We start from the raw sequence: 70,275 nt of genomic DNA on the forward strand, positions 1-70,275 counted from the left end.
TATGCTAAATGATTATGTGTAAATAATATGTTTCCTGGCTTTATGGTTTTTCCGCATGATTTATGTTTTGTCATATGTATCATAACCTAACACAATATTCAAGTTCCAACTCAGCAACCCGTCCTTAGTAGCAAGTCTATTCTGAACTGCTAACCAACTTATAAAAGTACTCTTTGGGCTAGCCTGACTATTGCAAATAAGTCTCTTCCAGGCATCCTATTCCCCACATGGATGAATATACTTGTACATTGTTTGAATTCTAAACTTCCCAGCAGTCACAAACTAATCAGCTCTATTAGCTTGCAGAAAAACTTATTTATTATGCCAAAATTTCCTTACTGACCATGTTAGACCATTAGGAATAGGCATAGTCCAGAAGTCTCTATGTTGTATGTAGTAAGAATGAACCCATTTGACCCACAACCTATCTTGCTTCATTGCCAAAGCCCAACAGTGTTTGAGCACAGCAACTTTGTTCCATACAGTGAGGTATTTTAGATTCCACCCCCACAAGTCTTGGGTAAACATATCTGTTCCCATGAGACTGCAGCCTTTCTAGAACTTGCATCAATCCCTGACCACAAAAAGAAACTACATATTCTTTGGATATCTTTGATCACCTTTTTTGGCATCACAAAGATCTGACACCAGTACAACTGGATGCCAAACATAACATACTTGACTAATTGAAGCCTTCCTGCATAACATAAGAACTTAGCTGCCCAACTCTTGATTCTGGCTACTATTCTTTCAATGAGTGGCTTACAGTCAGTAAAGCTAAGCTTTCTTGTTGTTTGGAGGACTCCAAGATACCTGAAGGGATAGGTCCCTTGGGGAACCCCAATTGTATCTATTATAGTGTTAGAAACAATGCTAGAAACACCTGCCAAATAGACCTCACTCTTATGCAAATTGGCCTCTAAACTAGAAGCTAAAGATAACTTAGTGAAAGCAGCAAACATGACCTTCACAGAAGCTTCATCAGCTCTTGATAACATCAACAGATCATCCCCAAACATCATGTGAGTCAGATAAAGTTTTTTGCATCTAGGATGAAAAGAGAACTCAAGATTTTCAGCAAGAGTAGCCAAACATCTAGACAAATACTCCATTCCTAGAGCAAACAGATAGGGTGACATTGGGTCACCTTGTCTTGGACCTTTCTTTGCAAGGATTGGTTTTGTAGGGCATCCATTAATGAGAATAGAATAGGACAAAGAATACAAACACTGCATCACCCAGTTAACAAAATTTGCAGGGAATCCCAACTCAGCAAGCATAGACTTCAAGAAGGGCCATTCTAAAGAATCATATGCTTTTTTAGATCCACCTTAATCATGCACCTAGGAGAGACATATTTTCTTGAGTAAACACTTCACCAGTTCACAAGCCAATAGAATGTTGTTAGAAATATCTCTTCCTGATATAAATCCAGACTGTGTATAGTTCACAAGACCTCCAATAACATCCTGCATTCTGGAAGTGAGAATTTTGGAGATGAGCTTGTACACAACTGAACAACATGCTATGGGTCAAAAATCCTTCACACAAGAGGCATTCTAGACTTTAGGAATAAGAGTAATTGATGTATTATTCACCTGCTTCAGCATAACCCCAGTTCTGAAAAACTCCTTTAATGCCTCATAGAATTCTGGCTTAACAATCTCCCAAGTTTTGATAAAGAATAGGCTATTAAACCCATCAAGCCCAGGAGCTTTATTAACATCAATGCCCCTGAGTGCTGCATCAATTTCTAAGTCAATAAGAAGCCTAACTCAATATTCTGCACTACTAGCAGATAACTGTTTCCCCTTTCTTACTATACTCACATCAATTCCAGTAACAATAGTGCCAATCAAGTTCTTATAGAAAGTGTTAACTTCCCCCTGAATATCCTCAGTAGTAGTCAGCTTCTTCCATGTATCATCATATAAGATATCTATATTATTCTTGGACAACCTCTCCTTCATAGCACTGAAAAAGAACTTAGTATTAACATCTCCAGCTTGCAACCATAGAATTCTAGCTTTTTGCCTGTAAGCACTCTCTTGGATGTGAAGGAACTTCCTGAGCTTACCACTATAATATTTCTCACTCGGTTACATAGTAACATCATCAGGGAAATCAGCTAGCTGAGACTGAATTTTGCTCAGATCATCTCTTATAATCTCAATTCTCTCATTAAGCCTGGAAATTTTTTGATGATACAAAGTCTTCAAACCCTGCTTTACACTTTTCAGTTTATTCAAAACCTGTAGCATAGCTCCCTTCCCTTGACAATCAGAATCCCATCCCTTCTTAACCACCTCTAGAAAATTAGCATGATCAACCATATAATTGAAGAACTTAAAAGGTCTACTACCACCCCCCATTTGAATGTTACAGGAGATAAGTAATGGTGAATGATCAGAAATCCACAATTGCACCAAAAAACTTGCTATGCCAAAGAGCATTAGATACAACCCTATCTATCCTAGAGCTGATTCTCAATGTACCTTGCCCCTTATTACTCTAAGAGTAATAGCTCCCACAACTCTTCAATTCAGCAAGACCAGTAGTATCCAAGCAGTTAACAAAATCTTTTGTTTCACCATCAGCAACTGCATTGCAATTTTCTCTGTCATTAGATAGTAATAGTGAGTTAAAGTCGCCCATAACTAACCAAGGGCTAGAGACAAGCATGCTTAAACCAGTTATTTCCCTCCATATAGGCCTCCTAGTATCCACTGTGCGCATCCCATAAACCGCTGTAAAGAGAGCACTAAATTGACCATTCTTTGAAGCAACTGAACAATGAATAAAGAACCCAGTCTTCTGACTCACATGGACCGATACCATATTATGCTTCCAACCAACCCAAACCCTTCCCCTAGGGGAACACTCATAGTTCATAACCATTGTCAGCAATTCCCCATTTTCTTCTGAACCTTCTGACTATTCTTCTCCTTTATTTTAGTCTCCACTAAGGCAATTACACTAATATTCTGCTTAGCAAGAAACTTCTTTATTTCTACTACTTTAATGGGGTCATTCATTCCCCTAACGTTCCAAGTAAAAATATTCATGTCTGATCAATTATAGAGTCTACTACACTACCTCCACCATCATAAACACCCCCATGATCTCCTACTTGAACTTCAACAAGCCCCCACAGTATGCACTGGAGTTCTAACATCTATCTTCCTCCTTGAAACCACCTTCCACCCTTCATCTTGGGTTGGCACTAATGGGGTAAAAGGTCTATCATTCAGAGAATGTATTGCATTGGTCCCAAGGTCACCAATGTCATCATTCAATCTATCACTAGTAGCCTTAGTTTGTGGTTCCACCTCCTTTTTCACAGGCTCAATCACACTTGGCTGCACTATCTTAGGCTTCCAAACCTTCACAATTCTCTTATACTGGAAAGTTGCATGTTTATATCTTGTAGTATTCCCTTTGTCATGGCCACATTTATGTCCCACAACCTTAAAAGCCTAGAAATATGGTGGCAACCACTCATACTCAATAGTTTGGCTTATGGTCTTGCCCATAGGATCCTGCACTTTAACGGGTTTTGGTAACTCACTAGTAACATAAATCTCAATAAGCAAACGAGCAAAAGAAATTCTATGCTGCTGAGAGGTGCATTCATCTGCAAATAGAGGTGCCCCCAACAACCTCCCTATTCTACTTAGAGAGTCAGCCCCCCAACAACTGAGAGGTAATTTAGGTAATCTAACCCAAATTGGCACTACTCTCAAGATTTCCTTCATGGAAGTTAAAACTTGTAGTCCAAAGTTTCACAATCATTGGTTACCCAAAGAACATAAGAGGTCCAGTCATAACAACTAAATCCTTATCCTTCTTAGATCGAAACCTGATAACAGAATAACCTTCATCATGAAAGGAAAATTTGTGGTTTACTCTCTTGAGTCCACTCTTTTTCAACATACCTAAACACAACACCTTTGGAAGGCATATCCCCCACCACATACATAATTATTGCATTCCCCCACAATTAAGACATCTTCTCCATATTATGTTTATCAAGAACTTCCATAGGTGTTCCATCCGAAATTGTAGGAGCAATGAAAGTGAGACCAGTACCTTTCGTAAGAAGATTACTCCCTTTAAACAGATTCACCTAAGGCTTAGGATCCATATTGAGTCGTCGTTGTGTTGGAGGCTGCACTTCCTCCTCAAAACCCTGTTGTGCTTCTATACAAAGTTCCCCTGTTTCCCGAGATGAATCTATACCTTAATTCTCCCCCAAATCAACCTATTCTGCATCTCTCTCATTACAGCATTCACACTCCTCGCCAGTAAGTTCACTCTATCCTTCCCCACCGCATTCCGCTGCCTATCTTCATGAAAATATTCCAACGCCTCAATCAACGATGACGGTCGATTCACATTTACTTCTCCTTCAATACGAGCTGGATGCGACCTACGAATCGCATCATGGAAAACCTGAATGGTTTCCAGGAGTTCCCTCGACGGTGGACTAGAGCTTGGATGAGGCGGCGCCGCCGGCGTCATCAGAACATCAACAATGGGTGTCTCAATAATGGGTGTCATATTTCTCAACTGATTTTGGTTCTTAGGTCACGAAACTTCTTAGTGAGGTAAAGAAGAGGCTTCCTCATTCACCTGGGCAACCTCATGCTTCTGCGCTTTCTTCTTCCTCGCCATTTTCAAAGGTGGTGTACATTAGCAATTAACGTTAATATGCACCCCACCATGAAAGAGAAATATCTCTTAAAACATGCTTAATAAGCTGTTACAAAAGGAATCACAAGGAAGCAAATCCAACGTCCAAAAGACGTCTTTTAGTATCCACCCGATCGGAGACCACCGCCCGGTCGAGTGATAAGCGACATTTATGTCGCTCTTAGCTTAGGATTTTAGCTCATTTTATTAGCATTTTATTATTATTTTTTCTTAGTTTTATTGTTTTTAGTTCGTTTATCGCATTTTTATATTAATCGTAACATTTTCTCGTCTTGCACATATTTTAGTCGTTTTTGCTCTAAACGTGCCTTTTGTGCGCATTCTCATTGCGTAAGGTTCGTTTTGAGCATTAAAGTGTTAAATAATGTGTCATTATGCTTGTGGACGAGTAATATGTTTTACGATTTATAAAAATGTTAAACGAATTAATAATATGATTTTCGATTTTTAATAACGTTCTTTACTATTTTCTAAAATGCTTTACGACTCTTTGCATGTGCAGCGACGAAGCTCATTAAGTGTCTCCCACGAGCCTTGCATTGCCTCAACAACAACATCCCATAGCCACTGCAGTGCACACATACAAAATCAAGCAATGGCAGCCACTGCAGTGCACACATACAAGATCAAGCAATGGCAGCCACTGCAGTGCACACACACGCAAGCAAACAGCAGCCATAGCTGTTGTACACGAGCACAAACATCAGCCTTGTTCACAATTTGTAGCAGCCTCGTGAGCTCTCCAACTTGAGCCTTGCAAGTCCCTTGATAGTAGCTGCACAAGAGCAAGCAACCACATCCACAACACTGCAGCACCACGCAAGAACAACAGCTCCAGAACTGCAGTACTGCACGCAAGAACAGCATCAGTTGCACGAGAGCAGTGGTTGTGCGTTCGCACAGTTTTGCTCGTGCGACCACATTGATCTGCTCGACCGCACAAAAACGCAAAAAGCTTACAGGAACTCCCCGTGTTTTAGTGCGGACGCACGGACCCTTGTGTGCGATCGCACGGCTACGCGGAAGTTTCATTTGAAATCGATGCATTGTTTTGAGATGTAGTTTTCATAATTAGAATTAGTTTTCTCAAATTAGTTTAGGCTTAGAGAGAGAAGAAGAGTAGAGCTTAGATTAGAGGTTAGAACTAAGATTCTTAGCTTTGATTTTCAATTCTTAGTTGATTCAAACACTAAATTTCATATTTTCTTCTCTTTAATTTGAGCTTAGTTCTTCAATTTTCTTGTTCTTCAATTTTGGTGCAATTTCAACAATTCAAGGTATAATTGTTACTCTTCTCTTTAATTTGTTCTTTATTCTTTAATTGCTTCATTAATTTCGTTCAAGCTTGATTTCATTGTTGAATTATAGAATTAGTTTCATATTTTGAATTTAGTTGATTTTTCCCCCAATTTTGATATTTGAATTTTCTGATTTTTGTGAATTCAACTAGTTTCATGATTAGGATTAGTTTTAGTTTAATTTTAGTCATAGTCATGCCTATTGAATAGTTCATAGTCTAGAGATTTGGGTTGAAGCCTTGAATTAGAATTAGGGATTTTGGAGATAATTTTGTGATTGATTTTGTGATTAAATGGATTAATTGATGTTTGATTCCATGTCTATATAGTTTAGGATTAGCTAACCTAAATTTCTATAATATTAGAGTGTTTGGCTCGAATTGGCGCGAGAGCGTGATTCGTTGCTTGCATTACTTTGGCTTGATTTTTTTCGTGCATAATTTCCTCCTCGAGTCTTGATTGTAGCGAGAGCTAGATTAGGATTGGTTGAGCATGGGTCGTCGAAGCCACAATTGGTCATTGCATTCATTAATTAGTCATTGCATATCATGAGCATTTAGAATCTTCGCAACTCCCAAATTCAAGTTCCATAGCCAATTCCCGAAGTCTCTAGAATTTCTTTACTTGTTCATATTTCATACTTTTCTTGATTTCAATAGATTCATACATACATAAATACATTTTCCATTCGAATTAGCTTTTGAAAGCATTAGATTGAAAAGTCAAACATATTCATTCTCTTGGGACGATCCCTAGCTTTCCACTATAATCCAATATAGTCGGTTAGTTTAGGAGCTAAAAATTTTGTTTGATTGAGCGGTATCCGTCAACGACCGGAAATCGGCTCATCAAAATGGTGCCGTTGCCGGGGAATGGCATCATTGTTTGATTTTTCATTCTAGTTCATTAGTCTAGTTCATTTTCTTTTCTTTTCATTTTCAAATAAAATCAAAAAAATGTCAAGAGTGTTCTCATTTCCTCAAGGTGTTCATGAACCATTTTGGATGTACTATAATAGAGTGAATGCAGTGATTGAATATCGTCGCACCCATGGAACTCTTAATGGTTTAACGGCATGTGACACTTGTAATGTCATATATAATGGTGTGAATAGGGAAACTTTTGAGATTCTTCAATCCAATTGTAATGGAGAGCTTCAAAACATGCATTGGAGAGATGCCATGCTTTTCTTTTCGTGGTTTGCTAGAGTTTAATATTTCGATACTCATGCTTATTCTCACAATTTTTCGTATCCTTTCATGAATGTCAATGATTTTTCTCATGTTTCTAATGTTAATGCTCATGAGCTTGATGACAACCATTCTCCCCATGTCGATTTTCAAAACTCCTTGCATTGTGAATGTTCAAAATCTTATCCGGAATCTCCTAAAGCTCAAATCGATGACATTGACCGAAACATTAGTCGATTTATGTGTTACAATATTATTGATGATGATGATGATTATAATTCATATTATGATAAGGATGAGGATCGAATTATTGAAGGGAATGATGTTGAAAAGGGTGAGGTGTTGAACTTTGAGGTTCTTCCCTTTTCTCCCACATCCCCTCCATTGAGTGATAGTGACTTTCACCCCATTGATGATTTCCCATTGGATTTTGAGAACGATTTGGCTCATTTGGGATGTGATATTTTTATTGAGGATGCCATTGAGTGTGAAGCACCTAATTTGGTGGTTTTTTGATGCCTCCGAGAATATTAATGAAGTTGATGATGTGAATTTGATAGAAGGTTCTTTTGTTGAGATTTCTTGTTCTCTTTGTGATGTGAGTGAAGTTGTTTGTGAAAATTTTGTTCCCACTCCCTTCCCTCATACCTCTTTCCGACTCAAGAAACTCGAAATTTATCCTTCCTTTCCCATCTCTCTTCTTATTTTCTCCGAGCCCCGCCACTTGAGGATTCTCCACCCTCCATTCATCCCCATATGCCATATTTGAACAATATTGAGGAAACTGGTTCTCTTGCCACCCAAAAAGAGTTCGTTGAGGAGCTTGAGCCTTCTCGTTTCCCTTTTTCTCTTTCTCCTTTTGATTCCTCTTCTTATTTTCTTACTTTTCCTTTTGATTTTTCTTACTCTTGGCACCCCACACCCCGTAGGCATAGAGTTGCATTTTACTTTGTGCTTGCTTATCATTCGACTCTTGCCTACTTGATGTTCTTAGATATGTTTGCCATTGCATTTGACAAACTATTGCGATCATTGTCGGGGTACTTACTAGAGGTAAAGGTCGTCAAGCTAATGACGTAAAAAGAGAGTTTCTCGGGAGGCAACCCGTGGTCTTGACCATTTGCCCCATGTGTACTAATTTTTCTTGATTTTTTTGAGTTTTGTGCCTCAATCTTTCTTGATGTGGAATTCTTTACATCCACCTTTGTCATGCCCGGATATTCTTATTGGTGAGTTCGTTCGTTATTACGGTTCTTTGCGGGACTTGCTCCCACGACATTTCCGGTAATATCCTTCTCACTCACTTGCATTCTTTGGGATCGGGCATTATTTATGTGGGGCATTGGTTGGATGGGTAGTTGTGACCCTCCTTGCTTCGTTTTAGGCCTTGAGGGCATGGCCTAATTCGAGCTTGGGGGGAGATTTTATTGTATGGATTGCTACTTTGATCTCCATGTGATGGATTGCGTGATTTTGTGAATATTTTGTGATTTTGTGCATATTTCTTGATTAGTTTCATTGATTTTCTTTATTTACTTTATTTTATTTATTTTATTTTTATTTCATTTCTTTTCCTTATTTTCTTTTTCATTTCTTTTTCTTTCTTTTTCCTTTTCGATCTTAGTCAAGGCAAGTTTTTCTAGCTTTTTAGGATTTATTCTTGATTCGGGCATAATAAAATTGGAACTTGTAGGTTAGAATGATCTTACTCCTAATTGGTAGATGTATGCACGGTTTTGAATGTCTTGGTTTGAGTCTAGGATTTGGGTGTTAAGGTAGTCGGTTAGACTTTGGATAGCATGAGTCTTGAACCCTTGGTTTGTGGTAAGACGGTGTCGTTCTCTCTAGTGACTTGAAACCGGAAAGGATGGTATTTGCTCCCATTTGTGAGGATCATGTTCAATTTGGCCCAAACACAAGTATAGAAATATTGAGTGGCATGGATCCTTGGCTTGACTTTCCTATATCCCGGATTTTACTTTTTCCTACCTGAGACCACGACCGAACTACTCTAGGGGACGATAGAGGCATTTCTTTCGGTGACTATTTTTCTTTTTAGATTAGGACTTCATTATTTTTATTTTTCTCTCATATTTTTGTTTGCATTTGCCCCCTTGCTAGCCATTTGAGCCTTTTCCCTTCATTTCTTATAAGCTCATTACAAGCCTATTAGGCTTTGTTTTATTTTCACCCTTAGAAGAGATAGTAAAGCTTGAGTAATTGTGCTTTGTGGTTTTGAATGTTTATGCAATGATGAGAAATGATGGTTGTTGGTTAGAATGGAAAGTTTGGAAAATATGTTGTATATAGTGAATAAATAAGCAAAAGCAAAAAGAAGGAAAGTTTTGAAAAAGCCAAAAATAGAGAAAACCAAGGCAAGAGAAAAGTTTCATTTGAAACACACAAAAAAAAGAGAAAATTAAATCAAGAAAAGTGCAAAAAGAGTATAGTTTAGTATTGTTGTTGAATAAGCTTGGGGGTGCCCCAAATAAGTGGTGTGAATTTGTTTTGGTTCTATTTTCTTGAGTAAAGTTCATTTTTTGCTTCACTTTAGGATTGAGCACCAATTACCAAATTTATTCCACGCCCTTACCCCTAGCCTAAACGTTTCACCATAAAAGCCCTCTTGACCCTTTTGAGTTGAGTCATTGTCGGTGGAGGGAGGATTTGGTCAAATTTATGGAGCGGGATTGTCATGCCGAGATGTCGAGTAGCTTTCTTTCCTTTCTTGTAATTCTTGTCTTTTCCGGCGCCTTCGCGGCGTCACGAGAAGCTATATTTGAGGGTGAATAGGATCTAGAGAGTAGACGCGGTACGATCGGTTGAAGGGGGATAGATTAGTGCAAATCCTTAGTTCTCTATGCTTCACACTTGAATCCTTCACTCGACTTAGGACATTGATTATCGTGTATTCTTTTATCAAATTAGTAATATTTGCATTCTTTTGTGCTCGTTCCATAATAAAAAGCCCGATTTTTGAATCTTTTTTTGTAGTTTTGCTTTTCTTTTATTTTCTTTCCTTTTCTTCTCTTTTCTTTGTTTGTTTTTAGTTTATTTTCCTTTTTAGGGCTTGCCTTGATTCATTTTTGGAAGAGTTATGGGTTGAACTCTTTGGAAACCCTTGCGAGATCCCACTCGCCCTCATGAGCGATTGTGGGGTTTAAAGAGCTTGTTGCATGTGCTTAAATGCAACCGTGATTCCTACGAAAGTGAGTTAGTGTGCATTCTTGTGGTTCTTATTTTCGTGATTTTGATTTTGAATAATTAAGCTCATTCTCCTCCCCGTTTCTCATTCTAGCTTTTCTTGAGGACAAGCAAAGGTTTAGCTTGGGGGAGTTTGATGAGCGACATATATGTCGCTCTTAGCTTAAGATTTTAGTTCATTTTATTAGCATTTTATTATTATTTTTGCTTAGTTTTATTGTTTTTAGTTCGTTTATCGCATTTTTGCATTAATCGTAACATTTTTTCGTCTTGCGCATATTTTAGTCGCTTTTGCTCTAAACGTGCCTTTTGTGTGCATTCTCATTGCGTAAGGGTCGTTTTGAGTATTAACGTGTTAAATAATGTGTCATTATGCTTGTCGGCGAGTAATATGTTTTACGATTTGTAAAAATGTTAAACGAATTAATAATATGATTTTCGTTTTTTAATAACGTGCTTTACTATTTTCTGAAATGCTTTACGACTCTTTGCATGTGCAGCGACGAAGCTCATTAAGTGCTGCCCACGAGCCTTGCATTGCCTCAACAACAACATGCCATAGCCACAGCAGTGCACACATACAAGAGCAAGCAATGGCAGCCACTGCAGTGCACACACACGCAAGCAAACAACAGCCGTAGTTGTTGTACACGAGCACAAACAGCAGCCTTGTTCATAATTTGTAGCAGCCTCGTGAGCTCTCCAACTGCAGTGCACACATACAAGAGCAAGCAACCACAACCACAACACTGCAGCACCACGCAAGAACAACAGCTCCAGAACTGCAGTACTGCACGCAAGAACAGTAGCAGTTGTACGAGAGCAGTGGATGTGCGTTCGCACAGTTTTGCTGTGCGACCACACTGATCTGCTCGACCGCACAAAAACGCAAAAATCTTGCAGGAACTCCCCGTGTTTTAGTGCGAACGCACAGATCCTTGTGTGCGATCGCACGGCTACGCGGAAGTGTCATTTAAAAGCGAAATCGCTGCATTGTTTCGAGATGTAGTTTTCATAATTAGAATTAGTTTTCTCAAATTAGTTTAGGCTTAGAGAGATAAGTAGATTAGAGATTAGATAAGAAGTTAGAACTAAGATTCTTAGCTTTGATTTTCAATTCTTAGTTGATTCAAACACTAAATTTCAGATTTCCTTCTCTTTAATTTGAGCTTAGTTCTTCAATTTCGGTGAAATTTCAATAATTCAAGGTATAATTGTTACTCTTCTCTTTAATTTGTTCTTTATTCTTTAAATGCTTCATTAATTTCGTTCAAGCTTGATTTCATTGTTGAATTCTAGAATTAGTTTCATATTTTGAATTTAGTTGAATTTTCACCCAATTTCGATATTTGAATTTTCTGATTTTTGTGAATTCAATTAGTTTCATTAATTCTATTAGTTTCATGATTAGGATTAGTTTTAGTTTAATCTTAGTCATAGTCATGCCTATTAAATAGTTCATAGTCTAGAGATTTGGGTTGAAGCCTTGGATTAGAATTAGGGATTTGGAGATAATTTTGTGATTGATTATGTGATTAAATGGATTAATTGATGTTTGATTCCATGTCTATTTAGTTTAGGATTAGCTAACCTAAATTGCTAAAATATTGGAGTGTTTGGCTTCGAATTGGCGCGAGAGCGTGATTCGTTGCTTGCATTACTTTGGCTTGATTTTTTCGTGCATAATTTCCTCCTCAAGCCTTGATTATAGCGAGAGATAGATTAGGATTGGTTGAGCATGGGTCGTCGAAGCCACAATTGGTCATTGCATTCATTAATTAGTCATTGCATATCATGAGCATTTAGGATCTTCGGAACTCCCAAATTCAAGTTCCATAGCCAATTCCCGAAGTCTCTAGAATTTCTTTACTTGTTCATATTTCATACTTTTCTTGATTTCAATAGATTCATTCATACATAAATACATTTTTCCACTCGAATTAGCTTTTGAAATCATTAGATTGAAAAGTCAAACATATTCATTCTCTTGGGACGATCCCTAGCTTTCCACTATAATCCAATATAGTTGGTTAGTTTAGGAGTTTATAAATTTTGTTTGATTGAGCGGTATCCGTCAACGACCGGAAATCGGCTCATCATCGAGCGCGCGTCTACCAAACCAAAAGATCTTCCATTCGCCCGATCATGTGACCTCAGCCCGATCTGGCGCACACAAGTGAAATATTACGAGCCATTTCATTCGCCCGATCGGGAGACGACCGCCCTGTCGGGTGAATTACTCCCCCACTTTTACTTTGTACGCACGCCCGATCTGGCGCCATCCTCCAGATGACCATCAGGCGGACTTTTTTTTCAATTACTTCCAACATTATTAAAGGTACTAACACCATAGCTTTTTTTGAGGGATAGCTCATGCTACGTAATAATTAGCCTTTGTTTGTGATTGCATTTATGCTTTTACGACTAAACCTCAATTAACTATATATAGAATTAAGTTTTTGGTGGAGATAAAAGAGAAAAAGAAACTAAAACTAATTCTCAATTTACATTGGTTTTGAAACTATTTTTCGTAGTACCGTCCACGTAGGTTCGGGTACAAAATATAATTATTATTATTTTTAGCACACAACTGTTAGCGGTAGTTGCAGTTTAAACTATAGAACCGCTAACGATGATAGCGGTTCTACATGTTAAACCGCTATCATTGGTAGTGGTTTTCCTTTAATAGAAAAAATTAAAACACTACATTTTCATTCCCAGTTATTCCTACACAGTAGTCACACAAATATAAAACATAAAAGAACCTCTAACACCAGTAGCGGTTTAAACTGCTATTGGTGTTAGCGGTTCTTATGTTAAACTGCTACTGGTGTTAGTAGTTATTTTTATTAAACCGCTACCGGTGTTGGATGTTTTATGCTGGTCTTTTTTTTCAAAACGCATATCGAATCCTACATTTACGATAACACGGGAAATAGTTTTCAATCTAATGCAAATGAATTATTGTTTTAGCTATTTCTAGGGAAAGCGTTCTGAAAATGATGCTTGATTAGTTTTAATTAGTAGTTAATTAATTTAATTAGTTGTTGGCGTAGACTGGACATTCATGTATTAGGTCTAGTACTATCAAAAGAAGCCCATGAATCCCACTTCACTGATTTAAAAGAACAGATTTTTCATGAAATACCACCGAGTTTTGGCGTAATTCACCAAATGCCCCTCGACTTTCAGAAATTCATAATGAAGGAAATAGTGCCCTTGGTCCAAGTCTGCATTTAATGCTAAGCCTAATAAATGCGATTCAGTATTAATTAAAACAAGTTAATTATTAAGTGAGATCAAATTATCTGAATGCCTATCTAGAGGCCGCTTCAGTTCAAGTGGAATTAATGTCATTATTGCCACAACTTACTCTTGACTGAACCCGTAGGGTCACACAAATAGTACGTGAATGGATCAAGTATTTAGGTGAATATTATATTAAGTAAATACTCTAATTATGGATATTCGGAAATGACGGATATTGGTTTCAATGGGAGCTAAACAAACTTTCAAAAGCAAAAGAAAGAATATTTGTCGGAAATGAAGATGTTACCAAAAACGGAAATATGGTTCATAACGGAAATATAAATATTATCTAAGTCGAAGATATTACCGGAAACGGAAATATGGTTCGTATCGGAAATATTATCGAAAATAAAAATATTGCCAGAATCGGAAATATTACCGAAAACGGAAATATTATCGAAATCGGAAACATTATCAGAATCGGAAATACTATTGGAATCGGAAATATTATCGGAAACGTAAATATTATTCGAATTGGAAATAAATTCCGGAATCAGAAAAACGAATCGGAAGCACGAAACGAGCGACATATATACCATTGCACGAAGCAATGGCCCATCGCTCATGGGTCGTAGCACAGCGCGCCGGCCACAAGGCCAACGCTACTGGCCAGCGCGCATGGGCCAACATTGTTGCGCCTTGCTCGCGGGCCAGCGTTGTTGGCTTGTGCTTGGCCAGCACAGCTGGGCCGTGTGCACAAGGCAACGACTGGTCGGTATACTTGCTTTGCAAGCAGCCGACCAACCCTAGTGTTTTAGGGTTTTGGTAAGTTCCTAAAACTTTCCTAAAACGTTCTAGGGTTTTGGCTCCTAGGGTTTTTCCTATTTCCTATAAATACATTTCCTATGGTCATGAATAAACACAACAATTGAAACACAATTTAATCACGTGAATTTTAAATTACAAGCATCGCGTGCATAAAAAACTAGTTATCAATATTATAATGGTTAAAAGTTTAGTAATAATATAATAAACTTTAAATAAAGTATTATAAGGTCCTATAAGATCTTATAATAAATTCCTATAAGGCCTTGTTCTCTTCAACTTATATGACCTTATTTTCAGGTCCTATAAGTTTCTATAAGTTCCAATAAGGTCTTATAAGTTCCAATAAGGTCATATAATTTCTAATAAGGTCCTATAAATTCCTATAAGTTCCAATAAGGTCGTATAAGTTCTAATAAGGTTGTACAAGTTTCAATAAGGTCTTAAATAAAATATGTAATATTATGATTGTTTGTGTTGTTATATTAAATAAATCATATTTATATTATTATATTAAAATAATTTGTGGTTACTAATTGACGATAATATGTTATTATTAATTTCTATCAATATAACTATAAGAGAAAACTTAATAAGCACTTTTAAAATTACGTGTATATCACAATCAATGAACGATCTTTTTGGTGAGACGCAAACAATGATAATATATTACTTCTTTACATCAATGCATTAATTGAAAATAATAACTTCTAATAATCATAATATTACTTCTTTACATGAATGCATTAAGTGAAATACTCGTAGGGAGTATCAAAGAGTTGTTTTTCGTTCGTGATAAAGTTCCATTACGGGGTATAAGTAGGTTTATTAAAGAGTTAATTACAAAGTTTTTTTTATATAAATCGGTCGATTTCGTACTTGGATTTTATAAATTTTGGATAAATATTACAGAGTTATAACTTATACTATTAATCATAACATAAAAACATAATTATTAATATAAGAACTAAATAACGATTACTTATTAGTTTATATTTATTAATATTTACAATAAACTATTATCAATATTCTAATGGTTAAAAGTTTAGTAATAATATAATAAATAAAGTCTAGTAAGGTTTATTAATAAGGTTTGTAAGGGCTTATAAGTTCCAACAAGCCAACAAGGTCCTATAAGTTCCTATAAGTTCCTATAAGGTCCTATATGGTTTTATAAGTTCTTATAAGTTAAATAAGGTCCTACAGAGTCTTATAAGTTAAATAAGGTCATATAAGCTAGGTCTTATAAGTTAAATAAGGTCCTATAAATTGAGATAAGTTAATTTCATATACGTTAAGATAAGTTCATACCTTATAAATTGAAGAGAATACACAATGAAATAAAGTTTTATACGAAGTAAGTTAAATAAGTTCAAATAAAGTTCAGTTCTTATAAATTAGGAAATTTTGTGAAACACTATCTTAATGTTTGGACGTTTTGTGAATTACTACCGTATAATTTTTTTTTTAGTATTTTGCTACCTTATAAGTTTGATATGTTTTAATAACACTACCTTGTAACAGAAAACGTTAAATCTCTCCTTTTGTGGGTCCCACACCGACGACTTTATTCCACTTCTCTTTACTCTTTCTCAATCTCTGTTCTATACCTCTCTTTCTCAATCTTTGTCTCAATTCTTCTTCTTCATCCACATTACTGCTAGCTACAGAGTTGTAGAAATATGAAGACCATCCACTATCTTCAAACAAAAACTCAAGTCTATATTTTAAACCAGCTAAAATATCTCAAAAGTTCTGATGATGTTGATTTAATCTGTGGATTTCTCGCTCTCAAATTCAACCTAAATTTCTGATGATCAAATATGTTCCGATAATGTGATGTTTCATCAATCAATTTACTTATACAATCGATTTCTATACAAATTCTTGCTGATTGTGTGAATTAAATTTTTTGTCAATTTCTTTTTTTAATAGCCAAAATTAATTCAATTTAACTCAAGGTTATGTCCTTATGTGTTCAAGGTTATGTCATTTTTCCTTTTGCACTCAAATTCGGTATAGTTTCCTTATAATTTGGTATGTTGGCAGTGTCTTGATGTATTAGTCAATAGAGCTATGCTGGATTGGAGCGAAATTCATGGCGCAGTTCACTAAGGGTCTGACGATACGAAGGAGAAAGCTCTGGCACAGCAGGCGTGGCCCCGCCTGCAACGGGAGATCCACCCCCAGAGGAAGAACCACTGGAGATGGATATCACCGCAGGCGCAGAGCGAGACATAACATCATTCATAGACTTGGTTCTATTCTGTGCTACTACTCTAGCTTCTTCATCAGAAGATAAAGAAACAGATGAAGGGAAAGAAGGGGAATATGGCTCAGAAGAATCACTCATATACCCAGGGCTACTAGGATTGGCACTATCAGAGGTATCAAAAATGTTGACTGAAAGAAAAGAGAAGAAAGGAAAAAGAATAAACAAAGAGTAGAAGAAGAAAAGTCAAAATAAAAGTAGCAAGGCACCACAGACACAAAACGACAGGAAGAAAAGCACAAAACGACATAAAGGAAGGAGAAAAGCTTCGAAAGTGCATAAATGGCGAAATCGAAAGGCACAAATACTCTAACATTACACCCAACAATACACATATCGTGAAAATCCGCAAAAATGACCAAAACAGTTACATTGGCATGCACAAACAAAGAAAATAACAAAATAAAAGCGAAAAAAGTACCTGGAAAAGGAGAAGATGCAAACAAGAACATAACAATGGCGGACTGAAACCCTTGAGAAAAAACGTGAACCCAGAAAACCTTGGCACTTTCAGACGAGGAAACCACCGCAAATCGAAGCGCAATCACCGAAGAAACACGAAAACACGAGAAAGTAAGGAGCTTGGAGTTAGAACACTTCGGAAATGGCGAAATTGAGTTCGAACGAGAAGAAGTTGAAAGGGAGTGAGAAGATGAAGAAGGTAAGAAATAGGAGAGAGAAAAGGACTGAAGTGACGTATTTAAAGGGGAGAGTGAACGGCTCAGATTCAAAAAGCTCTTCAACTTACCCACCTTGATGAAAGACACGTGGAATGCAGTAAACCGTGACGGTTTACATTTCCAAAAAAAAAAAAAAAGTGCAGTAACATATATAGTCAACTGCGCAAAAAAGGGACCAGAAAGAGCAAGCCTAACTTCAAGTAGTCAGCCCTACTCTTGGGGACTAGTTGTACGGGGTACAACTAAAGTATGGAAAGAACAGAGAATATATAGATTGGGGAAGAGGAAAGAGAAATGGATGGGGTGGGAGCCACAAACGAAGAGATTTAAGTATTTAACGATTTTTGTTACAAAGTAGTGTTATTAAAACATATCAAACTTATAAGGTAACAAAATATAATTTTTTTTTTATAAGGTAGTAATTTACAAAACGTCCAAAAATTGAGATAGTGTTTCACAAAATTTACTACTCCGTATAAATTAAAAAGAACACACCTTAACAAGTGATTTCCAAAGTCCAAATTATCAATTTACCTACAAGCGGAAGACTGGAATAACATACCAAAAGAGATATAAGGTGAACCCGAAAAGATACCCAAAATAAAATCCAAGGCACCTTTTAAGATTTGTTTCCTTTCCTAAAACCAGCGAAATTATTTCTTCCTATTTTTTTTGGGAAAACGGCAAAAACCTTCATCAACAAACTAACACAGGAGAGAGGAACAACTGAGAGAAAGCACCAATTTGGAATCCGAATTTTTAAAATTTATTTCTACTTATTAACATTTTCCTAATTTTCCAGAATTTGTAAGCCCCAAATATAAAAATTAAAAAGGTCGATGAATTTGTAGAGAGGTACAAATACTGGGAAAAGGGTACAAATAGATGCATGTCTCCTCTATCACCTCGACACTGTCTTTGGATCCGAACCCGTATTCTTACCCGAATTGGTTGCTCCAGTTTCTCATCACCGTCTTCCTTCTTGCGTTAGGGTTTCTCTACCTCTTACGCTCTACTGCGTCGAAATACTTCGTCGTCGACGCTAATTTCAATTCTCCGTTCTGCGGTATGGCAGCTTCTAACCCCAATGCTGCCGCCGCTGATTCTTGTGCTTCTTGCGGCAAGCCTGCTTCTAAGCTTTGCACTGGTTGTAAACTTGTTAGATATTGGTATGTTTTCTTTTCTTTTTTCTGTTTTAATAATTATCTCTTTAAAATAAATGAATTATAATGGTAATGTTGTATTGTGGTGTTGTTATTATGATTTGTTAAATTAATGCATTTGTATGGTATAGTTGAGTAGAGATGGTAAAATTATGAATTTTCTTACTGGAAGGTTACTTATTTCTGATCCAGTAAGAAGTACAAAATCGGTAATCGAGTATGATATCTTGTTAAGCAAAACGAACAATTCGATATGATTTGTATGCCAATCATGAGGAGTCAATTGAATGTGATTTTCAATGACTTGGGATTAGAATGAATGTGGGGCTGTCAAATTGTTAAGGTTACATTGAGTAAGAACCAAGATTAACAACGGCGAGTGGTTTGATGAAGTGGGATATATTAAATGAGTGTACGAGCTTGTAAAGTAGGTTTCACTCTTATTCTTAATTTGTGAGATAAGGGATATTGTCTTTTGCTTGACTGATCCTTCTTTACCTCCCCATTATCACAAAATGCTGATCAGGCGTGATGGAGGTTAAGAATATTTCAAGGGTTTGGTTGGGAGAAATTTGAGGGAAGCGTCAAAGAACTTGTATTTAAAGGGATCTCTGTGAATAATGATTCTTGATGAGGGGTTTAGACATGAATGCCATTGCACTGCGTTTCGTGGGGTTTGAGAAAGGCACTTTGAGAGTTTGAGGTTAATTTGGTTAACGCTAATCTTTACATGACTTCACTTCTCCTCTGCATTTCATGCTGAGTTGATTTCTTCTAGCAGAATGCCACGTACATTTGATTCGTAATTGTGGCGTCAGGTTCTTTTCCTTTTTTGTTGCCTTGTTGGATAACAACAGAGTTTGGAGTAACTTGAGTTGGAATTTGTTTTTGACTGTTTCGTGCAACTATCAGCAGAAGGCTGCAGAGTTTATTGAGATGCATCTGTTGAGCTTTCCTAACTAGATAACAGGGAGTAAATATGACCAATCTACAATGAAAGACGGAATCTTGAAACTAATTGAAATAGTGGATTTGGTTCATGCTGTTTGTTTCGGATTAAAGGTGAAGCACCAGTTCCATTTTTTCACTTCATAATGTTAAGTATACCCTAAACTAGAGACTCGTTTCCTAGTCGTGGTGGATGCCTACTCATTCATTTTAATCAAGCATGAGAGAGCATACCAGCATACATATAGGGAGCATAATGATGATACATTTAAGTGGAACTGGTGAATTGTGAATGGCTGTGCTCTTAGTTTTAAAAAGCTAAGCGATGGAAGCGAAGAAGCGCACAACAGAACGCTTTTTCCAGCCGAAGCAATGCGACATAGCGCTTTTGCGCTTCTTGTAGTCTGGGCACAACATACCCTTCTTTTATATAAAAAATAAAGCCACGTGACTCTGATCTTCTTTTTTAAAGTATCACGTGATTTATTTATTTTTTAAAAAGCGAATATTTGGGGGGTTTTTGAAAACCGTGCAATGTTCTCCCGTCGCCAGATTTCTCTAGCCTTCTCACCGGATTTTTTCTGTCGGATTCTGAAATTTTCTTTCATCTTTTCGATTTCTCTATTTTTTTTTCATCTTTTCTTTCCATATTTTTTCCATATTTTCTGAACTTTTGAAATTTTATTATTTCTTTTCGGTTGCGCTTCGCCTACGAAAAGCGCGTGCTTTCGCTTTGCGCTTTGCGCCTAGGCCTCAGGGCCCTTGTGCACTTCGGTGCGCTTCGCGCTTTTTAAAACTAAGGTTGTGCTTCTACGATATCATTGTGGATGCTAATTGCTGAAACAAATCATTGTTTATTTTACAAGGACATCCGAATTCTGATTGTTGAGGAGAAATGCTTATTTCTTTTAGCATTTTCACTTGGTTGTTGTTTCTTCCTAGAAATCATGCTTTTGTTGTCATTGCTATCCGTTACTAACTTCTTGTTGTAAGTTGACTTATTGCACCTCTCGATGATTCTTTTTTTCTTCTTTTTGGGTGAAAAGCCAATGCTATTGCACTTTGTAGTTCCTCACTTACTACACTGTCTCTGTATGAGCTCATTTACTTCTATTTATGCATTAGTATTGCAATTAGTCAATGACTCTGTTGGAGCTCCTTGCCCCTTGAAACTTTAGATATTTATTTTCTTGAATTAGTTTTGTTTTTTCTTCTTGTTCCTTTCAAGCTCCGAAATTTGCCAAAGAGAACATTGGATGTCAGAGCATAAGAAAAAATGTTCGAAGTCACCACAGCAAATGGTACGAAAACGTAGTGTGTCTATTGCTTTGGTCCCTTCAAGTAGATCTGACAAGACACAGAAGGCTGTGGACAAGGTCAGTGGAAGATACTGCTAGCACTGTTGTTTTCTTGGCGTAACTTTTTAGCTGATCATTGTTGCTCCTGTTTCTAGATATCCATTTCATGTGGTCAAAATTTTCAGGTTCTCTTCCCATACGATGAATTTGTCAAACTTTACAACTGGGACAAATCTGTCTTTCCACCTTGTGGGCTTCTAAACTGTGGAAACAGGTTTGTTATCTGTGTACTAATTTCAGTATGACTCTTCCTACCCCCTCCCCCCATCCCTGGGAACCAATTGCCATTTAACTCAACTTCTATCTTTCCCTATGATTGTGTTAAAAGTTGAGGTGGTTTTCACTTCTTCTGAGAAACAAAAACTTAGAGAAGAGTTATTCTGATAACTGTTAGGACAAGGGAAAGGGAAAATAGTAAAAGGAGATAGAAATGTTACTTACGAATGATAAATAGTCATTGGCTATCAGCTCGCTAACACGAAAGCTTCTAGAATTGAATGCTCAAAGTTTAAAAAAAAAAAAGGTTATTTGTTTTTTTTATGCTTCCTAAAATAATCTAATTATTAATTTGTACCAAATTCTCGCTTTCCGGGCTGATTTTTTCCCCTTTCTGCGTCTTTGCAGTTGTTTTGCTAATGTGGTTCTACAATGCCTTACACACACCCGTCCACTTGTAGCATATCTGTTGGAGAAAGGCCATCGAAGAGATTGTAAGCGATAACCTCTTTAACTAATTTTATAGCTCTTATGTGATGCAATTATGCTTATATTCTTGTTTCTTTAGGCAGGAGAGATGGGTGGTGCTTCCTCTGTGAACTTGAAATGCAAATGACAAGAGCTAGTAGGAGTCAACAGCCCTTCTCACCAATTAATATCTTGTCGCGGTTACCTAGCATTGGTAGCAACCTTGGTCATGGAAAACAAGAGGATGCTCATGAGTTCATGAGGTAATCTTTATCACTAATGTACTACATGCTTATGGTACTTCCAGACCTTTTTTGTTTCCCGGACTCTGCTAAACCTGTTGTATCAGATATTTTAGGAGTATTTGAGGGGTCAAATTGGTTGGTTTTAGAATCTCTTAGTCATTTTTTAAAATAAATTATTGTTTCAAACTTTGGAGTCTCTAGTGTTGTATCATGTAAAGTGGCTAATGCCCTGTGGTTATGTGGAGAGTCCAAGCACGTAGTTTGTCTCTGACATTGTATGAGTCTTTACCTGTATCTTTTAGCGGTGACATCATGTGTACATGCATTTCTGGCACATATATACTTGTATTATATAGGTAATTGATAATTTTTTGTGGATTTGTAGGTTTGCAATTGATACAATGCAATCTGTCTGCCTTGATGAACACGGTGGAGAGAGAGTCATTCATCCGAAATCTCAAGAAACTACCCTTATACAACATATTTTTGGCGGTCAGCTTCGATCCCAGGTTAGTCCGGCTTCAATTTATATTGATACAACTTATCTGAAGCAGTATCCGCGACAACGGGTCATTAATTCAAACATGTTTTTTTTTAATATCCATATTCAGTATTACTCCCTCCGTCCCGGAATACTTGACCTGCTTTCCTTATCGGGCCGTCCCTTAATACTTGACCTGTTTTTAAAAATGGAAATATTCTAACAATATTATATTATTTCTCACTCCACCCCTATTAACCCACCTACCCCCTACTCCATACAAAAAATAATTAAAAATTCAACCCCTACTCTCCCCCAACCCCACCTCTTAACCCACCTCCCACTAACTACATTAAAATAATACCCCACTATCAACTACTACCTATTAAATTAAATAAGTCAATTCAAGTCCCTTAAACTCTGTGCCGGTCAAACCGGGTCGAGTATTCCGGGACGGAGGGAGTACTCTTTCTTCCTCTTTACTGTTTATTCTTTTAACTTCCCCCTCCTTTCTGGTTGGATTTGGTTACTATGACGATTCATCTTAGCCGACCCCAAATCATTTTGGGACTAAGGCTTTGTTGTTGTTGTATATTCAGTATTACAAAATTGTGCACTTAAGCCTCGACTCTTTTTATGTATAGTTAGATCAGATCCCCCCCCCCCCCCTCCCCCATTTATCTTCTACACCTGTTCACTGTAGTGTATGTAGATGGCCAGTATACATTTCAAAAGCTGAGCAAGATCTGTTTTCCTTTTCTGTTTTGTCACTTGTCTCCACTAGCATATTGTGTTTTTATGATTGGTTGGTTTGGTTGCGATACATTCCTTTAATAAGTGATACTGTGAATCCAGACTAATGTCTTTTTCCTAAAGAATACAAAGTTGTTTGGCTGTTTAATTAAATTCATGTGAGATATAACTTACTATTGTATTTCTTTCTTCCCTTTCTCAAATCGTCTAATTTATTTTCAGGTTATATGTACCACGTGCAATCAAGTATCTAATCAATATGAAAATATGATGGATCTGACGGTAGAAATTCAAGGAGACGCTACATCTTTGCAGGAGTGCCTTGATCAATTTACTGCAAAAGAGTGGCTTCATGGCGAGAACATGTATAAATGTGACGGGTATGAGTTATTTCTCTTCTTGTCTATGGTATCCTTGCATTTGTGAGACATAGAATTTCAAAATGTCTAGATACTAAAGTGGATAGAGTCCAGCGCAATTGTAAGATAACTTTTGAAATTTAGATGTCCGTCACTGACTTTTGCATCAGCATCACACTTAAAAATAGGATTCACAATTATTTGCAATACCTACAGGTTTTAAGCTTGCCCAACCAAGACTGTTTTGTAAAGGACCTTATTACATGTCGGCTGATACAGAACTGATATGAGGCTGTAATAAAACACCACTACTAGCTGATAAAAAAATATGCCGCGTCAACTGCGACCTTTTATGCTACACTACATATTATGCCTCTATGATGTGTTGACCATTATATCGATTACAATTGCATACCATGATTTAGAATCCCGGTTCTAACTTGTCCGTTGTTGATATCCAGACAGAGATAATACTAGTTATACTTAAGGTACTAAAGCTAAACCATATAGTTATGCAAACCTTGAATGTTAGGAAATGACTTAGTTTACACCTTGCCTCTAGTTTGGTCGACCTATAGCATGACTTTCAGAGTAGCAAAGCCCTCCTCATCTAAGTTGTTTTGACGTACCTGTTAGAAAGTCATGTATAAATATGTGAGTGTGCGTCTCCATCATTAGAAAATGTGTTGAATTCGTAAAACTGTACCCCTATGTTGATGAAATGGTACTATCTCTATGTTCATTTGTTTAGAATTTCTATTGTTTTTTACATGGTGAAAAACTATTGTTAAATTCAAATAGTATTGTAGAAGTAATCTATGATTTCCAGAATTCTAGTGATAGGTATAATTACGAGTTGTTAGAGATTTACCTTGAAGGTCACATCAGGTCTAAAGGAATTTATTTTGTTGGTAGAGAAAGTATCACCTTTTGATTTTATGATGCTCTATTAGAGATGTGAAACACTGTATTGGTTTATTTCGATGAATTTTTCTGAATTGGTAATTTTCACATATATAGCTAAATAATAGTATAACCTAATTAATTTTGTTAAATTGCTTTTCTTGGAATTTGAAACAGCTACTACTGTGAAGATCTTGGCATCCTTTAGACATACATAAAACCATATAGATCCTTATTGGCATTGTATTTTGGAGTCACTAAATAGCTCTTTGAAAAGTAAAAGAGCTAAGTAGCTCTTTGTTGACACCGGTTTTTTTATCTTTTGGGCCTTGCTTGCAGGTGTAATGATTATGTCAGGGCATGGAAGTGTTTAACCATTCACCAAGCTCCAAACGTACTTACAATTGCTTTGAAAAGATTCCAAGTATTATTTCTTTCTTTCTTTTTTTTAATTTTTTTTATCGCAAGTTAACTTGAATGCCCCTTAGTGAGCTTTTGTATTTCTGATTGTTTCCTGCCTGTTTTCCATTATTAAATATGTCTAATGACTCTGTTACGGTTGCAGACTGGGAGATTTGGTAAAATTAATAAGAAAATTATGTTCCCTGAGAATTTGGATCTTAGCACATATATGAGTGAGGAGAGAGATGGCACGGATAAATACGAGCTGTATGCGGTTGTTGTCCATGTGGACATGTTGAATGCATCCTTCTTTGGCCACTATATCTGTTACACAAAAGGTTTCCAGGGAGATTGGTACAGAATTGATGATTGCAAGGTAAAACTGCAAGTCCCATTATATTTACTATTGAATAGTATTGTGTAACTTATGCAGCTTTTCCATGATCCTTCTTTTATCCTGATGTATCCAGACTTCTAGAGGAGGATATCCCAGTTTTTTCCTTTGTTGAGAAGATATCCTTTGTTTTGTTAGATTGAACATATTTACTCGGTCTTTTGTGATTTTTTTTGAGTGTGGACTATGCTTGCACAATTTCCTCTCCCCTTTTCGCTTTCTCTATGTGTGCTTATTTGTGTTTTTAATTCTTTTACTACCTTGGGACTCCCCCTTGATTTTTCTTCGAATAGAACTTAATTATCCTGATTTTCCAGGTGACAAGGGTTGAATTGGATGAAGTTCTTTCACAGGGAGCTTATATGCTTTTATATAGAAGGTATACCTTCTTTTTCTACCATGAATGTGTCTGGGATGACAATCATAATATTTCAGTCAAGTATATTTGTAAAAGCAGTTTAGAAACGGGGAGGAAGTTTGATATGCCTGTCTGGCTTCAAAATGCTTGAATTCTAAAAGTCTTCAGAATATGAAATTTGTCCCCTACCTCTACCTCTCTACCTCTACCTCTACCTCTACCTCTACCTCTGCCTCTGCCTCTGCCCAGTCCAGTATAATGATATCTATAGCCTATTTGTGCAGCCAGCTTGATGGGATTCAAGGCTGTCAGCCTTGGGTTTGGCATTGATGTTTCTCTAGGCTAAAGTTTAATTTAAGGAAAATTAATCCCAGATACTAAATAAACATATGATTAGCCGTGAAAGGGGAAAATAAGACAGATTGAGTTATTTCCTCACGTTTCATGTCATCTCTGTTCAATTTGCATCTACCTAGCATGGAAATCATGTGGCATGACCACCTTATTTTCTCATGCACTGATACTGCTGCAAATGCCCCTTATCTCTCTAGCACTATATTGTTACATAGACTACACTGTGGAGCCTGATCTTTGGTTTTCAATTATCATTTCAAGGGTAGTTATCACAAGTCATATAAGCATTTGCCCTTACATACTCATTGATAATTTGACACTATTCTTGTCTGAAGTTACGTACCCATTAAATTCAGTGGTAACCATGCAGAAGGCCCTTGGCATAATCCAAATGCCACTTTAAAGCCTGTCAAATATAGCCACACACTGTTTCATATATGGAGGAGTTGTCAGTGGAGTTACTAAACTCGTGTTCTTTGCCAAAAAAGAGCACTTTGTTCACGGTGTTTGTTGGTGGGTTGAGAAATGGTTGTACTAGTAGAGGACTTGAAGCCTAAGTTTGACAATAATCATCAGCACCTAAACTCATTCCCTTTCTTGTTCACGGTCACTTATTTGGGATGGTAGGAATATCACAACCTTGAAGTGCTCACTTGCTAATGAAATTTTTGCTGTCTTTTTACTTTTTTTAAATTTTTTTTATACAGTACTCCCTCTGTCCTGATTACTTGCACCACTTTCTATAAAAGACATGGACCCACTATTTATATGTTATTTTTCTCACTTATTTTGAGACCACTTTACTCTATAAAAACGTTAAAGAAAAAACCCACTCACGTCTTCAAACAGAAATGACCCACTTCCCACTAACTATAATAATAAAAAATACCCCACTATCAACTACATAGTGTATGGAAACTATATTTGCTGAAATTGCTCCTTGTGGTACAGGATATCTGCTCGACCAAAATGTCTGAAGACATTTGAATCTGCAATAAATCAACAAGAGGATGGGATGAAATTGTCGACGGAGACAGAACATAGTAGCAGCTCAATCCGACAGGCTGATACTTCAAATTATTTGGAGCCGTCCAATTCCAGTTACAGTTCAGCTAGTCATCTAGATTCAGATGTAAATAGGCAGTTAGAGAAATTATCCGGAGTTGACCATAAACCTATTTACAGAGATTTGGAGGACTCACGGGCTGTGAATTCTGTGTCAGGTCTACCAGCTTCAGTTAAAGTGTCTGAGAATGGAAATTGTCCTTGGAATACACTCACAGCTGTTGCTGCCCAAACGAATTCCACATGTTCAAGTGCAGAATCACTTGGTGAAGTTCCAGGATCATCTGTTATGGCTGGGAATGCATTCAGTGATGCCACAGGTGATGATGGTTTAGCATCTTTAGCTTTTGCTGCTGCAACGGTGTCTGATGATGCTGTTGGCTTTTCAGCTGGATTCTCGGATGAATCCAAATCCTTTGTAGTTGGCATTACCGAAAGTTTAGGTCCCGTCACCTCTGATCAAAATGCCCCTGGTGAGATGAGCTGCTTTAGTAATATGGAAAAAAGTGAGGTATATCCAGATGACATGGAGTTGGCCAGCGTGGAGCTTAATGAGCCTGATAACTGTTGTAACGGTATCATCCACGGCATTATAACTGATGAAAGTCCGAAGTCTTGCCTGGATACGCCACCAGAGAAAGAGAAGCTTTCTTGAATGCATGGCTACATCTTTTGCTTGAGACCATTTTTCTCGGGGGCGTGTAATTATCATTTTTTTCTGTTGCAGTGAAGCAGCTCGAGCAGCAACAGCGGAGGAACCTCCATTTCAATGATTCATTTAACAAATTGTTCGATTTGAAAGTATTATCTATGATATTAAGCATAGATTTAGTATAAGAGTTGAAGTAAGAAATAGATGAGAGAATCTTAGAGCTCTGTTATTATTTTGTCCTCCTAGTTTTAAGGACATTATTTTAACTACTTAAACGAACTGATGTAGCCATGTAGGGCCAAGTCTTGGATTTCAGTATTAGAAGGAAATCTTGGATGCTAACCTTCCAAATTCTTGAAACTATATTAGTTAACTTGAATATCTTTTGATTAGGCAACTGATGGCCTCTGTAAGTACTACGGTGTAATAGTATAACTATTTTTAGGCCCGGACGACGCTCAGGGTTAATGCATTAATAACATTTATGTTATTTTTTATTTGAAAATGTTATTAATTAATTCTCTTTTTATTACATTTATTAGTTTTTCTTGTCCGATGATAACATATACGGAGTAACATGTTATACTGTTATAGCTTAATAATAACATGTTATACTGTTATAGCTTAACTTAGGTCAGAGGTTTAAGCCTTATACATTCTCTACTTTAAAAAAAAAAAATGATTAGTCATAAGCATTGCGCCATGTGCCTTGCAGATTTTTTAAGAAAGGCCTTTTAATATATATAGTCGTATAGATTTTATGTTAAATAAGATATTTGCTTAGAAAATCGAAAGAGAGCTGGACACTGTAATTACTAATTTGTAAGCACGCTGGTGTACCTTTTCTTCGGGTTTTTACTTTTCACTTTGCAGTATTATTGAGGTTGGCTAGGCCGCTGGTCACCCAAAAAAAAAAGCAAATTGGAAAAGATGGCCCACCCTTAAATAAATGTGTAAAAGTGTTGCTAACTTGTTATATACTGTCATTGTTGCCGATACTTTGTATTTTGTTTGATTTTTCAACACATTAAGTGAAAATACCATTTTAATCCTAGGTGTAGATAAATTTCACCAGCGGCCCAGCCAACCTCAGAATTATTAAGCATTGTACAATAATTAAATAAACCAGCATTTTATATATTCCTTGTCAGTCTGCTGGCTTCTCTTGAAATTGTTGAATGTTGGCGCCGTGCATTAGAAATGGCAGCTTACACCAAACTTTAATCACCTTACTCGATCACCCCTACTCATTTCCAGTTCTCAAGCAAATTCATGCCTTTTTAATAGTTTCTGGACTGGTAAAAAACCACCCTTTTGCCTCCAAAATCTTTACTATCTTTGCAGATTCAGGCAATGCGGACTACACTCACCGTTTATTATTACATAATCCCAGCCACTCTGTTGTTCATTGGAACAGAGTTATTAGGCTTTTCTGTAACACCCCAACTCCCAACAATTCCATCAATGTTTTTGTTGAAATGCAGCGATTTGGGGTTGTCCCAGATTACTTCACATTCCCTTCTTTAGCCAAGGCCTCATCACGTCTTACTTCGAGCAAACATGGGACATTAGTGCACTGCTTTGTGTTGAAGAGTGGGTATGAGTTGGATATCTTCATTCAGAATTCTCTTATTCATATGTATGCTTCTCGTGGGGAGATTTCAAATGCCCGTAAGGTGTTCGATGAGATGCCTCAAAGGACGACTGTGACTTGGAATTCAATGTTGGATGGGTATGCTAAGTGTGGGGATTTGGAAAGGGCACGAGATGTGTTTGAGTCTATGCCTGATAAAAATATTGTGTCTTGGAGCTCTTTTATTGATGGGTGTGTTAAAAGTGGTGAGTACGGAGAAGCTATGAAGGTGTTTGAGAGGATGAAGGTAGCAGGGGAAACTAAGGCTAATGAGGTGACTATGGTGAGTGTTTTGGGTGCTTGTTCTCATTTAGGTGCCCTTGAGCAGGGGAGATCGATGCATCGTTACATTATAGAGCATAAACTTCCCTTAAACCTTGTGTTGATGACTTCTATTGTGGACATGTATGCCAAATGTGGAGCAATAGAAGAGGCCTTAGTTGTGTTTAGTGGGATACCAAAGGATAAGACTGATGTTTTGCTGTGGAATTCTGTTATAGGAGGCCTTGCAAGCCATGGTTACGTGAAGGAGTCGCTTGATTTATTTGCGGAAATGTCAATGGTAGGAGTGACACCAGATGAAATAACTTATTTGTGTCTCTTATCTGCTTGTGCTCATACAGGATTGGTGAAAGAAGCTTGGGATTTTCTTGAATCTTTTGAGAGAAATGGCATGAAACCCAAGTCCGAGCATTATGCTTGTATGATAGATGTTTTGGCAAGGGCCGGTCAAGTGGTTGAGGCTTATGATTTTATGAACAAAATGCCTTTTGAGCCAACCCCTGCAACGTTGGGTGCGCTCTTTAGTGGTTGTATGAGCCATGGAAGGTTAGACCTTGCAGAAAAACTAGGGAAGAAGCTAGTAGAAGTTGATCCTCATCATGATGGCAGATATGTGGGCTTGTCTAATGTGTATGCCGTGATCAAGCGCTGGGATGACGCAAAGATGATGAGGCAAGCTATGGACATCACAGGGGTGAAGAAGTTTCCTGGCTTCAGCTATGTGGAAATTTCAGGCAACATTGAGATGTTTAAAGCACACGATAAAAGACATCCAAAGTCGGTAGAAATCTATATGATGGTAAGTTTTACTTTAAGGCAAATGAAGAAGGTTTCATATTATGATGAAGGGCATATGTTATACTAGCTTACATTTTGTTGCTCTTAGTGTATAAGCTACATAAAACTTGGTATACTAATCTAGTATTGTCACATGTCAATTCGATACCAAATGCTTGCCACTTAATTACTTCAATGTTGGGAGTTGAAGATATTTTAGAATTTGGAAGTAGTGAACTGTAAAATTTCAATTGAGACAAGCATGTTGAAAACTGAAACTGATATGTAGTGTTGAATTCTGCATATGCTTTACTAGACATGCACACTTTAGTACAAAAGGGAAATTACAGATGTAGTAAGCAACTAAGCATTACAAATTTACCATATCTACGCGATACCAAGATGCAAAATGTATAAGAGATAGATAGATTTTTCTGTCTTGTTAACAGATACAGCAAAAGCAGCTAAGATCGACAGCAACCCAAGTTATGCACGATACAAATACATACACAGTACACAAGCATTTTACACCTTCCTTACAAGTACCAAAATCTTTACATGCCAAAGCACTGGCTGGGTGGATCATCAGAAACAAAAACAAGTAAGATCCACATGGACTGCCAAAATAAGTCATGTTACCCAAAATTCTATCCTTTAATTTGTGAGATCAGGATTTGCTTTCACCTGCTCAAAACACCATTATTTGAAACACTGAATTAGTTGTCTTTTTCATGTAATAAACAAAGAAGCGGGTCTGTTGAAGGGAAGATTACTTACGGTAGCAATTCATGATAGGCCACCTTCCACGCTCAAGGAGCTGAAAACAGATGATATCTCGAGGTCTGAGACTGTTTGCAGCCTGGAATTCCTTCCAACCCCCCTTAATAAAGGCCTGGCTATCATACTTCCTATATCTCAGCTTTACTTCCCAGGCTTTACCTTCTCCGCCTATGAGCTTTATGACACAGCATCTGTTTTCTAGACCACTCTCTCTAACAAACCATTTAGGCAGGTACTGCAACAAATTACAATGCTAATTAGTAATTAGTAAGCCAACAAGTAGCATGCATCTTAGGTTTCTACACTCAAATACAGGCTTGAGTTTTCCTGGTTTGAGTTTTCTACCTTTGGGGGTTCGAATTGAATGTACACCATTTAAGTAACATAGACAAAAACAATTTAAAAACTCCTGCAAGAAATGGGTAAAGATTGAGCTTGAGGAATTTTCAAAGAAATACTTACAACGTTTGTGCTGGTGAAGGCATAGAAACTGAGAGTGATCCGACAGCTCAATTGTTGGTCCTTGACAGATGGGTTGGCTTTTGATGATCTTCTTTTGCCACTAATTTCATAACTAGACCTTAACTTCTTGGACCCTCTCCTTTTTGTGTTTGACCCTAATTAATGAACAATTAATCAAGCAAAATAAGGTTAATTCCTGTTAGTTAGATTAGATATACTCCGTAATTTATAAACATTGGTATGTGCAGAAAAGGTGAAGAGATGGACTGACCAATTATGTGGTTAGAGGAAGAAAAAGAGCGATGACAGGCAGTAAGAGGATCAAAGACAGAGACTTGAAACATCAAGTTAAGTTGATGAGCAAACACTAGAAAGTCACCCGCTTTTAAACCATAGTGGCTACAGAATTCATTCCAACCTTCCTTAAAAGCGCGTCCGCCCTCGACTTTTACGAGCCAATGGCGGTGAGGCTGATAGTCTGTGGTTAGCACTACACTCTCTATGGGCTTGTAACCCTTCAATTCCTTCTCCAGAAATGCCTTTGGGATTGACTGCATGCAAATACAAAATACAAATACAAAAATGGACAACATAATCAAAACATGTTATGTTAGTTGAAATGGAAAGAGAGATCATAAAAGAGACTTGACTAACAAAGGATTTGAGGAAAGTGGGTAGGAGAGGCTGCATGAATCGAGCATTGTCTAGTTTTGATGAACTTGACATCTTTGACACCACCTCACTTACTCACTAGCTATTACCAGAACATAAAGAGCTACTCACTCTAATTAGTAATTACAATTTACAAATGCCTCATTTTAGTTTGTTGTTGGTTGTTGCCTCTTTGGGAGTTGGGAATGCGCGGGAAAATACAAGGTCTTCTTTGTTTGGTGGAGGGTGGAGACCTGAAGTGACACATCATCATGATTGATGATGGCTCACACTCTTTTTCATTTATTTACTCCTTTATTAACAAATCACTCTTTCTAGGACATTGATGTCATAATACGTACTTGTATGAGTTGTGTGTACAAACAAAAAATTCACCTAAAATGATTCAAAGTTTTAATGTAAAAGATAATGATACAAATTTTTATTTTAACAAAAGTTATTCTATCAAAATCACTAATAATTTATAAAGTTCACTCTTTAAAGGAGTGTTTGGTTCGCGAATTTTAGGTATGAGGTATAGGTTTAGAATAGTCTAAACCAATACCATGTGGTTGGTTGAAAATGTTAAGAGATTTAAACTCATACCTCAAACCCCAAAGGTATGGGGTTTAGAAATCTAGGGGGAGGTGGATATGACTCATACCTTTACTCTAGGTATCAAACAAAAGGAAAAACACTCATTTCCAAATCGAACCAAATACATGGTATTAAGAATCAAGTTCCAAACACATACCACATTAATATCATTCTTGATTCCAACCTCATACCAGTTTGCGAATCAAACACCCCCTAAGATGTTTATCAATCATTTTTTTCATAACATAAAAGTTAATCAAAATATGTTAACAGTTACAAAAAAACATAACTGGGTAAAAGTTACAAAAAACTATGTAAAAATTATTCTGTTGTACAATAAATTTATTGTACAACTTGTGCGTGCAAAACTTTTTGTTGTATGTATGAGCATTCTCTCTTTGTGAAATACTTATATTAAGTACTTGTTTTTTTACGGTCTCCAATATACATATTTTACCGCAAATATCTATATTTACATTTATTTAAACATAATAGAAAAAATATTATTTAGCTTAATTCGTTCTTTTACTTATCAAGCTAAACAAAAAGACTCTTCTAATAATCCGCAAAGGAATTCATTGGAAACTTGGAAAAATCCAAATAAATTAATTTATGGGCAAAGAAATAATTGTTTTATGCAAGACAATCTTCTTAAACATTTGGGTTTGAACATTCTTATTCCTTAGTGTTGACTCTCATGGTCTCCGATAGCGTTACGGAGTCAAAGCAATGGAGTTGCACTCCAATCCCGTACAAGTGTACAACAACACATAAGACGCACCTATTTGAGAGTGCACTTCTTCAGCCATGGCCCTATTCTTGGATTTGAAAGCTTGACATTCCCCGTAACTCCTGATTTTCTTATGGAAAATTCGTCATACAATCTACCTTTAAAAGGAACACTTCTACGATACATCTTGTCTACTGAGATTTTCAAGAACATATTAGATGCACCCAGGTACACACAGTGCACCCTCTTACATTTTCCCCTTAAATGTCATGAAAAAATATGAGAGGAATCACCCGTGAACATAAAAATAACCTTGGGTGCCAATGCACTTAATAATTTTCAGGGATTTTCCCTGTCTGCCATGCTAACATAGAATCATTTTTTTTGTTAGCACCCGGTTCACCTTTATGGTTAATCCATATTCGTGGCGAGTTTTGGGTGGATAGGTTTCAATCCCCTCCCAATTATTGTTGCGGGGTATCGAACACGCGATTTTTCCTACCAAGTTCAGCCCCAATCAACACTGAACCAACAGGCAATTGGTATAGAATCATTTACTCATCTGTTCGTACACTATCCAATTTATAGAACAATACTTGGATTCAATTAAATGAAAGAGCACAAAAATCAACATCCAGTTTCATTGGAGACATGGATCTGCAGAGAAAATAAGCATGCAACATGCCAACACATAAAAAGAGCTACTTCATAACATTATTGATCTCATATCCAGAGAGCTACAAATCAAATTACAAGTATACATCATTTGCTAGCTAATGAACTGCGCTGGCTTCCCACTATAAACTCAAAATAAAGGAATAATACATCCAATAGATACAACAGCCGAGACAAAAAGAGAGAAGCAAAGAAACAAATACCTATGGGATTTATTAAGAAATCAACCACAAGATGAAGAGAAGGTGACAAAAGAAAAGGGGAAGAAGGGGGGTATATGTTATCCAAAGAGGACGGAATATCACACTTCCAAAAATACTCCTCTCAAAGCCAAGTGTGGAAATCAACAATGGCGGAGTGAAAATCATTTACGATGAGTAACCTTTGCGAGAGAAAAAATTCACCACGAGAAAGGGCTTGCTCCTAGCAAGAAGATCTCATTTTCTACGTCTTTTACCCACTGACAAACACGATTGCAGGTCTTGATTGCCATAGCCTGCAGATTCACATCATACTTTGCGTAAATATTAGAACACCCAAAACAAAGTCCATCAATATTTATCCTTTACTTGATGATATCAGATTGTTGATACTACGTAGTATTAATTTTTGACATTTATATTCAAACAGCAAAAGTAAGAAATAAACTGAGTTTGTATCCCTGTTAGCCTCGGAATAATGAAAATGAAAGAATTATGTTGGTTTGCAGTATAGTGAGACAAGATGTTATCATTGCTTAACCTTTTCTTCCATTTACTGAAAACAAGAGATGGTGATGAGACTACAGAATACAGATATTTAGCTCTTAAAATGATACTAAATGCAGAGACAGCAGATTATCAGATCAATATGCATTTAGACAAACACCACATACATAACTTAAAGGTACTTGTGTTGGTTGAGAGAAGAATGTTTTGGTTGTTGCCAGTTAAATTGATATAATTCACAAGACTCAAAGCTATCTAATCACCCATGGTCAACCCACCCTTCTCTCCCTCTAGAACATCAAGAGAAAATGGTAGCTTCATAAAGAGACAGATTTTGGTAACAGGGCTCTAACTTTCCAAGAATATAGTATTCCCACTTGAATAGCAACGTATAGAAAGAGAGAAAGAATTAAGTGTTAGAAGCCACCTTTAACGTAATTTAAGAGAAACCACCTCATGAATTTTTAATTTTTGTTTAAGCGAAACCACTTTTGTTGTTAGTTCTCATAAGCTCCACTTAAAGTGACCTGTAATCATTCTTTTTACCTGAATTTTTGCTTACAGTACATTAGTTTGTCACTTTGTCCACGAAACAGGTAGTCGTGTAAAATTTAGTCCATATAACAAAGGTAGGCTTTGCTATTAAAGATTTTAATTGGATGGTTTTTTCCCAAAGAAAAGAGTATAGTTTTTCAACAATTCAACCAAACAGGAATATTATTGCATACAAACAGCTTTACACTCCAATGCTGAAGAAGTAATTTACTGAGCGTCAACACAGAATATCCATTTGTTAACAAGAAGCAGCAGACATTCAGAAGGAAAGAAATATGATAAATAGCTACAACTCTGAGCAAACTTCAGATAATTCACTAGATTGGCATGTAAGACTCAATAACTTCAGTAGTGAAGTAAAGGACTTTCTGTTTTTGTAGGTTGGTAGTGTTTTTTCTTTTCTTTTGTTTGTTTGTTTGTTTATGTAGTTTAAGCAAAGACGAGATCTTTTTCAACCCTTCCTAGAAGGTGGGAAAGAGTGCAGATACTTTTTGGTTGTTTTGTTGGACTGTTGTATGGTTTTCCATTTCCTTTTGGTAAGTAAAAAAATCTTTGTTTGCCAAAAAAACAATAGTAACAACTACTGTACTTGCTTAAACATTCAGTCCTCCAATAATTAATGCTAGCCATTTAATGCGCTTAAAACATTTGATACAGCACAATTATAGCCATAGAACATACCTTGTCAGCAAGGGGATCAAATGCGGCATAAAGCTCAAAATCTTGTGTCACCCAGCAAAGTAGGACTGCAATAAATATAATGCATAAATAAAGTAATTAGAAAAGCTATACAGTTGAGTGATCTTGACTTTCATGTGTACTGTACATGACCACTGAGACAATACAACAAAAAATGCAGACAAGAATTGAGATTATTCACCATAATTGTCATCTCGCCGAAACTGGGTCTTGTTGGGACCAAATCCTTTATCATGCATGGAGGCGTATATCTTCTGGTATGCTCTATATAATCTGTACCAATAGTAAATTGGAATTAATAAATTACTGCATTCCAGAACTAAGGAGAAAACACGGCCATGCATCTAATCATGGCTTGAACCTTTTCTGTTGCTGTGGAGTGTTGATAGGGGCTGAGAACTCTGAAGATACATACTGATCTAAGTAAATACTGCGATATATAAAATGCCATAGTCCACAAGGACCACCAAGACTAGTGTATGTATCCCTGAATCTCTCTGGAGAATGTTGGCCTAAATGGGAAGATGCAGAACCAGATCGAGAAGATGGATCCACAGGTAAATCCTCAATATGCATCCCGCCATCTAGCATAGATCTTTGGACCTCACTAAGCACATTTGATTTAAGAAAAACAGCCTCGATACTTGCCCTGTAGTAAGCAATGTTCTCCCATGAGAAAAGCAAACGAAAATATATATACATAAAAGAAAATAACTGTGTACGTTCGTTCAGAAATAACCAAGGCTAGTTTGAAATTGATTCTTTTTTAACAAAACAGTACTTCAAAGTTCAAACAGGAGTTTCATTCGAGGAAGAAAAATTCTGTGTACAATAACCATCAAGCAATTTGGTCAAGTGAAAGCAAAGTAATATGAAATGAAAACAAGACCAGCAAGACAGAAATCCAGAAGAAAAAGAGAACCATTTGTTCAACTGGTTTTCCATAATAATGATTTCTTTTCAAATTCTGTAGGCTGAAACCCAAACGCCACGCCAAAAAATATAACCTTAGTATGTATCTTTAACTTTAAAGACAAACATTAGATACCTGCACTCTTTGAGATGGTAAAAAGCATCTGAGCGAGTGGTGAGCAACATCAAGTATGTATTTACCTGCAACAACTCACACATCAGAATTGTCTAAAAATGATGCAGAATTACTGTGTCATAAATCATAATTTTGACAAATTCATAGTTGGCATCTCCGCATCTGTATGTTATATTGCATTTAGTTAAATTCTGTTTGCCAAAAAAAAAGAGACGATTTTTATTTGTCAGAGTGTTATACTTAAGGCAGAAACTAGACCTATACATAAAAACAAAATGCACAACGAAAGCCAAATAGTGATCTGGACTTCTAAAGCACAAAGAGCAATGTCACTTACATCCAAATATTGTACATATGCATATAGAAAGGCCATGGAGTTATATTTTGGCAAGCAAATTGGGGAGAAAGACTCAGATGTCCTGCATTAGACAACATGAAAAGTAACAGAATTAACTATCAGCAGCAGAAGAAGCATGTTAAATATACAGAATAGAAATATTGAAACAATGTTACACATGAAATTCAACATTATCATAAAACAAATTGCCTCAGTAACTGGCAATTAACTGAATCAAAAAATTGGAAAAAACTAATACTGTTGGGGGGTTTGCTATGGGGAAGGGAAAGCACGCAGTAATTAGTCCTTGCAAAATGTTTCTTTACTGTGATTACTCCTAACTCTCAGCCTATCAAAGGCTATCCCCTAGAAATTTGGTGACAACAGTCTCAACACATATAGCTATATCGGCAACACAAAGTGAAGCATAGTGTGATAGGAGGTACGAAAAAGGGTGCATACACGACAAATTTAAGTTTCCAGTCCACATACGACAAAGAAACATATAATTTTAACATTTTCCAGATAATTTAATCCGGAATTCATCTTTACGTACCCTGGAGTTTGACAAAATTTTCTCACCATTCAGGCTATTAGAGTGTTAAGCAGGGAGGAAAAGAAAGGTGGTCATGCCTTGGTGCAACGGTCAACTGTCTACTTGCTATCCGCTAGGTCAGGGTGATCCCTGGAAACAGCCTCTTTATGAAAATAAGGGTAAGTTTGCGTAGATTTGGGCCTTCTTCAGACCCTGTGCTAAATAGCGGGAGCCTTGTGCACTGGGTACGACCTTCTTTTATCACCAATTCACACGTCAAAAGAAAGGTAGGAGCGGAAATTGAAAGTTAGCTGGATTATGCTCTAATTGGAGAAGTCATACTGGATATTTGTCACTTATGTATGGTAAGTAGCATAACTGGCAATCTCCATGGTAGTGCACAAATGGGAAAACAACTTCCCTAAATTGAGGCAGCTCCTTGAATGACTAAATTTAACAATACTACTAAGCATTAGTACCACAAGTCTATGATCCACCATAATAAACCAGAGAGGGAATATTTGGCAATATGTCTACTGTATTATTTGTATATATAATATTTGACAGCTGTTGTCCTTTCAACAATGTGCTAGTCTCGAGTCTCAACTGCTTCACTGCATGGGGGTAAGATTGCATACGCTTGATACCACCTCACCTTCAGAAGTGGTAGTTAGTAATATCATAGTTGAGAAGTGTTGAAGGTATTAACTATACCATTCTACAAATTAATACATCACAAAAAAAAAAATATCCTTAAAACTAGAATATGCTTCAAGTTCCCACTAAATGCAATACAGCTTCCTATAGGGTTATAAGGGGGGCAGGGGTAGAACCGTACAATACAATTGAGCAAAGGAAATTCACACATGTGAAAACTTCGGTCAAGCTATAACTGGAATAGAGATCCACACTAATGTAAAAGGATGACAAATGTATAAAATTCAAGTGTGCTTGCCTGAATGACTCCGATGACATGACAAAATTTGACAACAGCAGCATATCATCTGGATGAAGAGAAGCCTTTTCTGCCCCAACAAGACTAACAACCTGCAGCCTCAAACAGTAAGCTATTTGGCGTAAATTCTATGACAAAAAGGAAAGATTCAACGATCTAAACAAACCTTGTGTTTACACATCAATATCGCAAATAAGACCCCTGAATCTGCAACATCTTGCAATATGGCACCTGCAGCTTGCCTTGTTGGATAAGCAAGAGGCAGGCATGTATACGCATGCAGAAAAGTAGCTGGGTTCCTGGTTATATATGAAAGAAAGCATAAATTATATGCCAAGCCCCAACGGAGGGTGCACATATCCACCAATCAAATTAATTAGCTTTGTACAAAACACCTAACATTCAACAACTCTCACAAAATTTTATAACCATACTTAAAATGAAATAACAAAAAAACATATTACTTTCAGACTAACTGGTAAATTCTATTCAAGAAGTGTAAAATTTTAACATTAAAAAAACATCAAAGAGACAGGGAGGCATAAATCATATACAAAAGGACCATAGAACAGATTATCGTTGCCTAAATGCTGCGTGAAGTGCAATAAGTAATCTCCAACTATACAGGAGCCTCAGAAAAGTAAAATTAAAAGATATACGCAAAAAAGATTGTTGTCATGCTCTAGAAAATACTGATGCTTCAAGTACATAATACACAAACATTAGATCAACAGTCCACATTCACTCCAAAAAGTTGCAACAGGCCAACAGCCACCAAATAAGACTCAGCACATAATGCACACAAATAAAGTATTGAAGTAAATTCTCAAGGTTTGAGAGTAACAAGGACGAGAAAAACAGACCAACTGAAGGAATGGATGAGAGATGAAAAAACAGCATCTGTTCCACCAAGCAAAGGTGTCATATCAAACTTTGCATTCTTTTCAAAGCATCTGTTCACAGACTTTGTCAAAATAAGGATCATCTGCATACAGAATTTCACAAGGCACAAGTCACATTAAAGTACCATATGCTAACAAATAATACACAGAGAATATGAGAAAAAACAGCTACCTGACCATAAAGCAGCTCTAACTGTCCCCTTAATGACTCATAAGGTTCCTCTGTACAGCTTATACAGACCAAATAAATAGGCCCCTTCACAAGAAAAACCACCTGAAATAAAAGCAGAAGTTAATTCGGAATTTAACGCATGACAGAACGTTGAAGAAAATAGAAAAACATGCCGTAAACTAGCATCTCTTTTGGCACCCTCCAAGAACAAGAGCATGTATTATAAATCCCATTAAACATCAAGCAGCATAACATCTACATCATAGACGACCATATACCTGGTCTGGCTCTTAGAATCTATGCCAGTATGCCTTCATTAGTATCGTCACAATTTCTGCAAAATCATCACCCTGGCTGAAAATAATGGTAATGGGATACTGCTATGACCATCTGATCTTACATATCTATCTAACATAAAACCTAATCCATAATCTAAGCTCATAAAGAATATTAGTGATTTACCTTCTAATGCCCTGTTTCCTAACAAATGACGCCTTAGATCATTTTTATTAATAGTAACTACCTTTTTATCAAGAAAGCAAATACACCCTAAATAACAAAATACTGTGATTTATTCGTAATAAAACTGTCCTATAATTATTTTGTACTGTTTAATACTTCCTCCGATTTTAATACTCACAACCAGAGTTACCTGGTTCGTGGTTCGTTTCGGTACGGGGTACGGGTACGGGTTCGCGGTTCGTAGGTAGCTGATTTTAGGTTCGCGAGAGAAGTATTGAATTTTTTTTGTGTGGTTACATTTTAAAGTACGGAGTGTAATATGCGATAAAAATAATAATAGTATTAAAGTTGATAAGGAAAATTCATTTTGGCTAATCACACAATCCTTAGCAAAGTCACGTGAAAACTAAAAAGGCAGAAGTTAATTGGCAAAAAGAAACTTAATAAAATAATGGGACATCACACCCATGACCTATGTGCAATGCACAACAATAGTACAGACAAAATGTATAATAATAAGACAAAAAGTATTATAATAAAACAAAAAGTGCAAAACAAAGTAAAAAAATAAAAACAAAAAGTATAATTCATCATCTTCATTCTTCACCATCGACATCTAGAGTTCTGGTCTCTCCCATGGTGCTTAGATTCAGCAAGAAGAAAGAACAACAAAAACAACAATTGACGATCGCAATCAACGTGTATGTCCTTCTCAAACAAAAACCCCAACATATTTTATCATTCTATCGCCTTCCCGGACCTTCAATCGTTAAAACTAGGGTTTTCGTTTGGTTCGTGAAAAATCGCGAATTGGATCGCCGGCGAACCGCGAATCGGTACAGGCGAACCGGTTCGCGGTTCGTGGGGGTTAGAGGCGAACCATGTGACATTGCTCACAACGTTTGAACTTTTTACACTATTCACATATTCTACTTTGACTATTATTGGTTATTTATAAGTAAGATCAAATATAGTCATGTAGGATGTTGTTAGATTCGTCTCAATGTGTACTTCCAAAATATAATTTTTTTGTAATTTTTGCTTAAAGAGAATTAAAGATATTAATGATCAAAGTTGTGCATTGACACGCGTGAAAGTGACAAACGTTCCGAGTATTAAAAATCGGAGGAAGTAATATATTATGAACAAAATCTACAGTCAAGGTTTGTATGTGAAGACCGCAAGAGGAGAATAGGAAAGGAGGAAGTAACTCATAAGTAGGAATCCAATAACAAGGACCCTCCATAAAATGGGCTACTCCCTCTGTCCTCCATTAATCTTCTCATTTCTCAAAATATGCTTGTTCTCCAATAAAATTCCTATTTCATTTTGGGTTGGATCGACAAAATAAATTTTGTTTTCAATACTACTCCCGAACTCCGTACAACTCTTCTCCTAAATACTTGTGCTAAACCCAAATGGGAATTTAGAAGGGACCGAGGAAGTAGTAAGTAGGATCACAGCCCCTATAATCTTGCCACCATATTACCATGGTTACAGTATCAGGTAGTTGATGCAAGTGGGTTTAGAACCTATGAAACGCATTGCAATTGTAACTTCATGTTAATATGTAGTGTCAGAGTTTTGATTGTTGTTAAATGGTGGTTAATGAGTTATAGAAATGAGAGGAAACATGAAGTAATTACTTTAAATAACTAATTGGTCAGGATCCTAGCTAGACATTTTTCAAGTTATGCCATGTTCATTTTTTTATAAGAATAATACTATTTCATGAACTGGTCATTACTTCTTGTGCCATGGCTAAGACAGCAACTATACATATATAATTCACTTAAAAACAAGCTCGGATGGTTTACGACACACAACTACAGGCTGAAGGGGGGGGGACTAGAAACAAAGCAAGAAAACCATAATACCAATGCCAGCATTCTACAGATAGAAAATTCTAATGCAGATGATTCTTTATTTCAATGCTGGCAACTATCAGGAGTCTTTTCCCCTCCTTCCTCCTCCCCTTCATCTCCACAACACTTCCAGCTTACAAAACTCACTTTCTCAAGACAGTGACCTCCACTTTTATTCAATTTCCAAATCCATCCATTAAAATTTGTGAGTACCCGATCTTTTTACCCTGTTCTTCTACCTCCTGTCCTCCTCAGTTTTTTTATTAGTTGCTCCAGTAAGTTAGGGCATGCAAATTAAAAGTTGCAGTGTAGGGGTACATTAAAAATAGTTTAATCTATTTGATGAAGCAAAATAACGTATTTTTTGGGTTTAACTACTCATGTGAGGATAAGTTTGTCAATTAAAGAGGTTAAAGTAACCAAATAAAGAGATGAAAGAAACCAATGGTTTTCCAAATTACTATTTGTTTACATTTTAGATGGATAATACATATACGGGCTGGCAGCACAGAAAGTTCAGAAACCTAGACCAATAATTAAAATCAGCTTGATCCAAAAAGTAGAACGTTAATATCGATTTTTTAATCATATGTTCCAAAGCAGAAGCAATTTCACCTCTGTAACAGCTTTAAAAGGCTCGGGCAAATATCTAAAGTTCATCTCACTATCTAAGTGTTCCATTAATAGGAAAAAAAACTCGCAGATGACCCAATAAAATTGTTGCAGAACTCGAACTTATTGATGGTCAGAAGCAGTGTTCAATTGTTTGTATTCTACCCTTAATGTACCAAGGCAATAGTCAACAGAATCTGGTTTAAAGAAAATAGTTTATAGTCCAAACTGCAGCAGGTAAATTGAAGTGAGAAGCACTGAAGATTCCTAAAACAGCTCAATTAAATAAAAAACTTCCTGACATAACTCATTTTTCTTAGATAAGAAAAGCTTTAGTAATGAAAGTAACGGGTAAAACAGAATGGACCAGAGGTCCACACAAAAATGAAAGGTACATATACAACAAGAAAGAGAAACATAAAAGAGCCTTAGTCAGCAGTCACGCATTACATCTAATACCCATGCCAAAGAATGCTCCATTAGCTAGGCCAATGACCTGCTAAACCAAACTCTAACTCACAAACAAACTTCCCTCCTACTCGATGCCAGAAAATTCTTTGCTTTCTCTCCAACTAAAGCACCCACAAAAAGCAAAGAAAGTTGCTGCCGTAAAATGAACCAAAAAGTTTCTAAGCTAATCAGCCTTGTGCTGACGCCATTTAACAGCTTCTGTTCTAAAAGGAGGAAAATCAGATGTCTACTAACCACCTCTCCTTTAGAAGATGCACACAAGACTACATGAGAGAAAACCCTAATTTAAACTATAAATCAGTAATCTCACTAGTATTAACTATTTATTCTCTCCGATGTAGCCGCTCAAACAAATGCCTTCACACACTTTGAAACCTTAGCCTTCGAAGTAAAATTAGGAACTGGAAATTGTTGTGAATTTGGTGCTTCTTGAATTCCATACAAAGAGAATGACAACTGCAATACTAGACAAACCGGATACATCCATAAAGCTTGCAAGCTCACCAAATTTCCAATCAAAGGGTTCCTCCTGGGAAGGGGGGGATAGGCGAATAGACCCCATTATTGCTCATGAAAATTTACAGAAAGGGTGTTATACAATCTCTCCAACCAAACTCGGACGTACTTACAAAAGGAATATAGTGATGTGACGCCTGCGAAGTAGCTTCCATGGGCCTGTAAAGAATTATGAGTCCCTGTTCACATTTCCCCTCCACCCCCTTAAGAATTTTCTGCTTCTAATGATTCATGGCAAAAAGAGCCCGGGTCTTGCAGGAGCTTCCAAAGCCATTTTCCCATCAGGTTCTTGAACACCAAGGCTCCACATTCCTATCTTTTGGGGTCGCAGACACTCCCAACTTACAAGGTGATCTCTTCCCCCCACTCCCTGACCAACAGAAACAAATCTCCCATAACCTTATCCACCCTCTTATCTACAACCACCGCAAATTTGAAATACAAAAGAAAGTCAAGGAAATGCCAATGATACTGAATAATGCAATATGCACCCTGGCCCCACTTTTAAGAGAAGTAAGCTGTTTCTGCCAAACTATCATACAAGAGGTGACCCATTAGCTTGAGCACCGGGAAGGAGGATTTGTTCTGTATAAAAATACCAATATAATTCATATTCTAAAAGTATTCTACACACTTTCTTCATTTCAGCTCAAGCATCCACGTCCAATACATGTAAATACTTCCACGCTTTGAAATTGGCCTAAAACAATAAAGTTAATGATTTTACGTATGCATACATGTAAGACAAATGAAAGCTTCCTTGTCCCAATCATAAAACTTTTGACACTTGTAAACGTGTCCCTGTATCTTCAAGTTCAAAATTTCCCATGTCATAGTGACCCATATTACCATACACAAGCGCAACACTCATATCCAAGTCGCATGGATAGGCCAAGTTGACGGAAAGGTTTTCTCTATATATAGATGACTAAAAATTCGTAACATTGATTACTCCATCATTTCACCTTGAGCTTTTTAGTTGACAAAAAATGCTTAATGATAAAACCTAACAAATTACCGACCGTAATAGATATTAGTTGAATGGTGCATTACATGCATTGAGAGATAAAAGAATAATAGAATTGTCTTTAAAAACAAATCAAACATAAAGTAGGGCAGTAAAATTGAAATGGGGTGTCGGCAAGAACATGAAGTTTCTTCGCCCAAGCAGCTCTAACTGGAAAGATGTCAACTTAGTTACCTAAGGTTAATATTTACTACATGTACGATAACTTATTCAAATGAACTAACACAAATAAGAAATATCAAGAACCACAGAGTGGACTAATGATTTTTACACTTCCAGTCAAAGAATAATTTCTCAGTTATAGTAACCATTTGGTGGTATAAAGGTCAGTAACAGTGAAATAACAATAACAGAAAATGAAAGAATAGAGAGTGGACAATTATATAAGCACAATGAAACACTAACCTGATGCTTTCCTGCCCGTACCAACTTGACACGATCACCTCTGGAAAATAGTTAAAATAACATATTATTGTTTTAGACTTTTAGTCAAGAGAAAAGGTGACATACCCATTAATCAACCAAAAAAATTATAGCTTGCAATGTGGAAAACACTCACTCAAGTGACATACCCATTCTCAACAAAAGAAATTATAGCTTGCAATGTCGCTGAAAACCCAGCAAGCTTATGTTCATCACCATACCTATTACAAGGAAGCAGAAGACGGTTAAGAAGCCGTGCTCACGCTGATTCCTATATATGATTGTCAAATTCACCCTAGTAGTAATTAAATCCCAATATCATAACTTTACTGCAGAAGACAAACCTGGAATATATAGGTTTCCCAGAGTGACTAAGAATGAAAAAGTGTTTTTTCCTTCTCCTCCATAAAATAGAGGTGTCATCCTGCATATCCACATCAGACTTGCTCATCAATGATTTCGTACAAGAGAACCCTATGAATCAGTTAATTAAGCCAAAAATATCACTGAATCTTCCCAACTCATATTGTTCATTACTGAATTTACCCAATTAAAGTTGCTCTTCCCATGCTTGATACTACACTATTACTATTCGCTATGTTACCGGGTATGAGTATCCACTAACCAATTAATATTTATCCCATACTATACATCACTCAGTATACCGGTGTACTATTAGTTTAATTCCACATGCCTAATCGTTAAAACACAATTATTTTGGAATGGAAGGGGGGGAAATATTCCTCAATTGCAATTCAGAAGATTAAATTAGAAGTAAATGAGACCTCATTGACATGTCGCTTGCCTGGAATCCAAGCTGGTTGCGAATCAGCTACGCCATTGACCAAACCTCCATCTCTCTCTGCCACTTGATCTTCACCAATCTCCTCAATCCCAGATGCACTGCTAGCATTACTGCTACCTCTCTCCCCAGCATACCCACTGCTGCCAGGACTTGCAGGAGCTTCCACTTCCTCCTCTCTCCACGCCAAGCCGACATCGCCAGTTGCACTCACCGAATTACTTTCTCTCTCCTCCTCCACCACCACTTCACTGGCGAGAACATCCGCTGCCTCCTCCTCTACCTCTGTAACACCAATTTCCGGCATTGGAGTTTGGTCAGTCTCTTCAATTTCTCTCTCTTTCTCCGGTGCGAGGTCTTCATCAAGGGGGGTTAATGTGAGTGAAGTGAGGTGATCATCAATGGCAGAATCATGGTTATTGATTGGAGTATCGGAGTTAGGGTTGTGATCAGCGGCGGAGTCGTAGGCGGAGTCCGATGATGAAGAAGTGGAATCGGAGGCCATAGGAGAGAGAAACCGCCACCTATGGCCCCAAGCCAAAAATGAACTGAATCAGAATTGAAACTTTAAAATGGGGGAGAGATTGAGTGATTGGCGAACAGTATCTAATTATTGAATATTGATCTGGGTTTCAAAGGAAGTATTTTTGTGTAGGGCGATGAAAGTGATGAAGGTTTTCGAGTTTTTGGGGGAAGAAACGAATCGTGGGATGTCCGGTGAAAATCCACAGGTCAATCCAAGCGTGTGACCGGTTGGTGATTGTAAGAGTGCGTGCCTCGTGGGGTGGTGAAGGAACCAGCGGGTAAAAGTAGGCTCGGTTAATCGTTTTGTAGGAAGTTGCATGTTACTAGACGATAAAATTAGGGATGGAGGTGCGCAAATACGATTGTGCAGGGGTGTGTATGATGATTTTGGTACACTCGTGTTTAAACGACACGTGTTAAATATAAAATGCGGGTTTCTTATTAAATCTGGAGAAGAAAAGAACAAACGTTGTTTTTTTGTTAAAAAAAAGAACAATGATGGCTCTGTTCTATTCTGGTCGTTTTATTTTCGTTCTTTTGTTTTTCGCTCCATTTTTCTGGTACATAGACCTTCTTTTTTATAATTTTTGAATCAGAATTTGTGAAGAAGAGAGAGAAACTATGAAGAGGAGAGAGAAAGTAATGGAAAATCCTCATATATTGGTTGATTTTTCTACTTCAATATCAAATTCTATTGATTCTTCTTCTTCAAATTTGAATTTCTCTGCTGATAATCTGATTTGTGAAGGTAATTTTTCAATTATTTAAAAACGAATTACTTATTTCTGATGATTTTGATTTCGATGTTCGTTATTTGATCATTACAATTTATTTGATTTTTTTTATCATTTTGATTTCTGCATTTCTCAATTACTTTGATTAATGTATTTTGATTATATATTTTGATGATTTTGATGATTAATGTATTTTGTTATATATTTCTGATGATTTTAATTTCTGTTCTTTTTTCGATTTTATATGTTCTTTTAGTCTTACCTTTTGTTCTTTTATATATTGGATCTGATATATGTATTAAGAGATTGTAATAATACAGAAAATAATTATTGAACATGTTCCTTTTTGCTTTAGCTTGCTGTTCTTTTATGCTTTAGCTTGTTGTTCTTTTTTGCTTTAGCTTGTTGTTCTTTTGATATTACACACTTCAGATCAAATTGTTCTTTTACCATTTTTGTTGTTCTTTTATCTTTTTTCTTGTTCTTTTTTCATATGGTTAAAATAAGTGTTCTACATGATATATTCTTTTTCTGTTATTTATTATGTTCTTTTATGCTCTATTGTTGTTCGCTATTTTATTGGTAATGTTGTTTTACATGGTTAAAATAAGTGTTCTACATGATATGTTCTTTTTATGTTATTTATTATGTTCTTTTATGCTCTATTGTTGTTCGCTATTTTATTGGTAATGTTGTTTTACATGGTTAAAATAAGTGTTCTACATGATATGTTCTTTTCTGTTATTTATAATGTTCTTTTCTTTATTTGTAATGTTCTTTTATTTATAATGTTCTTTGAGGTTCATCCTCTTTTTGTTCTTTTGAGGCATTGCTCTATTTATTCAGTCTCTCTTCTTGTTCTTTCAGCTGTTTTTGAAGATTTAACATCATTTGTTGATGGTCAAGTAGAAGCTTTTGCTCTTCAATACTGTACTTTATTAAAAAAGAACAAACATAAAAGAACATTAAGATTTATATCTAATAAACATAAAAGAACAGAACAACAAAACGCAAAAAAAAAAAAAAAAAACAAGTGCATCGGTTTTATCATGAACATGGCTTGTATTTCTTCTCCTTCCCCCTCTTTTTTTTATTTCTTTTATTTTTCATTTTCTATATATAATATTTCTCCTATTGGATTCATAACTTCTCATTTTAGAAACACATTCTTGAGAAAGAAAGAGGAGAGTTTTTAGTTTCTCCCAACATAAGAGAGATTTTATGAGAGAGAAAGTTCAAAACAAACTTTCTCCTCCTTCTTTCTCTGAAATGTGATATTAATTGAATTACGTTTACAAAAATCTAGTTTATTAAGCAAAATACTATTTCAATTTCGCTATTTTTTGATTTTTTTTTTTTATTCATTCAAAGAGGTTTATGAAGGTCCATCGGGTAATTAAGGTAAATTTTCTCGTTCTTAATTCTATGTTCTTTTTAAATTTTAATGTTCTTTCCTTATAACTTTCTATTTCTGTGGCATCAAAATAGTGTGTTCTTTTATAAAATCAGCAATTGTTCTTTTTACATATTTACAGTGTTGTTTTCAGATATTTTTTGATAAATAAAATAACAGAATTAAAACTTATTTTTAATATTAAATAATAAATTGTATCAGAAGTGCACTAACGACTTTTAAAATTCAACGTCGTGTTATTTTTTTAATTAGAACATAAATTGGTCCATAACTTAAAAGAACAAGAAAAAAATATAGATCTGGTTTTAAAGTTCATCAAAGGTTCGTCGTTTTATTTTTTAATTAGAACATAAATTGGTTGGAAAAGAACATTTCCAGAACTTAAAAGAACAAGAAAAAATATAAATATGGTTTTAAAGTTCATCAAAGGTTCGTCGTTTTATTTTTTAATTAGAACATAAATTGGTTGAAAAGAACATTTCCAGAACTTAAAAGAACAAGAAATAATATAACTGCTTTTTATATTTGTACCTTTTGTCTGATTTGTTAATATTAGTGTTCTTTTTGGGTTTTTGCTAATGTTCTTTTACTTTACTTGTTAATGTTCTTTTCTGATTTATTTTCTCTGTTCTTTCGTTTTTATGTTTGTTGCGTTTTATTGTTATTTTTGTGTGTTTTTGGGCAGGTGCACGAAGAGCACCGTGCACACCCTTGTATAATCCGAGCGTTGATGTAGGTGGGGTGGGTTTTAGGGGAGATTCGCCCTGCATCCGTTCTAGGTAGGCGGGGATGGGTATAAAAATTATACCCGTGATAGATGATGGGGCGGGTGTGGATTTTATGTTGGACCCGCCCCATCCCCGCCCGCCCTGCCCCATCCTCACCCGCCCCGCTTGATACTCGTAAACTCTATTCGAGTATCATTTCTACGTGAATTAAAAATTTAAAGAAGATAAAAGGTTGAATTTTCTTTTATACGTTTGGTTTTGTTTGTAATATGTGATAATATGAATTGAGGCAAGACTTTTAATTTTGTTTGTTTGAATTTTTTTTTGTTATGCAAGTTACTTTATTCCATATGTTTGCTAAATAAGAAAAACTAGGTGGGTATTAGCGCGGATTTGGGGTGGGGATGAGACGGGGATGGATACCCAGGCGGGGGGTGGGGTGGGGTGGGGATGGATTTTAGTTTGAACCCGTTGGGGCGGGGATGGGGATGGATTTTGTACCCGCCATTAGTGAGGGGGCGGGGATGGGGATGAAAATTTTAGGTGGGGATGGGAATGGAAGGACTTACATTCGCATCCGCCCCGCTCCATTGACATCCTTAGATAAAACTCATCATTAAAGAAGTTTGTTTACTCCGTATAAAATTACTATTTCCATTCTATGACAATAAACCAGCTTAGATGCTTAAGGCAAGATTTAATTGCATTTCAACAAAAAAAATTGTAATCACAACAAGAGCATAAAAATATACGGTAGTACGTCATTTTCCACGAGCAGGGCATAAGCCATTAATAAGAGTCTGGATCCTCTAAAGTTTTAATAAAATTTTACAACGTAGAGTTGTATCTAAACCATACATTTTAAAATAAATGGCTAATATTGGTGGGAAGGGAAAATCAGGGGGTAAATATTGATGAGAAAAAATATGGGGAATTTTGGAAAAATAATATAATAATATATGAGTCATTGATTTTTCATTCAATGGTTGATATTGTTCAAACTCTACCTTATAGAGTTGTTTTAGAACTCTAGACGATCCAAAACCCATAAACATATTACATCCGTTTCAAAATGATCTTTATATTTTCCGTTTAGTCCGTTTCATAATATTCTTTATACTTTGCTTTATTCTATTTTTGGACATGAAAAATTACTAACTTACCTTCTTACCCACACAATATATGATTTTTTTCTTACACCCACCCACCTTTTTACACATTTATCTTACTTTATCCATATTTTATTATATTCAACCAATTTTTCTACTTTTATCTTAATATTTGTGGAAATAGTAAGCGTAAAAATCTGAATGAAACAGAGGTAGTACTATATTTATTTGAGTTAACCCGAAGTGTGGAATGTCCAAACTCCTAACATATCATCTAAGCAACAAATTAAGGTATGTTTAGGGACATTTAACTTATTCCAAACCCATCTGTGCCAAACAATCTTACTCAATAATTTAATAACGAAACATAGACATGGCTAATAGAAGAGTTTGGTTGTTGTAGATTTTTAGTTACTCTTATCGCTCTTTATAAACAGAGGCGGACCTTTGGTTTGGCCTAGTAGGACAGATTACCGAACCGAATTTCGTACTGAAAATCTAGTTAAATTAGAGCATTATTGTATATATTTCGTTTTATTTTCCTAACTCTTCTATTGTCCCCCCTCTCGTCCCCCTGTTAAATTATTTAGGATTTGCCTTTAGTTATAATCTTATTTTCTTATTTGCAATACATATTGTAGTTAAATTTAGTCTACAATCAACAGGGAACCACACCCTCAATAAATTTAGACGTCCTTGACTCCTTGAGATACAGGGGTAGTTTGGTTGATCGTGGGAAGCAGAATTTCCTAGGAAGAAGCTTTTCCCGTGTATAAACATTTTCTAGGGAGTGAGTAATATTGTTTGATTAAACATAGGAAGTAAATTCTCATGGTGGTAAGCTCCACTTACATGTGGGAACTTAGGTAAACAACTTCCTCCATTTTGTGGGAAATAGAACTTCCTATGAAGTGTGACTTCCCATGTTTTTGTTAATCGTTTATTTCCTAGAAAGTCATACTTCCTATGTTTTTTCATGTCAACTAAACATCACTATAGAAGTATATGCAGTCAAACTGACATGTGGAGCAATACTACACCCGTTCTTGATGTGTTTTGAATGTTTATCAAACTGACATGTGGACCAATGAAATACTAACCTAATGTACCAGTGGTTAATACTGAGAATTTGTATTACCGTTTACAATGATTCGTAGGTTTGAATTCCCTCGCCTTATCATTTGTATTGTGTTTGAGGTTGATTCGAAAAGAGAAATAAATATAAGATGAAACCGTATTTAAAAGCAAGCGAAATTTGCGTAGGTGACGACAAGTATCGTAGGCATTAGATCTCGTGAAAGAGCAGCTTAGCGTAGGTCCCGGATCCGTTAAATGTTGGAGCGCGCAGACACTCCACTCCACATGGAATCAACGCGGTTACTCACTCATCTCTCTCTCTCCGTCTCTTTCCCTTTTCTTTTTTAATTTTTGTTTCTTGAGATTGGGATTTTGGAATTTTATATTTTTGTTTGTAGGATTCTTCTTCTTTCTCTAATTCTTTATCTACGTCTTCTTCTTCACCCCACACCAGTTACCCCACTACATTTCTCTCCACCAATTCATCAAAACATTTCATGTAATTTCAACTCCTGGGTTTGCTTTTAAGAGATTTGCCAACTCTTTTCTATCCAAACATGTAAATTGAAATCTGGGTTTTATTTTTATCTGTATAATTGTATTCAATCATGTAAATCAAATTCTGGGTTTCATCAATCTGTCAAGTTGCACGTGAGGATTGAGAATATCATTTTGATTTCTTTGATTATTCTACCATTTTCCAATGGAAGTTCTTCCTGATGTTGAGGCCACTCAATATTTGAGGTGACTATGTTTTCTTCTTCTAATTTCTTTTCTTTTTTTTATTGTTCTGGGTTTTAAAAGAACAATTATGGGTTTCATTTGATCAGCTTTTATGGGAATGTAGATCATTCAATATTTAAATCATTCATAAGTGATTGATGCATGTTGGATTATTGTTCATTTTTTTGTATTTTTTTTATAATACAACATGATTCATTGTGAATCATTCATCTTTCATTTCTCAGCATTGCTGTTTGCAGTGAGTCTGATTAGATCAGAAAGTGTAAAACTTTTGTTAAATTGGCTGTGTTACCTTAAATCTTTAATGTTGTTGTACCTAATATTTTGTATTGTAATCACATATGGTACTCGTATTGCATGTGATTAGATACATTAACTACCATATTAACTTTGCATAATACTATCACATTATAATGTTGGGGCTATAAGTGGTAATGGTGGTCCCCCCGAATCGAGGAGTCGGAGTGCATCTGTCACTCTGTCAGGCTGTCACTGAGTCAGTCACCAATCAATACCAGAATAAGTAAAAGAAAGTAAAGTGAGGTGGATGATCATGTAGATTGTGTCATATGACAGAAAAGGCTGTTACCCAGTTAGTCCAAAACAATTTGTCAGAAAGTTGCAGAAGACTTAGATTTTTGGTATACTTCAAGAATTGCTGAATTATGAACACAAGTGAGAGATGAAATAATGACATTGTGGCAAATGCGGAAACTGCATAATGTCTGTTAACTACTTCGGCTATTATTTGTTATAAATAACTAAAAGCTGTGTGTTTGTTGCATTTGTATTGATCTAGTGAATGAATTTGGATTAAACTACTTACTTTAGTACATTTCGTTGATTATAAATGAGAGGGAGTGTGTAACCCATATGTATTAATTTGAGTATGTAGAGGGTATTGAGTTCTTAAGTGATTTTGAGGGGTTTCAACTTAGTTGAAATAGAAGTTCTCAGTTTCTCACTATATTGTGCATTTGTGCTACTAATATACTACAACAATATGCAGAGAAGACTATCTTGTTGTGGCCAGGGTTGTGGAGTAATTTAGGATTCAACCGTGAACTTATTATCTTATTTTCTTAGTGTTTACAATTTTCAAACTGGTATCTCTTGCCTACAGTTTATTTGCTGCCTTGTCTTATGGAGCAACTTCAATGGCTATGGTCTTCCTCAACAAGGCAATCCTCATGGAATACTCGTACTCAATGACTCTCCTGACAGTCCAGGTACGTGGTGGGATTTACACTTGAAACATGTGATTTCTAAACTTAGCATTGTGTTAATATCTGCCTTGTTTTACCTTGTTCAATTCATCAATTGAGTTGTGCTTGTTTTATGTTCAGCAAATTGCAACTGCTCTGCTTATTCACACCGGTCGTGTGATGGGATACACAAAGGCCAAGGCTTTGAGCATGGATACTGCTAAGAAGCTTCTTTGGGTGTCACTTTTCTACAATGCCAATGTAGCCTTTGCTTTAGCAAGCTTGAAAGGAGTTAACATTCCCATGTATATTGCGATCAAACGACTTACGCCGCTTGCTGTACTGGTGGCTGGATTCTTTTCAGGGAAGAAAAGACCTTCAAGACAGGTTTTTTGCACTTATCATTTTAGTTCCACGGCAAAGATTTATCAAAATCTTTTGTGCAAATGTTTGTTACTCCCTAGATAAGGATGCTGCTTTTTTCAGTATTCTAGTTTGCTATCAGATGGTGAGAGTAAGTGAACAACGGATGCTAGTTCATCTTTAGCTATCCATACGGATGCATATGTTTCTGCATTAGGATGTGATTTTAGTTACCTCTATATGGTTGGATATGCAGGACTTTTTCAGGAAGTTAATTGGTGCTTGACTTGGAAACAGTGTGTTTCTGTACATAAGGAGCAAGGCTAAATGCATCTGGCTGCTGAATTTTCAGTTGTATGCCAAAATGCACATGGTGGTGATTGTATACCGGGAGCATTGAATTTAGCTTTGGCCTTACTTTATAACTCTCGTGTGTCCTAGATTACTTGGTTTTTTTTATCATTGGGTTAAAAATATACTAAGTTTTAGATTCTTTTGATAGGAATGTACTGTACGTCCTACATAATCATGCAGGTTAACAGCTGTTTGGCTATTGTTTTTGTTCAGGTCAGTCTTTCAGTGATTCTCACAGCTGTTGGGGTACTTATTGCAGCACTTGGAGATTTTTCCTTTGATCTTTTTGGTTACAGCTTGGCATTAATTTCTGTCTTTTTTCAGGTAATCTTTGCCTTGACGGCTAATGCTATGTATAGATGCTTTTTCTCTTCAATTTTTCATTGTTACAACAGACAAAACTTGGATTCCATCATCTTTGTTTTGTGGGGGTAATGGAATGTTCGTTATGGATGCAGACAATGTACTTAGTCTTAGTTGAGAAATCTGGTGCAGAAGATGGGCTTTCATCGGTGGAGATTATGTTCTATAACAGCTTTTTATCAATTCCAGTTCTTCTGTTTCTCATTGTAGCAACAAAAGAGTTTCCTGATTCATTATCTTTGTTGTTTGCCAAGGTAAGATATCAATCTCGTCCTTGTGTTTGAAATCATGTTGTTTTACAAGATCCAGATCAATATCATGACACCTTCATGTATTGGGAACTGAATGCTCTTTTCAAATTCAAGAACCAGATAAGTATCAAAACGAGTACAATTTAAGTAAAACATGTGATTTTTATTTCATCTGATTGAATATAGTAATGTGATTTTGAACTGTGGAACAGAGTTCTTCCCTGTCGTTTTTGGTGATCCTTACTACTTCTCTAATCATGGGAATTGCTCTCAACTTCACCATGTTCCTGTGCACAATAGTCAACTCTGCTCTGACAACAACTATTGTTGGAGTTCTGAAAGGTGTTGGATCAACGGTATGGATGGATATCTTCCTTTTGTAAATAATAATTAGCTTGTTTATCTGGAAGGTTAGATAAATGTAACTAACTTGTTTTTTTCTGTAACTCAGACCCTTGGATTTGTGTTGCTGGGAGGAGTAGAAGTACATGCTCTGAATGTGAGTGGATTGGTTATCAACACTGCAGGAGGCATCTGGTATTCTTACGCTAAATACCACGAGAAGAGAAAGAAACTACCTAAGACGACTCTTGATGTGGAGGCACATCGAAAATAATAGCATTTTTAGTTTTTACTTTGTTACTTTCATTTTGATACACATCATTTTTTACATCCGATGTATACTTCATATGAACCTCAGAAATAGAGATATATCTGTCACACATTGTTCAGAAAGAAATACAAGATGTTGAAAGATCAAGGGATTTTACTTGTTCATAGATTTTCTGGAAACAAGTGAGTTGGAAATCTGAAGACGGATTGCACTTACATTATTTAAATAAATTTTGACTACTTAAAGAATCATTTGGAGATTAGAACGGCACAATGCTAATGAACATTGATATGGCAATAACTATAAAAACCTAGCTCCAACGAATTTCAGACCGTCTTCTTCTGTGTAAAAGTTTAAGAGAAGATCATTCACTGAAATTTCTGTCAAAATCACGAATTTGATTAACTATCTGCACAATCATTTCAATGCAAATGTACAACATATCACCCAAAAAAGGAGGGATAAAAGTAAATTTCATCTACACATGCATTCTGGCTTTTGCACAACAGGGACTACGGAGCAACTCGGATAACATGACCTATATTTAATCTGATTATTAATTAGTAGTATTTAAGGGTCAGAAAAGAAGTCAGGATCTTGAGGCTTAATCATCTTAGGCAACTCAATTTCCCTGCCTCTTTGTGCACCTTTTCGCGCATTGCCTGCAAATCTTTTTGCCAAAAGAGTGACTCCGAGCTGTTGGATAGCTTGAGATGAAGTTGCTGTTTCACCATTATTATTGTCATCAGGGGCTCGTTCTTGGCTTTCAAACTCAACATTATCATATTGTGAAAATGAACTCGACTGAGTAAAAGAACCCGAAAATGATTCTCTAGAACTTAAGCTTTGAGTCATTTTTCTCTTCTTAAACCGTCTCCAAGCAGCTTGAATAAAGCAGGCTCCCCAAGTTCGCCAGTGGTGAGAATAGTAACGGAAAGTGTGTTGTAGCTTTTTACTGTGAAGACGCCTAAACTGATTTGCCACGAATTTGAGGTCTTCTGCTTGTAATGAAAAAGCTTCTACTTCCTCTATTGCTTTAACAGTTCTTGTGGAAGACGGGAAATTAGCAGCATTTGGAAGTAGGGCCCATGCAAGAAGCTCTTCACCACAGAAGTCTCCTGGTCTTAATAAGATGGAATTGAAAAATCCTGATCGTCCTCCATTTGTGGTTGAGCTGTCTAGTTTCCCTCTTATTATAAAGAGCATTTCTGTAACAGGATCACCCTCGCGAACAATGAAAGTGCCTGCAGTATTTAGCGAAGATCTAAGTCGCTCACATATGGCATCCAGTAGTTGATTATCCATTGAAGCAAAAAAAGGGACCTGCACATGCATCAAGGAAATGCTCATTTAGTCTATATATTGTTCAGTATGGAGTATAGTTTAAGGGAGAATATGGTGCAGAGATGATGACTTACTCGGCGAACAAGATCCAAGCACAGATGGCTTTGGATATCACGGCGTAGATCTATAGGCAAGGAAGTTAGAATTGCTTCTTCATTAACACCTCGGGTTGCCAGCCACTTGTACTGAACAAACCGTCTCACTCTTACTCGTAGGTGAGGAGGGAGCTGGCGATGTTTCATCCACTCCTCAGTGTCCCGCCTCCTAAGCCTCCATTCCTCCAGCCTCGAAGTGATAGATTGCAGATAGGTCTACAAGTCAATTTTGCAATGGAAGTCATAAAACAAGGGAAATCTGACAAGGAAGGATAAAGAAAGCAAGGTTCCTTACCTGCATGTTACCGATTAAGAGGGAAAACAGAACCAGACCGATTATGGCAATGAAAATGCAGATTAAGGTTTCCCAGGCGTATGTGCTTGATTCCAAATTCTGTCCATATGAACTGCAAAGTAAACAAAAATAAGATATCAAACCATAACAAAGGGAAAGCTGTAACATATAGTATGAATGAAGAAGCAACTTAGTATAGTTTAGTTACCTCAACTGTTGTAATCCCCACCACAAACAATAGAAGTACTTGTCCATGAAATTGTCTGAGACAATATCTTTCAGTATTGCATTTACAAATATCCCATACTCAAAAGTACTATTCGGGTTATTAGGATCACACGTAGAGAACACTTGGGTGCTATTAGCCCAAATGATACGATCACCATCATCTTTAGTACTGCAATCCAAGTATTTGAGAAGGCAATCCACAGGGGCTTTTTCATGTCTACAGGCTGTCTTCCAACATGCTGAGTACCTTTCTACAGATACTAGATACCAAGCCGCCCCTAAAATCTACAGGAAATAATTAAACTCAACCATTTCAAAACCATCGATCCACATGCATAAAAAAAAAACCATTTCTTTGTTACTTGTCTGTAGAAAACATGTATAGTTCCTTACATGACTAGCCAACATGTAGAACATGAGATTATAAGCAGCTCCTGCCCAGGCTGTTTTCGTGACAACACCAGCAGACTTTATAATCTCAGCACTCAGCGGGAATATCAGATAAAACCGTGGAATATATTGGAAGAAAACAATCAATTGGAGTGCATTATAGGTGCTTCTTGATTTAGACAGCTTAATTGCTGGAATTATAAACCATATCACAATCTGCAGGGAAAAAACATAACAATTTTCTTTCCATATCAACTAGTAGACATTAAAAGGTTAAATGTTTGGTAAAAAAAACTAAGAATTAGTTGTACCTGGGGAAGAGGTAATGCTGCAATGAGATCAATGAAGAAACCTGATCTGATATACCTTCTTGCAATCTCCTTCCTATCTAATACAAGTTCACCTCTTCCAAAGACGCGAGAGCTAGGTGCTACAAAAGCTGTACGGAACCTCACAAAGACATGTAACATGTATAAAAAATCAGCAAGTGTACGAAAAAAGGTGACAACAGCACCCAAAGGCACATTCCTTGACATACAGAAGGAATTGTTTGGGGTATCAACTTCAGGAAGGTAAAAGAACAATGGATCAACAAAGAGTGCCACAAGACACGCCACCAAGAAAATACGGTTCCATAATAAGACCACCTCACTTGATGGATCCAAGGTCCTATTCCACCATGGTTCATCTTGTTTCCAAGGTCCATCAACTCCATTTCTTGTGAATACTCTGAAGGTAGGTAACTTGAAAGCTTCCCCTATTCTGTTTATGCCACTCCCTATTCTGTTAATCCCTACACGGCTGCTTATTAATGGAGTTGTCTGTTTGTATGCTGGTGTGGCTGCATTTGATGATTTTTCTGATGACACTCCCCATGAAGAATAACTATTATTGAAGCTCTGATTTCCATTTTCATAAAAACTGCCACAAAACAAAACAACAAGATTGGATTAATGAACCAACACAGATTAAACTACATTGATCCGAATTCAAAAGAACTATAGAAGCAGAAATTACCTTACTTGCTTATGCCTTTTGGAATCCATGCTTGCTTGATATGATTATATGAGTCAAATACATGAAAACTCAAACTAAATTACAGGCTTCAACAAAATAACAAAATCTTCTTCATTGGTAAGAAATTCTTTGACAAAATGACAAAAAAAAAAGATGAAAAATAATTGTTTTTTGATTTGTGATTTTGCATCAGTTGACTTTCCTCTAGAAAACAAAAAGAACACCCAGTTTTCTGAGGAAGAATGGTATGACTACAAGCAGCTAGGAGGGAGCTGGCAACATGGTCAGGAAAACAATTATTAAATTAAATTAAAAAAAAAAACACATACACACGAAACAAAGATGACAGTAAGTACAGCTCAGACGGTTGTTACTTGTTCTTGGTTAGTTACAGGAACTTGTTCAAGGGAGGTGGGGAGGCTTTGGTTCACGACGTGACACCAATAATGTTTTATTTGACTACTTCAAATGATTAAAATTATGTTGAGCGTAATTCTGTTGGTTTGAGTCCCCCTCCCACTAGCGCGTGCGCCATATCCGGCCTTATAAAAAAAAACCAACTGTATAGACTTGAGATCGGCGGGTCTGATCCAAGCCACCGGCGACACAACTTAATTATATACACAACAGAGGTTTACAAGTGGAATAACAAATTCAATTATTTTTATAGTCTCTCCGATCCGTTGTTTAGTTTTCTGCTCAACTTCCGTTTTAATTCTAAGAAAACTACCCGGCTTACCGGTAACAAGTGATTGGATAAGTCTTGGTCCAAAAAAAAAAGAAAAAAAAGGATAGTAACATGCAACTGCTCATGTTAAAGAGGACGAAGTTAGTACTCCATACAATATGCATAAGAAAATGAGACTTGAATTCCTTCAATATCTAATTTCAGAGTACGATGATTTGATAATTATCATTGGAATTTAATGTAATCACGTGCTCAAGTGCCCATACAGCTCATTGTATTAACTTCTTTATTCTAAAACTGGATAAATGTTGTAGTATACTCCTTTCGACTTAAATTAATCAATAACAAATATTATATCACTAATTAAATTAAAGGGTAAGAAGAAGGTAGAAACGTTGCAAGTTGCAACCCACTACAACATCCAGTTGAATAGTACATTAGTCATTATTCCTTAAACTTTCAGTTGCTAATTATAGCTTGTGTAAACCAATTAACCAAACACCACCACATACCGACTACTCCGTATAATATACTGTACAAAGTATGGAGTACTCCGTAATAAACTTCATACTTCGTAATTTTTTTTATGTCATAGTAGTACAAGGTGTGGCCAATTTTAAGAGGGACCCATTGCGTTAATCGACATCACTTGCAGACACGTAAATTCCTCCTTATTCAACATAGGCTTAACCACAATTCTGCATAATACATAATTTAATCATCAAACACCGTGATTCTTAGGTTGAAACAGCTACCACTAGAGACCCGACTTCTATAATTCTTGTAGCTTCATAGTAGAGAATAGATTAGAATTGGATTTACAATAATGAAAATCAATATGGAATGAGTTCAAGAGCACGCGTGGAAGGAACCCAACATTCCAAATTATTTTAGCAAAGACCGAAATTGACTGCAATGAAAGAAGGAACTCCAGCCGATTCATAACCTACATCCTATAATTAGGTAAAGCTATCTTGTAAAAGTACAATTAAAAAAAAAAGAAAACAAAGGATAAAAGATCACCTATGTAGTTATAAAAGATCAATAATTCAATTAGCACTTTCAAGATAATTGTGTTAACACTTAGGGATGTCAATGAGCCGATACGCTCGTGAACAGTCTCGGTCAAAGTTCGTTCATTAATAAATAAACGAGCTTGAACAAAAATTTTAAGCTCGTTTAATAAATGATACTAGCTCTAACAACATAGTGTTCGGCTCGTATAGGCTCGCAAACAACTCGTTCATGTTCGTTTATAAGGTCGTTTATAAGCTTGTTTGTATTAAATTTCTAAAAAGAATATAACTATTTTTATTTATAGTAAATATAAGTTGTAATTATTTTGTTAGATTTTTATATTTAGAGTATTTTTATTTTAGGAGATTATAATTTATAAAATAGTATTACTAAGTATGCTATGCTAACTTTTTATTTGGGTTTGGTTATGTTGTTATGTTTTATAATTTTTAAAAAATAATATTTCATTTATTAATATGATCGTTTGAATTCAATCTTGCTTGCTTATTAAGGCTTGTTTGTTAAAAGCTCGTTTGTTAAGGTTCGTTTGTTAATAGCTCGGCTCGGCTCGAGCTTGAACTTAAACAAGCTACTCATGAGCTAAGCTCGAACAATAAAAAACTTAAATGAGCCAAGCTCGAACAGGGAAAATGAAAGCTCGGTTAAGCTCGAGCTCGGAAATTTCTTATCAAGCCTAGCTCGAACAGTCAAATACTCGGCTCGGCTCGTTGACATCCCTATTAACACTTAGGAGAAGACCATCCACCAAACTTCAATTGTATCAGATTGAATTTTTGAGACTGACCCGACAGAAGGCTCGACAAATCATAGCCCATCAGGGCAATGTCCATTAAGAGCCAGAACCGGCCCTCTACATAATTGTATCAGATTGAATTTTAGAGACTGACTCGACAGAAGGCTCGACAAATCATAGCCCATCAGGGCAATGTCAATTAAGAGCCAGACCCGACTCTCTACATAAATGGGCCACAACCACAGCTATGAAACAATAGGCACAATTTCATGTCACGACCACAGCCACAAGTCAAAATTGCTTGCACAGATGTAAAATAAATTGACCAACTTGCAGTTTGGCATAATGATTGATCACTTACCTAGAAGCGACACAACTAGAGTAGCAACAAGTTAAAAAAAAGTCAAATCTACCATATGGAGCTATAATTAGATATTACATTCTCTAGTTTTCAAACTGTATACTGTAGTAGTAGAACATCTGCCATGTTTACAGAGCTCATCGTCAGTCTGTCGTAGACTTCCGTATGTATCTCCCTCAATCAACTCAAGAGAGCACATAACACAGATAGCCTAAACAAATCATCAGCCTTGAGTGAAACCACACACCAAGCCCTTAACAATACCAAATTGTCAAACTGCATAATAATCTGAGCAACTGAGCTCTCTTAAACAATTTGTTCATTTGTTGGTTTGACTAACAAAGGAACAACCTTACAGCAGCAACATCCTTTGTTAACTATGTAAAAACATAAACACCAATTAACTTGCCAGAGTTGAGTATGTGTAATGGATGAACACCACCAACCACCTCTAAACCACTTAACACGTACATACAGAACATATGAGTATTGAGTACCCCCCCAGCACCCAGAACAATGTACATGACAAGAAGTAACAAACAGCAGCAAATACACAAGTAAATCTAGCCACCAATATCATGATCTTAAACTAAAACAATTAAAAAGGTCTGTGAAAGTAACCAAGATCCTAAAGAAATTAATACCTCAAATCTTAATGAAAAAAACAATTTCCACTCCCAAAAATTTCTCTTAAACTTCCAATTCTGATAGCACACAATGGACATTCACTAGTATGAAGTCAATAAAATCTGTTGTGGAGTACAAAATAGACACTCCCAAATCATTAACTACGGTCTACAGCTAAACCAGCCCCCTCCAAACCCAGGAAACGAAGAGTAGACTGAACATTTAACCTAGAGAAGCAACAGGACCTGAAGTTGCCACTTGCTCCACAACTTGGTTGCCGTACTTTAAAGTACCTACTCATGGGAACCCAATTAATAACTGAAACAATTAGGTCCTGAAGAACCTCAACTTTTACAAATGCTTGTACCTGACAGAAGAGATTCAAGCAGCTTCTCTATCAAGACAAATATCAAAAAAGAAGTCAACGTATGGGTGAGATGCATCAAGGTCGCGAGACTCAATCAAGTATGCTTTCCCAAGTGATGAAGGCAGCCAGGATCCACAATAACAAATAGTAATTAAAAAAAAAAGTCAACTTATGGGTGAGATGCATCATGCTGGAGAGACTCAATCAAGTAAGCTTTTCGAAGTGACGAAGGCAGTCGAGACCCACAACAATTCAAATTGAAGATCCTAGGGAAGGCCACAAGGAACAAAACCACAGGGGAGGGAGATGCACCATGCTGCTGAGTGAACTAAGCGGACTTTTCCAAGTGACCAAGCCAGCCGGGATCCACAATAATTCAAAATTGAAGATCCTGGGGAAGGCAGCGAGCAACAAAACCACAGAGGAGTGTAGAAGCAGAAAACCAATGACGCAGAAGCAGAAGAGGCTCACTACCAATGTAGCAGAACCATGAAGACAACCTCGACACAAGAAAAACAGTACAAAACTTAGCCAGCTATTTTGCAATGTACTGAAAAGCATATTGTTAACAGTATCTAGCCAATCATTAAGTTTAAAACAAATTGCCTCTATACGCAGCATAACAAATACTAATTAACACAGAAAGAAAAGAACTTAACCAAATCCAAGATTTGAGGTTGCAGACAGCACCCAGCTTAACATAGTTGAACGATGTCCAAGCATACTACAGACAAAACATCGTTATTTTCATATTAAACAACCCAAATCAGCTCCTGCTGCGACGTCTCTCCCTGACACCATTTCTGCACGCATAAAAAAAGTTTATCAACATAAATTCGCAAATTGACTCTTCTAACTTGAGTGCAAAGTGCACAATTTAATTATTTAAACACGAACCCCCAAAACCATTGACACTTAACCACAAGACACATCAAACAAACATAGTACGGCATAAAGGTTAAATGCAGCCTGTTCCATAATAATTGGTTCCTAGATAAATTAAAATAACATAACTTTCCTATAGTATTGAAAACAGCGCAAGAAAAATGGGGCAGGTCACAAGTCTAAACTCTAAAGAAAAGAAGTAGCAGCTACACCAACACACAAAAGCAGGACAAAACCAACACTTCATACAATTACACAAGTAACATATAGGACATTTACCCGTTTGCATAAGGCAGTTCCTCACGAGCACGATAAGGAGCTGGTGACCTGCTGTAGCTTCTTCCACGAGGTGAGGGACTGCGACGGCGTGGAGGTGGAGATCTACCACGGGGACTGTAGCTCCTGCTAAAAAAATACAAATTGTAAACGCCAATAATAATAATAATATCTAAATCCAAAGAAATGCTGATCCCTCCCTCACCCCCGAATAAAACTTAAACCAGAATAATAAATTTATTGGAGTTAACTTTCATGGGAGGGAAGCCCAGAAAACTAATACAATCAGTAATAATCTTGATGACCATACCTCCTACCATAACTTGGGCTCCTCCTGTATCTTGGACTACGGCTGCGTCGCCTTCCCCCTCCACCACCACCACCACCACCAACACGTAAACGGCATTCACGAGCGAAATGACCAGGCTCGCCACACTCATAACACTTCAAATCAGACCCACCTCGCCCACCACCTCCTCCTCGCCCACCACCACGACCGCCACCCCCACCTCTAGAATTGTGTGAAAGCTCAACTCTCCAGCCATTTTTACCTGAGGGAAGAAAAAGAGCAAGGACACCAATGATAAGAAACACAATTACTCGGTAACGGCAACTGAAAATGAAACACAGGATTAACTTATGTTAGATACTACATCCATACATCCAAAACAAACTAAGACACAAAAACTGTATGCTAAGTATGAACCACTAAGCTAATACTCAGTGACAAAGAGACCTGATAATGTCATACAAGAATGGTTAACATGTACCTCGTCAACAAGCTAAGGCCTCCATAAACATTTATAGATGGATTCATAGATGAACATCACTGGCTTTGATAGGGTGCAATAGAAATGGAAATAGTAGTCAACCTCAATGCAACAGTCGCGAAATAGATCATTTGAAGCCAAAAAAGGGATATTCTAGAACATGGAATAATCACAGAAAGTTGAAGCAAGGACATACATATGTGCTCATTTAAAACATCAAGGCCAAAGAGATTGACCTGGATGCAGAGCATAAAAGGAGAATACAAGTTGCATATCCTGTTACAGTACGGAAATTTATACTTAACAATTTCTTGGGGAAGGGTGGGGAAGTTAGATAACTGGATCTTCCAAGTTAATTGTTAAGATCAGTTATTTTGAGGTGTACTAATGTTTCTCATTGGGACAATTTAAATTACCAAAGAAACAACCAAAACACTTTGAAAGTAAAAATGTCAAAATGATCAATGCTATGAACACTTTATCTCTTGATTCTTAATATTCTTGGAGAGTGGAGAGGGTTACTAAGTCAACATCTTATATATTTCTCTGAACAAATCCATCTCATAAAATATTAAATGTTTAAGGCAAAAAAAAAATCATTACTGAAACACAAAAAACATGCACGCAAATGCACACACACCTGTTGTAGCAGTGCACAAATTGCACACACATATACAGACACAAAAAAGATGTTGAAGCAATAATTCAGTAAAAGACAGAGGACAACAAAAGGCTATTATGAAAGACCATCTTCACCCTATCTCCTAGGAGCCACCCCCATTAAAAAAAAAAACAAAGATAGATCATGAATAGAGTCGAAAAAAATTGAATTTGCAGAAATCAAATGTATAACATAAGACGGTAGAACAACCACGCCTAGAGTCTATCCTAATAATCATCAAGTCCATAAATTTAAGTAAAGGAAATACCATCTAATGCATGAATGGCATCTTTGGCGTCCCTAGTATCATCAAAATCAATGAATGCATAGCCAGGAGGTCTTCTAGCAACCCAAACACTGCAAATCACAACAGATTTCAAGGGATTAGACAAAAACTAACTGACACAAGTCGAAATCAGCATAAAAAAACAAAACCTTGACCTCCTCTCTTCTCTTTGAATTTTCAATTTAATAAAAAACTAATCAAGAACAAAGATCCAATTGAGGAAGCCTGACCTTCGAATAACTCCGAAAACACGAAACTCGTCTTCAAGCTCTCGCTCAGTCACCCGTGGATCCAAGTTTCCAACGTATACACGCGACATTGTGCAGAATTAACACCTAACAACAAAAAGTCCGAGACTTTCCTATCAATTGAATCGAAAAGATTAAGAAAGTTAACGAAAATCAACACAAAGTTAATGCGAAGAACAAGAAAACGGAATGAATTCAGGAATTAGGGTTTGGAAGACCGACGAGTGAAACCTTCAACATGGATCTGGCGGTGACTTATAGAACTGATAACAATTGCAGACAAAAGCAATCTAGACGAGAGAGGAAGAGAGAGATGTGAACCTGAGTGAAGAGAGAAAAACCTCCGAGCGAAAGCAAGCTTCTCAATTCTCCGGAGACAGTTTGAAACCTCTTACTTTTGGGTCTGTTTTTTAGGGTTTTAGTCTTCTGCCTATTTTCAACTTCAACTCCCTCTTCGATTCCTTTTATTTCAGTTATGCCTAGGACTGTCAAATTGCAATTCCACTTGCATGGATCCGGTCCACCATAAGATTACCATGGACCAGGGTAATTAGGTAATTTTAACACTGAGTAAATTATAGAAATTGTAGGTTCTGTAAAGTAACTATATCTCCAGAATAATAACTATGAACATAATAATGATAAGAATAACTATTCTATCCAAAGAGTAATTATATCATATAGAAAAGTAATTTAACTGTAAAACAATTACTACTATATATTCATTCTTGCAGAAAAAAGAGTAAATTATAGAAACTATAGGTTCTGTAAAGTAACTATATTTTCAGAATAGTAACTATGAAATAAATAATAATAATATAGTAATTTCGATGAGAACAATTATTCTATCCAAAGATTAACTATATTATATAGAAAAATAACTTTAGCTGTAAAACAATTACTATATTATAAAAATAAACAATATGATATAGATGGTTTAGAGGTCATATAGTAATTTTTTCTATTATATATCACATAATTACTGAAATATAAAAGAGTAACTATATCAAAAGTAACAGTAATTATAACTCTTGAACAATAATAAAGAAAACATTAACTACTTGGTTAGTTGTTTTAGCTACGACATTCTAATTCTTTGCATCTATTAAATAAACCATGTTAAACTCAAATGTTTTTTGAACTAAAAAATACTAATCGACACGTCCACGTGGACCACGTCTCTTTTTTCCACCAACACATCATGTCCTTCCTCTACCACGTTCTTGGTTTCCATTGTTGTCAGGATTTTCTTCTTCTCCTCTTGCTTTTGTTTTCCTTGCAGAATTTATTCTTTGCACGATTTCAATTTTGGGTGCATCATCTTTGTATTTCTGAATCAATAATATTTAAACTAAGTTAATAATTTAACATTTAAATATGAAAAAATAACATAGTAACTATGTAAAACTGTAGTTTCTATTATGCATCATATAGTAACTCTTACAATTAACGATGGTAAAATACTTACAGAATTGCATATATAGTTATTGTTATTGTTATAGTCATATGGTTATTGTCAAAATAATATAGTCACTTTTATTAATAATAACATGGAGTACAAAGAAAGATCATAAAAAGAACATAATGATAAGATAATAACTATTAAAAATATATAGTTACTATTATACATGATATAGTAACTCTAAATATTAATGATAGTCATATATGAGCAAGGTTGTAGATATAGTTATTGTTATGATCATATAGTTGTTGTGATCATAACATAGTAACTCTTATTACTAATAACATAGAAGACAACAAAGAACATGAAAAGAACATTATAATATACATAAAAAACTATACCAAACATATAGTTACTATAATACAAGATATAATACCTATAAATATTATTGATGGTCATTTAGTCACAGAGTTGCAGACATAGTTGATGTGATAATAATATAGTAACTCTATCCATAATACAGTAACTATATCATTAAAAATATAGAATAACATAAAAACATGCACATAACATAATAAACTAACATAGTACCTATTTCAAAAATATAGTAACTATATAAAACGTACAATAACTATTAAAGAAAATAAACATATGGTAACAAGTCATGATAAAATAAACATAATATCTATTTCAGACATATAGTAACTATATAAATAATATAGTAACTATATAAATAATATAGTAACTATTGAAGAAAATAAACATATGGTAACACATCATGATAAAACAAACATAGTACCTATTTCAAACATATAGTAACTAATATAATAATATAGTAACTATTGTACACATATAGTAACCATTATAATCACACAACAACTAGCTTAACATATAGTGACTATTATTATAATATAGTGACTATTGTACAAATATAGTAATCATTATAATCATATAGTCACTATCTAAGAAGCAGACAAAAATATACTCGAAATAACATATTACATAATGTAATCGTATAGTAACTATTATTTATCAAAAAGTCACTATAAATTGTTCATAACATAATAACTATCTTAAACACATAGTTACTGTTTTAAACTTATAATAACTTTCTAAAAAATATAGTGACTATTTTAAACACATAGTTACTGTTTTATAGTTATAGTAACTTTTAAAAAATGTATAGTTACTTTAAAAACTACTACTAACATAAACACAACGAACATTCCAGTGACTATTAAAAACACTAATTCGCAACATAAATTAAAGGTGACTATATCATTTATATACTAACTATGTGAAACACTAACCCTAATTTCAACAAAACAACAAACATTTCGAATCACTCAACAAAATAATAACTATTGTACACATATAATAACTGTTGTACACATATAGTAACCATTAAAATAATATGGTAACTATTGTACACATATAGTAACCATTAAAATTACATAGTACCTCTTTAAACCATATAGTTACTGTATTACTCATATAGTTACTATTTAAAATCGTGAAGACACTGATCGAATTCGTGAAGTGAAAACGATACTTCGGTAAAACACAAACATTAATTTCTTCAAAACAACAAATATTTTCAAATTTAAATAAAAATAGACTTAAAATTCTTTAAAAAACAACAAACCGAGATGTGATCTCTAAAACTTCTTGCGAAGATTTGTAGGCGAGCGCAAATTCTTCGATTCAATTTCGGCAACGACGAACCTCCTTCTTGATCTACTACTTCCTCCAATTTTTCCTCATCAAATAGATCCAATCATAAGAATTATAAGATAATTACGAAAAAAATCGAACAAAACCTAGAAATTTGGGCTAAATTTTGAAAAGCATAGAGAGAAAATGAAGAGAGAGAAAATGAAAGAGAATGAACAGAATGTAGATCTGAAATTTTGAAAAATAAAAAAGTTTAAAACGTATATAAAGTGGGCTAGACACAAATCGCATTAAAACTCTTCAAAACACATAGTAACTCTTTAAAACACATAGTTACTGTAATACGCATATAGTTACTATTTAAAATTACAAAATAACTGTCACGTGACAGTTACATATGTTACCCATAAAAATTACTCCGTTGTCCTGGTCCACGCTAAGTTTGCATGGACCAGGTTTATATTAGTGTAAATAGTCAAATTGGGTCATTAGATCAATTACGGGTTAGTTATAAAGGATTCTAATCGATTAACGTCGGGTTAATATTTCTTTTCGGGTCTATTTGGATTGGCTCGGATAACTTTGGTTCAGGTGAAGTCGGGTCATAAATTGTCTCAGATTTATCTCGGTTTCGATTTGGTTAACTTCGGTTCGTGTCAATCTCGAGTTCGGTTGGAACTAGCTCGGGCAATAATTCAGTTGAATTCGGATTCAGATAGACACTGGTCGGGTTAAATCGGGTATCGGATTTTATCCTATCGGGTTGATTGCGGTTGTTAACGGGTAAAGTCGGTTTTCGGGTCGGATGCAAGTTCAGATCAGTTTAAAGTTACCGGATGAAAATCGGGTACGTTACGGGTCTCCTCAGGTTGCTAACGGTTCGGTTCGGGTCTTGAATTCACCGGTAAAATCGGATTCTGGTCAACAACGGAATAGTTCGGGTCAGTTTTGATCTCACTATTTCTCGGATATATTTGGTTGGAAGGCGGTTGGTCTCGGTCGATTTTTCAGGTAGAGTCACTATTTGACAGCCTAATTATGCCCTTCCCTATCTGGTTCCAAAAGACATTGGTTTTTTCCGCAAATTAGAAGGTAAACTCGGGTCAAACTGATATACTCCGTAGTTTTGATCATTCTAATTTATTTATTTTTTAAAAAGGATCATGGAAATCAGATTTTGAGTAT

The 70,275-nt window shown here is 36.1% G+C and overlaps 7 protein-coding genes across 11 annotated transcripts; 3 read left to right on the forward strand and 4 right to left on the reverse strand.

Moving 5' to 3' along the window:
• The first annotated feature begins 18,040 nt into the window (after window positions 1-18,040).
• Window positions 18,041-28,047, forward strand: LOC110803329 (ubiquitin carboxyl-terminal hydrolase 18). 2 transcript variants are annotated; one of them, XM_022008838.2, is made up of 12 exons: window positions 18,041-18,600; window positions 20,771-20,918; window positions 21,026-21,114; window positions 21,525-21,610; window positions 21,685-21,847; window positions 22,215-22,338; window positions 23,286-23,443; window positions 24,665-24,749; window positions 24,891-25,103; window positions 25,439-25,500; window positions 26,785-27,218; window positions 27,288-28,047. In XM_022008838.2, the coding sequence occupies exons 1-12, from the start codon at window positions 18,317-18,319 to the stop codon at window positions 27,551-27,553; spliced, it is 2,112 nt and encodes a 703-aa protein (XP_021864530.1). In that variant the 5' UTR covers window positions 18,041-18,316; the 3' UTR covers window positions 27,554-28,047. The 2 variants fall into 2 exon arrangements, with proteins under 2 accessions (XP_021864530.1, XP_056691691.1); XM_056835713.1 differs by having other exon boundaries at window positions 18,043-18,600; window positions 26,785-28,047.
• A 593-nt stretch (window positions 28,048-28,640) lies between these two features.
• Window positions 28,641-32,117, forward strand: LOC110803340 (pentatricopeptide repeat-containing protein At5g08305). Its single transcript, XM_022008850.2, has 2 exons — window positions 28,641-30,264; window positions 31,733-32,117. Exons 1-2 carry the CDS (start codon window positions 28,729-28,731, stop codon window positions 31,739-31,741), a joined length of 1,545 nt encoding a protein of 514 aa, XP_021864542.1. The 5' UTR covers window positions 28,641-28,728; the 3' UTR covers window positions 31,742-32,117.
• Window positions 30,653-33,981, reverse strand: LOC130467260 (B3 domain-containing protein REM14). Its single transcript, XM_056835722.1, has 5 exons — window positions 32,139-33,981; window positions 31,756-32,035; window positions 31,485-31,639; window positions 31,020-31,257; window positions 30,653-30,926 (listed from the first exon to the last, which is right to left on the reverse strand). Exons 1-5 carry the CDS (start codon window positions 32,208-32,210, stop codon window positions 30,910-30,912), a joined length of 762 nt encoding a protein of 253 aa, XP_056691700.1. The 5' UTR covers window positions 32,211-33,981; the 3' UTR covers window positions 30,653-30,909.
• A 139-nt stretch (window positions 33,982-34,120) lies between these two features.
• LOC110803345 (vacuolar fusion protein MON1 homolog) lies at window positions 34,121-47,015 on the reverse strand. Its single transcript, XM_022008858.2, has 14 exons — window positions 46,209-47,015; window positions 45,768-45,847; window positions 45,573-45,644; window positions 45,406-45,445; window positions 40,048-40,149; window positions 39,837-39,958; window positions 39,140-39,272; window positions 38,974-39,065; window positions 37,484-37,565; window positions 37,147-37,211; window positions 36,460-36,747; window positions 36,280-36,371; window positions 36,081-36,145; window positions 34,121-34,633 (listed from the first exon to the last, which is right to left on the reverse strand). Exons 1-14 carry the CDS (start codon window positions 46,728-46,730, stop codon window positions 34,538-34,540), a joined length of 1,851 nt encoding a protein of 616 aa, XP_021864550.1. The 5' UTR covers window positions 46,731-47,015; the 3' UTR covers window positions 34,121-34,537.
• A 4,956-nt stretch (window positions 47,016-51,971) lies between these two features.
• LOC110803324 (UDP-galactose/UDP-glucose transporter 7) lies at window positions 51,972-55,869 on the forward strand. 2 transcript variants are annotated; one of them, XM_056835730.1, is made up of 7 exons: window positions 51,972-52,111; window positions 53,680-53,785; window positions 53,903-54,148; window positions 54,692-54,802; window positions 54,937-55,095; window positions 55,305-55,448; window positions 55,544-55,869. In XM_056835730.1, exons 1-7 carry the CDS (start codon window positions 52,068-52,070, stop codon window positions 55,706-55,708), a joined length of 975 nt encoding a protein of 324 aa, XP_056691708.1. In that variant the 5' UTR covers window positions 51,972-52,067; the 3' UTR covers window positions 55,709-55,869. The 2 variants fall into 2 exon arrangements, with proteins under 2 accessions (XP_056691708.1, XP_021864521.1); XM_022008829.2 differs by having other exon boundaries at window positions 52,100-52,556.
• Window positions 55,870-56,072: 203 nt separating this feature from the next.
• Window positions 56,073-60,061, reverse strand: LOC110803323 (probable cyclic nucleotide-gated ion channel 14). The gene is made up of 7 exons (XM_022008828.2): window positions 59,075-60,061; window positions 58,369-58,978; window positions 58,061-58,273; window positions 57,648-57,952; window positions 57,440-57,551; window positions 57,124-57,360; window positions 56,073-57,028 (listed from the first exon to the last, which is right to left on the reverse strand). Exons 1-7 carry the CDS (start codon window positions 59,101-59,103, stop codon window positions 56,276-56,278), a joined length of 2,259 nt encoding a protein of 752 aa, XP_021864520.1. The 5' UTR covers window positions 59,104-60,061; the 3' UTR covers window positions 56,073-56,275.
• A 3,341-nt stretch (window positions 60,062-63,402) lies between these two features.
• LOC110803327 (serine/arginine-rich splicing factor RSZ22A) lies at window positions 63,403-66,493 on the reverse strand. 3 transcript variants are annotated; one of them, XM_022008837.2, is made up of 6 exons: window positions 66,336-66,493; window positions 65,997-66,101; window positions 65,749-65,837; window positions 64,360-64,600; window positions 64,053-64,175; window positions 63,403-63,691 (listed from the first exon to the last, which is right to left on the reverse strand). In XM_022008837.2, the coding sequence occupies exons 2-6, from the start codon at window positions 66,083-66,085 to the stop codon at window positions 63,655-63,657; spliced, it is 579 nt and encodes a 192-aa protein (XP_021864529.1). In that variant the 5' UTR covers window positions 66,086-66,101; window positions 66,336-66,493; the 3' UTR covers window positions 63,403-63,654. The 3 variants fall into 3 exon arrangements, with proteins under 3 accessions (XP_021864529.1, XP_021864527.1, XP_021864528.1); XM_022008835.2 differs by having other exon boundaries at window positions 64,053-64,178; XM_022008836.2 differs by having other exon boundaries at window positions 64,053-64,178; window positions 65,997-66,127; window positions 66,336-66,486.
• Between the last annotated feature and the right edge of the window lie 3,782 nt (window positions 66,494-70,275).

Source organism: Spinacia oleracea, chromosome 1 (genome assembly GCF_020520425.1).
Source record: "Spinacia oleracea cultivar Varoflay chromosome 1, BTI_SOV_V1, whole genome shotgun sequence".
NCBI classification, from domain to species: domain Eukaryota; kingdom Viridiplantae; phylum Streptophyta; class Magnoliopsida; order Caryophyllales; family Amaranthaceae; genus Spinacia; species Spinacia oleracea.

What these genes read in the sequence shown, in the direction of transcription:
- LOC110803329 (XM_056835713.1), top strand. Translation starts at nt 18,317, where the DNA reads ATGCATGTCTCCTCTATCACCTCGACACTGTCTTTGGATCCGAACCCG. An exon ending in TGTAAACTTGTTAGATATTG is followed by an intron (nt 18,601 to 20,770) that starts GTATGTTTTCTT and finishes GTTCCTTTCAAG; the next exon opens with CTCCGAAATTTGCCAAAGAG. An exon ending in GATGCTCATGAGTTCATGAG is followed by an intron (nt 21,848 to 22,214) that starts GTAATCTTTATC and finishes GTGGATTTGTAG; the next exon opens with GTTTGCAATTGATACAATGC.
- LOC110803340 (XM_022008850.2), top strand. Translation starts at nt 28,729, where the DNA reads ATGTTGGCGCCGTGCATTAGAAATGGCAGCTTACACCAAACTTTAATC.
- LOC130467260 (XM_056835722.1), bottom strand. Translation starts at nt 32,210, where the DNA reads ATGTCAAGTTCATCAAAACTAGACAATGCTCGATTCATGCAGCCTCTC. An exon ending in TTCCTCTAACCACATAATTG is followed by an intron (nt 31,640 to 31,755) that starts GTCAGTCCATCT and finishes TTCATTAATTAG; the next exon opens with GGTCAAACACAAAAAGGAGA. An exon ending in CCTTCACCAGCACAAACGTT is followed by an intron (nt 31,258 to 31,484) that starts GTAAGTATTTCT and finishes AATTTGTTGCAG; the next exon opens with TACCTGCCTAAATGGTTTGT.
- LOC110803345 (XM_022008858.2), bottom strand. Translation starts at nt 46,730, where the DNA reads ATGGCCTCCGATTCCACTTCTTCATCATCGGACTCCGCCTACGACTCC. An exon ending in GCAAGCGACATGTCAATGAG is followed by an intron (nt 45,848 to 46,208) that starts GTCTCATTTACT and finishes GTGGATATGCAG; the next exon opens with GATGACACCTCTATTTTATG. An exon ending in TAGAGCTGCTTTATGGTCAG is followed by an intron (nt 39,959 to 40,047) that starts GTAGCTGTTTTT and finishes TTCTGTATGCAG; the next exon opens with ATGATCCTTATTTTGACAAA.
- LOC110803324 (XM_056835730.1), top strand. Translation starts at nt 52,068, where the DNA reads ATGTTGGAGCGCGCAGACACTCCACTCCACATGGAATCAACGCG. An exon ending in CTCCACATGGAATCAACGCG is followed by an intron (nt 52,112 to 53,679) that starts GTTACTCACTCA and finishes TCTTGCCTACAG; the next exon opens with TTTATTTGCTGCCTTGTCTT. An exon ending in AGAAAAGACCTTCAAGACAG is followed by an intron (nt 54,149 to 54,691) that starts GTTTTTTGCACT and finishes GTTTTTGTTCAG; the next exon opens with GTCAGTCTTTCAGTGATTCT.
- LOC110803323 (XM_022008828.2), bottom strand. Translation starts at nt 59,103, where the DNA reads ATGGATTCCAAAAGGCATAAGCAAGTAAG. An exon ending in AAAAGGCATAAGCAAGTAAG is followed by an intron (nt 58,979 to 59,074) that starts GTAATTTCTGCT and finishes GTTTTGTGGCAG; the next exon opens with TTTTTATGAAAATGGAAATC. An exon ending in CAGCATTACCTCTTCCCCAG is followed by an intron (nt 58,274 to 58,368) that starts GTACAACTAATT and finishes TTTTCCCTGCAG; the next exon opens with ATTGTGATATGGTTTATAAT.
- LOC110803327 (XM_022008835.2), bottom strand. Translation starts at nt 66,085, where the DNA reads ATGTCGCGTGTATACGTTGGAAACTTGGATCCACGGGTGACTGAGCGA. An exon ending in GTTTTCGGAGTTATTCGAAG is followed by an intron (nt 65,838 to 65,996) that starts GTCAGGCTTCCT and finishes TGTGATTTGCAG; the next exon opens with TGTTTGGGTTGCTAGAAGAC. An exon ending in GAACTGCCTTATGCAAACGG is followed by an intron (nt 63,692 to 64,052) that starts GTAAATGTCCTA and finishes TTATGCGTGCAG; the next exon opens with AAATGGTGTCAGGGAGAGAC.